This window comes from Pleurodeles waltl, chromosome 2_1 (assembly GCF_031143425.1).
Source record: "Pleurodeles waltl isolate 20211129_DDA chromosome 2_1, aPleWal1.hap1.20221129, whole genome shotgun sequence".
Classification (NCBI taxonomy): Eukaryota; Metazoa; Chordata; class Amphibia; order Caudata; family Salamandridae; genus Pleurodeles; species Pleurodeles waltl.
Window position 1 is genome coordinate 714,915,769 of NC_090438.1, and position 72,089 is coordinate 714,987,857.

Genomic DNA, 72,089 nt, shown 5'->3' on the forward strand with positions numbered 1-72,089 from the left:
AGTGATAAAGAGTAGGGTGCAGTGGTGTGGAGTGGTGCAGAGCAGAGTGGAGTGGAGTATGCATGGTGTGGTAACACACTGCCATTACAGACAACACATTTTGTTTATTGAAATTCCCATCACATTGCACAGATATACAGTTTTTCAAATCAAACTATACTGTGCACAGATGATGTGTGGAAATTGCATCACCTAATGCAATGATTTGTTTTAATCATATAAAGATATTTGTTTCCAGCACAGTTCAGAATTAACAAAAATTTGCTTCATTTGATCCCCTAATTCTGATATAATCTGAAGTTTATTTAAATGTTTTCATGTGATAGAAAAAAACTCTTTCTGAACCCCAGTATCCAGCACGATTGTTGCATAAATCCTCCCACTTTGAAGTCAGAGAAAGTTCCCACTGAAGACAGAGCCTGACATTTGACTTTGTTCTTTGAATGCACAGCAAATCTAGCCCCGGCTCACCCTTCACAAGCACGAACAGCGGACCATTGCACCACAAGAGTTTGCCAAGGTGGATGGGTGTTGCTTGTTCAACCACTTGACAGTGCTTCTTCTGTTTCTCTCCTGTGTTCAGAGACAAGTCCCCAGGTATCCAATACCTTCCGATAGTCTTGGTGAACCCATCTTGTCTGATTTTAGGAATTGTCCCACCTTGTTCTTCTCTTCCATATGTATCCACTTCTTAGCAACAACCCTTTAAATTACTTGCTGTGGATCTCCCATTTGATGTCAATTTCATCCTCCTCTTTTATTATCTTTGATTGGTAGTCCGGGTTCCCATTTCTGAGATAAATGTAGAGTCCCAGACATACACTCTAATGCTGTGAGACTACAAACAAGTTGTGGGTACTTCACATCCTGACTTTAGGTGTGCGACTGTCGCCCACACCATCTGCCCTGCCTCTTTAAGGTTTTTTTAGGTTTAAAGTCCATGGGCAGTTGGGGTAAGCCAGATGTTTTTTTAAACTAGCATAAGGTTAATTACCTTAATGTTTCCCAAACTGTTTGCTAGGGGTTTTAAAATGTTTAGAAACAGAATCAAAATGTTGCTGTTCAAAAAAGATTGGGTAGATTTGGGTAGGGGTGATGGTCTTACCGCAATACTGAAGGGCATTAGTTTACTACTGAACAAGGACCTAATGTGACACCTGAATGTAGCATACCAGGAGGCAATCCCAAAAAGACCACAGTGAATAAATAGTGCTATGTTTAAAAAGAGTAAATAAATGCACTGACAACATAGTGAGGCATGGCCTCTCTCGCGTGTGTCTGTAAAACTGATGTTTGTTCTTGAATTTTTGTCCTGAATTTTGACCATTTGTCCTGAATTTTTGTCCTGAATTTTGACTCGTTGTCCTGAATTTTTTACAGTCCTGTCCAGAATTGGCCTCAATGCCAGGAGGTCACCCTCACTACACGTCCTGGTTCTAGGGCATCAGAGGGAGCCCAGAACAGCTCCAGCTGTACCTCGTGTTGTGGCAATTGATCTGGGGGTCCCCCTATGCAATGTAGTTGTATTTTAGGCAGCAACGTGGGCTGGTCGGGAGCTCTGAAGCTCACATCTTGTCTGCCCTGTTTCTTGGCCACACCCTGGCCCTCATCACAGACTATAGTTGAAGTGTGTGCCTGCTTGTTTGGAAAATTGGATTTGATAGAGGGCAGTGTTCACCACCAGATTTTGAGCAGACATTCCACTTTGAAGGGCTCGGTTTAAGAGGTTGCGGCAGAATTTAGGTAATATATGAAGGTTACATTATGGCCCTCATTACAACACTGGTGGTAAAAGACGCTTACCGCCATGCAGAAGACCGCCAACACTCCGCAGCGACAGCGGAATTCCGCCACGGTCATTATGACCCACAACTCGGAATGTGCCAAAATTGAGACACCCACACAAGTCCGCCACATCAAAGGTCAGTGATAAACTGGTGAAATACGCCCACACTATCACGACCCACGAATCCACGCGGCAGACTTTCAACCGCGGTATTGCATTGGCGGTACACACCGCCGCTTTCAAAATACACACACATTTACAAAACACTACCACATTGGACAATTACAAATACACACACCTGATACACATACACACACCACTGCCACACACCCAATACAATATAAAACACACACCCACATCACCCACAAACCCCTACGACCAAAATCCTGAAAGAAGGCCAGAGAGAGACACTACAAACTACAACCAAGCATCCACAGGCACACAATACCATCACCCACATAACTTCCACGCACCTCACACAACACACCACTAAATATCACCCCACTTATCACAACACACACCACCCCACACATCACCCACACCACCCCTTGGCACGGCAAAGACACCCCAGGTTCTTTGAGGAGGAGCTCAGGGTCATGGTGGAGGAAATCATCCGGGTAGAGCCACAGCTATTCGGATCACAGGTGCAGCACACCTCCATAGCTAGGAAGATGGAGCTATGGCGAAGAATAGTGGACAGGGTCAACGCAGTGGGACAGCAAACAAGAAATAGGGATGACATCAGGAAGAGGTGGAACGACCTATGGGGGAAGGTGCGTTCCATGGTATCAAGACACCACCTTGAGGTTCAGAGGACTGGCGGCAGACCCCCACCTTCTCCCCCACAACTAACAACATGGGAGGAGCAAGTCTTGGCTATTCTGCATCCTGAGGGCCTCGCAGGAATAGATGGAGGAATTTACTCTGGTAAGGCAATTCTTTACTACTATATCCCCCACCCTACCTGCATGCCATCACATACCCCCACCTTCGCCCTCACCCCCATCACTCCAACTCCTCACAAATGTCCCAATATCACAAACCACCCATCCCAACACCAAGCCCTGCATGCAACAACAAAGCATGGACACCCATCACCAAAGCATGGCCACTGCACATACCCATACACCCCCCTAAACCATCATCACACAAGGTCCCACACAGGAATGCAAGCACAGGGGTACACGGTCACCCACCCATTGCACACCATGGCACACACAGATGCAATAGTCATGCTTTTATACCCCTGCAGGACCCCTACCCAACGTCACCGTACAGGAGGGTCCAGACATGTCCACACCACCAACAGAAGAGGCCCACAGTGATGACAGCAGCTCTGTCCAACTGGATCTAGATGACCAGCCCGGCCCATCTGGGACCTCGGGACAGTCGGTTCCCCTCACACTGGCACAGGCCACCACAGAACTTCCCCCCTCTGGAAACACCAGCACAGCACCCACCCAGCAGGCCCATACCTCTGTCCCCAAGACACGTCAATCAGCAGTGTGCCCACCACTACAGGGAACCCAGGCTAACCCACCACCCCAACAACAACAGGGACCTGGGGGCAGTGGCAGTGGGCACACAGTCCAGGGGACAGAGGCCCAGGGAAACAGGGGAACTGGGAGGGCTGCTGTGGGACAGGGGGAGGACAGGCCCAGGGAACCCACTCTCCACGAGGCCCTCTCCAACATCATGGGAGCGTACCATCATTCCATGGAGACAATGGCAATGGTACTGGCCAAGTTTCAGGAGACCCAGCGGCTGCAGGAGGAACAGTATTTGGGCTTCAGGGAGGAACTCAGATCCATCAATACCACCCTGGGCAACATCGTAGGGGTGCTGAAGGAAGTCCTCAACACCAGGAGGGACACTGTGGCACAACAAGGGGCCCCTGACACTAGCATGGATGATGAACTGCCCACCACCTCCGCCGGCGCTAGTGGACAGGAGGCACCGCCACAGGACCACCACACCAGCACCCCACCCACTGCAGAGGGAGAACCACCCTGCAAACGGTCCCTGAGATCCACAACAAAGACAGAGAACGATGCCAAGACCCCGCCAAGAAATGAGACCGCCCTGAATGTCATCCTTTTGTCCCAACGTGTCACCCTGTCCATCCTCAAACTGCCCCAGCTCCACTTCCTATGTACCTTTGGACAATGCACCTGTGAGACTAATAGACTGGACTCTGCCATGGACATTCCTCCACCATCACCCCTCACCATTTTACAACCCCCTCCAATATTGAGCACTTAAATAAACACCCTAAAAGCACAAAACAATCTGGAGTCTGTCTGTGATTTCAAAATGGTGTATTAGCAATTACAGTGACAAAATGCTCTTTCAATTGTAATGTCAACATACCTATGCCACATAGCTCTAGTCCATAAGGAAACAAAGCAGATGTCACACAGTGGGACCCACATCTGTGAAATTGTAAGGGAAAGTGACAACTCAGTGACCACACACTGGGTGAAAAGGACAGACAGTAGAGAGGTAGTAGTGGTAAAGTACATGTAGTAGGCAGGTTTGTATTCTTGCCTGTGTCTCACTGGAAGTATTGCAGGATCACAGAGTCCCTGTTGTCGACGCCCTCTTCTTCTGCTTCCTCGTCTTTGCTGTCCACAGGCTCCACAGCTGCCACAACACCTCCATCTGGACCATCCTCCTGCAGAAAAGGCACCTGTTGTCGCAAAGCTAAGTTGTGAAGCATACAGCAGGCCACGATGATCTGGCACACCTTCTTTGGTGAGTAGAATAGGGAACCACCTGTCATATGGAGGCACCTGAACCTGGCCTTCAGGAGGCCGAAGGTCCTTTCTATAATCCTCCTAGTTCGCCCGTGAGCCTCATTGTAGCGTTCCTCTCCCCTTGTCCTGGGATTCCTCACTGGGGTCAGTAGCCATGACAGGTTGGGGTAACCTGAGTCACCTGTAAATGGCGAGAGACAACTGTTAGACACACACTAACCTGTAGGGATATCCCCAGACCCACACAACTATTCTCAATGATTTGGTTCCAGGTGCTCACCTAATAGCCACACACGGTGTCTCTGGAGTTGCCACATCACATAAGGGATGCTGCTATTCTACAGGATGTAAGCGTCATGCACTGTGCCAGGGAATTTGGCATTAACATGGGAGATGTACTGGTCTGCCAAACCCACCATCTTCACATTCATCTAATGGTAACTCTTCCGGTTTCTGTACACCTGTTCACTCCTGGGGGGGGGACCAAGGCCACATGTGTCCCATCAATGGCACCTATGATGTTGGGGATATGTCCAAGGGCATAGAAGTCACCTTTCACTGTAGGCAAATCCTCCACCTGAGGGAACACGATGTAGCTCCGCATGTGTTTCAGCAGGGCAGACAACACTCTGGACAACACGTTGGAAAACATAGGCTGGGACATCCCTGATGCTATGGCCACTGTTGTTTGAAATGACCCACTTGCAAGGAAATGGAGTACTGACAGCACCTGCACTTGAGGGGGATTCCTGTGGGATGGCGGATAGCTGACATCAGGTCTGGCTCCACCTGAGCACACAGTTCCAGGATTGTGGCACGATCAAGCCTGTAGGTGATGATTACATGTCTTTCCTCCATTGTCGACAGGTCCACCAGCGGTCTGTACACCGGAGGATGCCGCCATCTCCTCACATGTCCCAGTGGACAGTGCCTATGAAGGACAACAGCGAGCACAGAGTCAACCAACTCAGAGGTACGTAAACACAGCTTACTCAGAAAACCATTCATAACCCGGATTTTGCCTGTATGAGTGTTGAGCCAAGGCCTAGGTATGTGTGACGCAGTTATAAATCAAGCCATGTGGGCCCCTGAAATGGCGGCTGCCTGACCTGTAAAGTGGGACAATGGGATGTGAGGTAACTGCGCTGGCATTGTACACCGTCGCGGTAGGCGGTCGAAGACCGCAGCGCAATTCTGCATTGGTTAACATTGGACCCTATGGGTCTCAGGAGCCAACGAAGATGTACACCGGCAGTGATCGCCATTTTCTATCTGTTCAATCACTTGATACCTGATTTTCGACAGGAGAGGACCTACACTGCAAGTGCTGCTGTGACCTAGTCTGGAAAAGACAATGGCTCGTGCATCTGGGGAAAGGGCCCCTGCCTTCACCACGGAGGAGTTGGAGAAACTCGTGGATGGGGTTCTCCCCCAGTACACGCTACTCTAAGGTCCTCCAGACAAACAGGTAAGTACACTGTGAGCATGCTGTATGGGCAATACCTGTGTGGAGTGGGGTGGATGAAAGAGAGGGGGGGAAGAATGAGGCGTGCATGAAACGACGGTGAGTGCATGTGCCACATGGCAAGGATAGGGATGCGGGACAATGACTGTGACGGTGCAGTTGGTAATAACTTCTCTTTTTCCCCTGTACAATTCCTGTAGGTCAGCACCCACCAGAAGAAGGATATTTGGCGTGCCATCACCAAGGACGTCCGGACCCTGGGGGTCTATCACAGACGGAGCACCCACAGCCGGAAAAGATGGGAGGACATTTGTCGCTGGAGCAAGAAGACGGCGGAGGCCCAGCTGGGGATGGCCTTCCAACGTGGGAGGGGTGCCCATCGCACCATGACCCCCCTGATGTTCAGGATCCTGGCGCTGGCATGCCCGGAGTTGGATGGGCGCTTGAGGGCATCACAGCAGCAACAAGGGAGTGAGTACACTCTCATTCTGCTGATTCAGCGCGCAGTGGAGATGTCTGGGTGGGGGAGGTGGGCTATGGGTTTCCCTAGGCCAGGGCGAGTGTGCTAGTTAAGTCCCCTTTTTCAGGCAGACCCTGTGGCACCTTCCCCAACTGGGTACAGTGCCAACTACACCTAGTCCGGCTCCTGTGACATCCATGTGTGTAGATATCGGCCATAGCCTTGTAGGCCATTTAGGAGGCATGGAATAGTGGACCCCAAGTGCGCGGCATAGTGCAGGGGGCTTCTGTGTCTGTTGTGTCCGCCAACGGTAGTGGTAATGCATGCACTCAACTTGTCTTTCTTCTGCCTCCCCCCCCATTTTGTGGTCTCCCTGTACATGTGTGCATAAGCATCATCAGGTGGAGGAGCAGTGGCACCGGAGCAGGAGGGAGCTGCATCCCACATGGTCCTGGAGGGTGACACTACGGAGTCTGATTTCACCAGTGGAACGGAGGGCGAGGGGAGCTCCACGGCGGGGACAGGAGCTGACACCAGCGATACTGACTCGTCCTCTGATGGGAGCTCCCTTGTGGTGGCGGCCCCATCTGTGCCCCCCGCATCTACAGGTACAGCCGCCACCCCCCCTCCAGCACCGCCCTCCCAGCAGCCCCTCAGCCTTTGCCCCGTGCCCGCTCACCCAGGAGGGTGGGCGTCTCCTTCGCCCCAGGCACCTCAGCCCCTGCCCCAGTCACCCCTGCTGCCCTCAGTGAGGAGGCCATCGACCTCCTCAGGTCTCTCACTGTTGGGCATACTACCATTTTGAATGCCATCCAGGGTGTAGAGAGACAGTTGCAACAAACCAATGCATTCCTGGAGGGCATTCATTCTGGTCAGGCAGCCCTTCAGCGAGCTTTTCAGACTCTGGCCTCAGCACTGATGGCAGCCATTGTCCCTGTCTCTAGCCTCCCCCCTCCAACTTCCTCCACCGAGACCCAATCCCCTGTACCTCAGCCTACCCTAAGCACACCATCGGACCAGCATGCACACACCTCAACACACAACGGAAGCTCAGGCAAACATAAGCACCACACATCCCACAGGCAGTCATGCAAGCATCACATACATGCAGAAATAGCAACATCCACTGCCTCTACTGTGTCTCCCTCCTCCTCGTCTCCCTCCTCCCTCCCAGTCTTGTCTCCACTCACACCTGCATGCACTACATCTACAGCCACTGCGTCCATCACCAGCACACTCACCACCACATCCCGCTCACGTGCATCACCACCCCGACTACCATTCACACATCCCCTGTGTCCTCTCCCAGTGTATCTGTGACGCCACCTCCCAAGGTACACAAACGCAGGCACACACCCACGCAACAGCCATCCACCTCACAACAGCCTCCAGCGCATGCACCTTCACCCAAAGTCACCAAACGTACACCTCCTACAACCACAACCTCTTCCTCCACTCCCAAACCCCCTCCAGCTACCCGTCCCAGTGTTCCTAAGAAACTTTTCCTGTCCACCCTTGACCTCTTTCCCTCACCTCCCCACCCCGTCAGTCTCCTAGGGCCCGACTCTCCAGGTCCCAACCTAGCACCTCAGCCACAACATCTCTGGGACCAGTGGTGCCAGTAGTCACCGGATTCTGGAATGCACCAGGCAGCAGGGCAGCCAGTGTGGCAAGGAGCCACAGCACGGACAGTCCCCCACCTGTCAAGAATCAAAAGTTGGCCAGTGCCTGGCGGGAGAGGGGGAAGACAACAGCCAGCAAAGCCGCTCCCAGGGGCACAGGTGGGAGTGTGGAGTCAGCAGCGACACCTTCCAAGGTGGGGAAGGGGCACAAGAAACCCGGCAAGTCTGGGAAGATCACCACGGCGAAGAAGTCTGCCCGCAGCCCCGCTGGCCCAGACAGGACCGCCAGCAGCTCCGCTGGCCCAGACAGGACTGCCAGCATCAGCCCCGCTGGCCCAGACAGGACCGCCAGCATCAGCCCCGCTGGCCCAGAGAGGACCGCCAGCAGCAGCCCCACTGGCCCAGAGAGGACCGCCAGCAGCAGCCCCGCTGCCCAGGAGGCAACCGCCAGCAGCCCCGCTGGCCCAGAGAGGACCGCCAGCATCAGCCCCGCTGCCCAGGAGGCAACCGCCAGCAGCCCGCTGGCCCAGACAGGACCTCCAGCAGCAGCCCCGCTGCCCAGGAGGCAGCTGCGGAGGCAACCGCCAGCAGCCCCGCTGGCCCAGACAGGACCGCCAGCAGCTGAAGCGCTGCTCAAGACAGGACCGCCACAAGCACCGCTGCCAAAGACAGGACCGCCACAAGCACCGCAGGCCTATGAGCGCCAAATGCACTGAAGCTACTGAGGCCGCCACAAGCAGGATGAAGCACTCTGGGCACAAAGCCCCCTCCAGAACCAGTGGAGAGTTACATCCACTACCTCTGTCCTTGGCAGGATGAAGCACTCTGGGCACCAAGCCCCCTCCAGAACCAGTGGAGTATCACATCCACTGCCTCTGTCCTTGGCAGGATGAAGCACTCTGGGCACCAAGCCCCCTCCAGAGCCAGTGGAGAGTTACATCCACTACCTCTGTCCTTGGCAGGATGAAGCACTCTGGGCACCAAGCCCCCTCCAGAACCAGTGGAGTATCACATCCACTACCTCTGTCCTTGGCAGGATGAAGCACTCTGGGAACCAAACCCCCTCCAGAACCAGTGGAGGCTGTTATCCACTTGAGAGACTGTGGCTTTGCACTCCCCAGGATTGAAAAGTGGGCAAACCACCCACTGTAGAGACTTGAAAGACTGTGGCTTTGCACTCCCCAGGATTGAACAGTGGGCATGTGGCCCCCTCGTGGATTTGGCGTCGTGCACTCAACCGGCTGAGGTGCCCCCCCCTTTCCCTTCCTCCTGAGGTGCCTGTTTTATTTCTATCTGATGGCCCTGCAGTGTTCTCTCCGTCACGTTCGGGTATCTTGTGTGGGCCTTGCCCATGCAGTGTGGGCCCAGTGGTCCACGGACTTTAAGGGTGGAATACCCTGGACTAATATTCTTAGTGTATATATTTGTAAATAGTGTATGTATATTATTTGACTACTGAATTTTATTATATTACAATCGTTCAGCTCATTTCCTTTTGTCTTTGCATTCTTCCGGGTGGTTTGGGGGTGTAACTGTAATGTATCATGCTGTACTGGTGTGTGTGTTGTAGTGGGTGAGGGTGGGGGTGTTGTGTGTTACGTGTGTGTGTCCCTGTTTTTTCCTCCCCTGTTTCGTAGGTGCAGTACTCACCGTGGTCTTTGCCGCCAGCGTTCGTGCTCCTGGTAGAGGAGCAGGAAGATAAAGGCTGGTAATATGTGGAGCTCTGGTTCCATGGCGTCCTGGTTCCTCGTGGGGTGTGCAGAGGTGAGCGTTTTCCCTTCGGAGTCCTGTTTCCGCCGTGTTTTTGTTCACGGTTATTCCGCCCCGGAAAAGGTGGCGGATTGGTAGGTTGTGATACTGTGGGCGGTACATTGTCTCCCGCCTGTCTGTTGGCGGTGACCGCCGCGCTGTTTGTTTGTACTGCCATGGCGGTCGGAGAGTTAAAGTGGCTGTCTTTGTTGGCGGTTTCCGCCACAGTCATAATTCCCTTTTTTTTTCGACGGCCTGTTGGCGGTCTTACCGCTGCTTTAACACCGACCGCCAGGGTTGTAATGACCACCTATATGTTTACAAACTACCTGTCACATACACATACTATTCGTAATGGGAGATATGGGAGGACAGAGATCTCACACAATAGATTAAAATAATAATTTGTTTTCTCAACTGTATGGGACATGGATAGACTTGATGGCGTATGTGATATCATTTGGCCACACCATGTGGTGGTTCCCGAAATCATAGGAAACTACTGCACTCAGCTTTGTGCAAATGCAGCATCCTGTGGGTACAGGGCCAGGTTCTGCATCCATCCCTGTAGGCACAGAATCCTCAGTACTTCACATAGCCTGTGGTAATTCACTGTGGCGTCTGGGCGCAGAGCAGGGCCTTTGGCTGCACAGTGTACACATGCCACATAGCGGACAACCAGCTGCACATGATTTTTTACCATGCGCAGCAGGTGCTTGGTGTTGGGCCTTTTGTATGATATATTTCCTGAAAATCTATCTACTGACATTTGTTTTCTGTGTGCATTTAAAAGGTGAAATTCATATTTGGAAAACACCCCAGTAATTTGTGCTACCTATGAAAACCTCTTACTTCGAGTGGATTGGATTGTTTCGAAGGCTTTGTGCAGTTTCACCTGAAGGCGCATAAATTACAAAAGAGTCCGAAATATAATTTCCTACAAATTACAAAAGATCCGAAATATAATCTCCTACGGGGAGATCAAGGTAGCAACAACTAAAGAGCCACTAATGGGACCCTGCAATATGTTTCCCCAAGGTGAAAATACATGCATGCATGAATGTTTCTAATCAATCGCCATTGTAATTCTAGCTGCCTTTTGGGCTTTTGACAATATGCTGTTAATTGACTGATTGATACTAAAAATTTATTTTATTTTATAAATAATAGGGCCGAAAGCATTTTCTAGAGTTATTTTTACTACTAACATCATAACAGAGAAATAACCAAGGCACTGTGCTTAATTACACTATTATCACACCCACTCGACATTGTAGACTAAATTATAAAACAAAAGCTGTCACTTTTTTTGCGAAATACCAGGAAAAGTAACCCTTCAGTAAGATGACTGGGACACTTCAAAGTAATGCTCTCCGCAACCCTGTTGACTTTAAGCTGCCTCTCAGGTAATGCATGTGTCAAAATACCAAGCAGATTCTTTCTGCCAAAGCGTCCTCGGAACACGTCTTAACTCGTGAAGTGTTATTGTCAGCTTGTGGGCCTGTGATTAGCCACTTGTCATCCTGCCATTGTGCAGCTCAGACGAGGCTGAACCTTTCCTTCCACTTGCCCTTAGGACAGCGTGGCTTTACATTTCCAATGACACTGGAATGTTTTTACGCATTCATACGTGTCCAGATTTCCTTTCTTCGGCTTCTGTTTACAAGCACAGCCACACTCTGAATTATCTGACTTCGGACTTTAAGAACTGGATGAATGCTCCAGAGATGTCTCTACCCTGCGGAGCAGGACAAATGGATGCTCTTGCCCCTTGTGCCTCGATCAAAAGCTCAGCAATGCATCCTGTAAAGTGTACACAAAGGTAGGCACGGTTATTGCAGACAGAAATAGACGCAGATGAGAAACTCGTCGAGAGTTGAAAAATGTGCTAAATGTGCAGACGGCTGTGCTCCACGATTTTAATGCGATTTTTGCGCGAAGAGAAAAATGTTTTGCGGTGCTAAAATGTGATAATTTCACTTCTGCGCACGTGAAAAACATTCTTCTTAGTACCCACAAAAAGTCGGTACTTATTTCGCATTATTAAATGAAATCAAATAGTGGAAACAGTGTTTACATATGTTCGTCGTAACTTGTTTCTAAATTTGCTGTCCTATGATAACTGTTTGTGGCAAGGCAATTGATAGAAACACAGAATTACTGTGGGGGCCTAACAAACACTAAAGGGGTCATTATGACTTTGGCAGACGGAAAAGCCCATCTGCCGAAGACCCCACTGGTAGGTTGCCGCCAGCGTGGCCTCCTCCCCTCTGGCCCCATTATGAGTTTCCCTGTGGGTCAGTGGGCTGGCCCAGCGGGAACTGGCCTACAGCATTGTCTCCAGCTCATAATAGACCCGGTGGCATTGCTGTAGTGCGTAGAGTGCAGCAGCAGGGGCTGGCCAGGGGGGCCCCTGCACTGCCCATGCCAAGTACATGGGATGTGTGGGGGCCCCCGGAGCACCCTGCCCTGTCTCCGCCACCTGTTTCATGGGGGTGCTACCACCATGAAGCCTCTGGCGGAGAAGGGAGTTGTAATCCCCAGGGCAGCACTGCTTGCAGTGCTGCCCTGGCGGATTAGGACCCCAGACTGACGTTCAGTCGTAATCTGGCGATGCTGGCAGTCCGACCGCAAAGCTACCGCTGCGGTTGTAATGTGGCTGTCGGACCGCCGCCAATGCCGCATTGACGGCAGTTAGACTGCGGGGTCGTAACAAGGCCCTAAATCAGGGAACTAGTGTGTTGTTATTCATATCCTAGTTAATAAGGCTACATTACACTTAAAACATATTTTCATGCAGTGGTGCATGTACTGGAAATACTCTGATCTACTGGTTTGATATGTACATATGGGGGCATGCAACCAGATGGACTTTAGTAGCAATTTGATCGGACCATCCTTTGAGCCTAATAAGAAATAGGGGAGTGAAGAAGTTATCACACGTCACCCTCATCAATCTGAAGTCATACATACAGAAACCACTAGTTTTATTTGTCTCAGTACCATTTCTAAAGACTACACATCCAGGAGTGCTTGTGGGGTCTATGATCATCCGGGGGTACAGTTCCATCTAAACTTCTCAGATTATGATGCTCCGCGGGCTGTGCGCCTATGATGTGTGAAATGGAGAAGAGATACTTCACAGAACCACCAGTTAGTCTGCAAGATCACTGTAAACACAGATAAGAGCTTCTCATTATAGCATTCTTATGCATGAGTGTGAGAAGCTGGGTAGGGTGATTCTGTCCAGATGTCTGACTCCTAGCACTGTCCCTGCCCAGAGCAGGACGGGCTGGGTGTGGCCAGTATCCACAAATGAAAAAGCTGCTACTGCCTCTACTAGCAGAGCCTTGATATGTAAGCACAGCTTGTGGTGGCTGGTACATTGAATGACTAAGCCTCTGCATTACATGCTATACTGCAGTAAACTCAAAGCCCATCTGCCACAAGGTGTATTAAAGTTAGCACTTATCTGAATGTCCAGCATCACTCAGTGTTCAGGCCCACTTATGTTTAAATCCCAGTCCTGGAGCCTTGTGATAAGACAGGGAAGGATCCGCCCTTTACATATGGATGAGTAGTGTAATTCCTGAATGACACAGACCATGCAGGTCAGGGAAAATCATAATTTGTAATCAGTTTCAGAGATTTAAAGTAAAGTTGCACTAATACAGTTTTCGAGATAATTATACTACCGCCATGGGACTATTTTCCCGTGGATTAAAATTTGCCACTCCTTCTGCTGGCAACCTGGTCGTTATCACCTTCACTATATTGCCACAACATTTTTCCCAAGGGAAGCAAATGGTAGCAATTCACAACACACTCATGTCATCGACTACATAACGAATGACAAAACAGTTTGTGCATATAGACATAAAGAGCATTACAATTTTAACACAATGTTATCGACTGACCTCAAGTTCCACGACAAAACACAATCAGAAAAAACACACGCAAATGGTTATCACGCACACAATTTCAGCTTACACAGCACCAAACACAGTAACATATAGTTTATTATATAGTTTATTAGGGCACATGTGCCCATGTAAACATCATAACCGCAATAAGAAACAACAATAATACCACTAATAATAATAATAATGATAACGATAATAATCATAATAATAATATTGATAATAACACAATTGTTATTGTCATAAGAAAAACAGCGATAAACTATCTTCCCAACACAAACTTTAAACATATTCCACGACAATACAGTCTATGTATGTTTCACACGTACAGAACAAACGCAGAGCTTCTATCACAGTCCTTATCTCTTCCTGATTAAACTACGCAATACGTTGTCCGCTGAGGAAGGTATACATGAGACAACCAAAATATATGAGTCAAGGTACCAGGCTTTTTTAACACGGTTACATATTGACCCACTCATCCATATGAAGATTATAATGGTTTGGCGGTTACAACAACCTTTTCACATTTGGTAAAAAACCCACTAACTACTACACAACTGCAAGCATATGTACCAACTTTCAAGTATACGACACTGCACCCAGGCAATATTATATTCTTCCCGCATCTCTGAAGTTCAGACCATCATGCATGCCAAGGCAATCGGAGCACAGTGATAACTTTGGATCTGCAGTACTACCACCTGTACCCAGATGAGTGAAAGACTAATGACATTTTGCCATCCCTATTCACAATGACAATCCATGCGGTTTTACCATGCATAACAACCCCCTTCATCACTAAATAAGTCATGCACAAGATTACCCCTTCACTATAGAAAATAGAGGATACAGTCAGGTAAACAGTTGTGCACAAATGCGTAGGTACACACACACACACACATACACTGCATAACCATTTATGTATTTATCTTAGCACATATAAGGCGATTCTTTAAAGAGTTACATTATTTTTATTTAATATTCCCTAATTCGATCTCCAGATTAAGTTTTACCACCAAATATAGCCATTTTTTAAATGTAATCTCCATTTCAGGGGACACGTGTTGTAAATGGCTGGCTTGACATGGAAGGCTGATATTTTTTATGATGCTGAGTGTTTGCAGACCTGGGCTAGGAGAGCAGTGAAGCATAAGCAAGCCATGCTGTAGAAGGGTGTAACTTGTGCCTAACCAAGATGGCCACCTGATGAGCTCGCTCCATGAGCTCAAACACTCCTCGGTTTGATAAATGACATCAGATGTGGGAAAAGTGAGACACTGAAGAGGGATTTCTCCTTTCCTGATTACCCGAAACAAGATGTGATTACAAACCAGGGGCGGTTCCCTCTGGCTAAGCCAGGAGATGAAAGATGAAACAATATTCCGTTATTATTTTATCTTTCCTCTGCTGGCTCAGCCAGAAGCGTGTTCAGGGCGGGGCAGGACTGGTCCATGGGAGGGTGTTGGAGTGGAGTGCACTAAGTGCACCTGTGTGTTTGGTTGGCCATCTGAGGCTGGCCAAACACACATGCGCACTTAGGTTTCTCCAGCCCGGCTATGTTAAACAGCCCGGCTGGAGAAACTGCACGGACCTCAGGGTTGTGTCTGAGCAGCAGTCCCAGCTGCTCAGACCAATCCTGGTGCTGCTTTCATGCTAGGTTCAGCATGAGATCAACACCAGGATTGCTAGGGAGCCTGCGCTGGGAAACCACAAGAAGACCAGAGGAGCAACGCAGCAGGAGGCAGAGATGGGAAAAGGTAAGTATTTTTTGTTATATATTTTTTATTTGTCCCCCCATACCTCCTCCTCCCCTTGAGATTTGCAATGACCGCTGCTGTTAACGACCTTCTGTTATTGGAACATCGCCACAAGCAAGGCCAGGCAAGAAAAATAGCTGCCATTGTAAGGTTGTCATTTTTTGTACCTTTTTCACAGAAATATTGTTAATTCTGGCAGGAAACACAACTACTCTCCATTTCCAACCCCTGACTTGCTCTAATAACCAGAGGGAACTAATCTAAGACTGATTCAGCTGATTTGTCGAGAGTCAAGCAAATATATTGAGACAAGATCGTCAGCGGCCTAGCCATCCTAGACTCCTCTTTTCAGTCTCTCGGTGCTCGTGACAGGTGTCTGCTCACCTCTAGGGCCCTCTGAGACATCTGAGGCACCCTCACTGTAGAACCTCGATATCTAATATCCAACATAAATTCTCTCCTAAGTCTCACACCGTACATGATAGAAGAGTATAAACTAAGATTTAAAAGAAGCCATCTTCTTGGAGGAGTCTCTCATTCTCCCAAAAGACCTTTGGAACTGCATGAAAGGGTCCAATATAATTAGTGGCTGTCTATTTCCCTTTATTTCATGTTTTAATCTCCTCAATACACAGGATCATGGCAGATAACAGAGACAACGAAATGAAAGAAACCAAAGAGATGAAAACTGGCCACTAAGGACCCAAATCCATTCTCCCGGTATTGGAGTCACCACTAAAGTCCAAAACCGATCAATCTAACAGTTTGCTTCATATCCTACAGAGATTGACAACCTTGCATGACCTAGCTCATCACAATATAGACCTCATACAAGAGGAAATTTAGGCCTTCGTTATGACTTCGGTGGTATACAACGTAGACTGACGAAGTCCCGCCAGCCACAAGACCGCCAGTGATAGCGGTCTTCAGACTGCCATATTATGACTGCTGGCGGCTCTCCTCCATAAATTGAGCGGAGAGCTGCCAGCAGCCATACTGGCGGTGCAGTGGAGGTTGCTCTGCTGGCACCGCCACATCAACACAACATCGCCACGCCTCTAGATTACCCATTAAATCAAACTTCCACAGGAGCAGATACCCAACTCCCTCCAACAGATGCGTGCTCAGACTTTACTGATTATCTGAACCCTGCATCCGCTAGGGGGAAAGGGGAATGGGAATAGAAAAAGAGAGACCACCTCCAGATCCAGTTCCAGCCTGTGTTTCCCACTTGAAGATAGGATATTCAGTGTGTGCTTCTGTAACCTGCCCCTTTCTTCTTATTGGGATTTCTTTAAAGGAAGGGCCTGCAGTCAGGTGGTAAGAGCATAGATAAGTACATTCCTACTGCGCATTCAACTGTTCAGCCACTCACATTCACCCAATTCTATCGTTCTCCTAACCTGGATCTTTTGAGAGCCTAGCCTCTCTCTAAGAGAACAATGTTAACTTAATATCTTCTTTTCTCCAGGAGTCAGAGGTATCCAAGGTTCCCTGGAGAACAGCTCAAAGGTTCATAAATATACAATCTACTTATGTCTTTTACAGGAAACAAAAACTCCTTCTCAAGGTTCAGTTTTCTCAATCACAATCTCTAGGAATTAGTCTGAGCATTGAGGTTTGTCTCTAAGACTGGCAAGTCTGCAAGGGGAAGAGTTTTGGAATATATATGTACATATATACATTGGCAAGTCTGGAAATCATACAAAAGGATTCCTTACTGCAGTTGCTTGAAGTTCTGTTAAGTCAAAACGAATTCTCCTCAGAAAGCTGATAGCCAGTTGTTGGAAGAAGGAAGAAATTCAGCTCCTCCAGATGGAAAAAAGTAGATGGTGTGTATACCGTAACAAGAAAAATAATGAATTACTCAAAACTGGAAGAATTCTCTATTAAAAGAAACGCCTCAGGAACACTGCTCATTCTCCTCAAGATGACAGTTGAAGTGCACAGCTCCCAGAGACAAACAGCTGGAGGAAGCTTCAGCACGAGACTAAGGTAGAAACATTAGAGCGCTGACCTCACAAAGATTTACGGCCACCATCTTGAGTGGCAGTTAACCTGAATAAGCTAGTTCTAAGAACAGCCTCAGCAAGAGCCACTGGGAGTGAGGACGCCACTTCAACCAATGTGGGTACAAGGAAAAGGGGAATCGTTTTTGCTGAGGGAAGAACTTAACAACACTGGCAATAGTTTTCCTGACAGTACCCCCTCCAAAGAACTCCCTCCTACAGAAGGTTTGTTGGGGAAAGTGTATTGAAATTGCTTTATCAACCCCGAGCATGCACATTTTGGAAGGCTTCCCAGGAACTTTCTTCTGGGCCAAAACCTTTCCAATCAATGAGGTAATATAATGTTCCTTTTTTAAACTTTGAGTCTAAAATTCTATTCACTTCATATTCTAAATGTGAATCTACTTGGATAGGATCTGGAGGGGTGGTTGTCCTAACATTGGGAGGGCATCTATTAAGTAGCGTTGCATGGAATACTGGATGAACGTTAATCTGAGGAGGCAAGGCGAGTTTGAATGTTACTGGATTTACAATTTCCTTAATTTTAAAGGGTCTACATATCTAGGCTGGAATTTTTTGTTCCCTCTTAAATGTAAATGTCGAGTGGATAGCCAGACCTTCTCACCCTCGCAATAACCAGGATTGTCTCTCCTTTTTTTGTCAGATGCTTCTTGTAAGAGGCCTTAGCCTTGGTCAAATGTTCACTAGCGGATTGGTAGGTCTTTTGAATTTTCTTACTGAACTCATTCGCAACTAGGACCGATCCTCCCGACCTTCCTAAGATAATGTGTGGGTGCCTATCGGAGTTCAAATAGAAAGGAAAATAACCCGTGGAGGCATGAATAACATTATTGTACGCAAATTCTGATGTCCAAATGATATCTGGTCAATCATTATTTTGGTCCAGAAGATGTAAGCGTAGGTACTGCTCTATCTCCTGGATAACTCTTTCTGTCTGTTCAACTGTTTCCGGATGATAACTAGTAGAATAACATGAGTCTATTCCGAGTTGTTTCATAAAGGCCCTCCAGAACTGGGAAGCAAATTGGGGACCTCGACCTGAGATTACAACCACGGAATGCCATGAGCTCTCATTATGTGCTGTGAAAATAACTGTGTTAACTGAAAGGCTCTATCAACCTTCTTCAGAGGGATGAAATGACTAATTTTAGAAAAGGTGTCCACAAAAACTAGGATTGTGTCAAAACCTTGACTTGAAGGTAAATCTACAATCAAATCCATTGTAATGCTGTGACAGGGATATGTTGCAGTGGGAAGAAGCTGAAGCTCACCTTCAGGACCTAGTCGTGTTGTCTTTCCTCAAATGTATTTATCACAGGTTTTAACATATTGTCTTATTTGCGGGATCATGGCAGGCCACCAGAAATACCTCTTAATTATTTCAGTAGTCTTCAAAATTCCTTTATGGCCAGCTAAAGGATCATCATGACACGCTTGTAGCGCTAGTTCTTGGAACTCACGAGTTGGCAAATATAAAGCATTTTCAACAAAAGGGAGATTTTCTAGAACCTTTTTTCCATCCTTTTTGTTGGCCCAATCTGAAATTTCTTGGTCAGACAAGGATTCTCTAACCTTCCTTTTTATTTCGGAAAATTGTAAGGTACAAACAAACTAGTCTGCTGGAAAAATTGGAATCTTTTCAGCTTCTTCGGCTCCAGATATATTATTCGTTCTCGATAACGCATCTGCCTTACCATTGTCAGAATCAGGTTGATACGTAATGGTAAAATTAAAATCTTGAAAGTACAAGGACCATCTCAATTGCCTTGGAGTTAATGTCTTAGCAGTCTTTAAAAACTGAAGATTTGTAGGATCGGTGAACACAGTGACTACATGACAAGCCCCTAATAAATAATGCCGCCATTTCTGAAAGGCATCCTTCACTGCCAATAGCTCTTTGTCAGCAATTGGATAATTTCTTTCAGGAGAAGTTAATTTCCTGCATCGAAATGCTACTGGGTGATATTGACCAGTTTCCTTGTGCCTCCGAGACAATACACCACCAATTGCTTGGTCGGAGGCATCAGCTTCCACAAAAAATGGTTTCTCAGGGTTAAGATGGAGAAGGATCGGAGCTGTCGTAAAGGCTCTTTTGAGGATTCAAAAGATTCTTAGCATCAGTTGACCAATGGAAGGGTACTCCTTTTCTCAAAAGTTCTGTAATGGGGACCACCTTTTTAGAAAACTCTTTTATAAACTGGCGGTACAAATTAGCAAAGCCAAAAAAACTTTGCACCCCCTTCACCATTTTAGGAGAAGGCCAATCCAGGATTGTTTGAATTTTAGCAGGATCGATGGAAACTCCATTTTCTGATTAGAGCACACTTTTCCAAATTCACATATAGGTTATTTTTTAACAATTTCTTTAGAACTGCTCTCACGGCATCTAAATGGTCTCGCAAATTTTGGGAGAAGATTAAAATATCATCAATGTAGACTACTACAAATTGATCTAAAAACTCTCTCAGAACATCGTTCACAAAGTGCTGGAAAGCGGCCGGCGCGTTACATAGCCCATAAGGCATCACTTGGTACTCGTATAGACCAAACCAGGTGCGGAAGGCTGTTTTCCATTCATCTCCCTTAGCAACTTGAATTAAATGGTATGCTCCGCAAAGGTATAGTTTGGTGTAGATTTTCGCATCTTTTACTGGATCTAGCAGTACTGAAATCAAGGGCAGGGGATATCGATTCTTCACCGTAACTTGATTTACACTCTATAAACGATACAAGTTCTTAACTCATTCTTCTTCTTCTTTGGGACAAAAAAAAAGGGGGGGAAGAGACTGGGGATTGCGAGGAACAAATAAAACCATTTCCCAAATATTTTTCCAAATATTCCTTTAGGAACTTGTTCTCCTTTTCAATAAGGGCATAGATTCTACTGCAAGGTAGATTCGCACCTGGCTCAAGTTCAATCCTGCAATCATAAGATCTGTGGGGAGGTAGCTTCTATGCCTCTGCTTGGTCAAACACTGCAGACAATTCTTTATATTCTGGGGGAATGACAACCTTTTCCAGAGTACAAACCACATTGGATTTAGTAGCTAAAACTTGAGCGGGAGATGGTGTACTACTTATCTCTTGAGGACCATAACAATGTTTCCGACAGTAGCTTGGCTTTAATTGAACAGTTCTCTTTTCCCAATTAATTTCAGGGTTGTGCTTCGTAAGCCACGATAAGCCCAAGATCAGCTGAAATTGAGGAGCATATATGAGATTGAAAGATATCTTTTCTTGGTGCCCTAGATGATCTTTCTGAACTATAGGTTCAGTTTAATCTGTGATAGGGCCTGAAGACAGGTTTGTTCCATCCACCGCACAAACGGGCTCTGTGATTTGTTTTTGACAAAATGTATTCTCATTTTTGTGGCATACTGGATGTCGCAGAAATTTCCCGTAGCTCCTGAGTCAATAATCACTGAAACCTCCTGCAGCTTCATTTCTCTGAAGATGAGGTCAAAGGAGATGGTTAGATGAGGGGAAGCAGACTGTAAGGTGTTTGACACTAATTGGGATTCAGGGGCTGGTTGGTGTTGTGAGTCAACCAGGGTTACTCTCTTAGTAGAATGAGTTTTATCTTTTCCTGAATTATCTTGTTTAGGCTTCTTTGGGCATTCTCTTACAAAATGCCCAGACAACCCACAATAGAGACATAGATTCTTAGATCTTCGCTTGTCCTTTTCATGTTTAGACAGGGAACCTCTAACACTGCCGATTTGCATGGGCTCTTCCAAAGAGTGTCTCGAAAGTCTTGATACTTTCCACTTGACTTCTGTCGAAGCACGGTGAGATAGGACGAAATTCTCTCTTTCTTCCAGCTTTTCTTTCAAACAGACACTGATCAATCTGCAAGACTAGATCCATTAATTTTTACACATCAGTAGGTCAATCTGGAATCTGGGCTAGCACATCTTTTAGTTCTTCTCTTAAACCTCAGTAAAAAAACGCAGCCCTTTTGCCCACAGACCAACCAGCCTCCACAATTGATTTGTTGAATTCGGCCAGGTAAGAGATCAAATCCCTATTTCCTTGTTTTAAGTCTAGTAATTCATTATCTGTGGATTGGGAAATTGTTCTGGGGTCAAAAATTCAAAAGAATTCTGTTTTAAAAACTTCTAAATCATATAATTTAGGGTCATTTCATGACACCAAAGGCAAGGACCATGAAGCTGCATCTCCACTCAAATAAGACAAAAGGAACGTTGATCCTCTGTAAACATAACGGGTTGACAAAGGAAGTGTAAGGAGCACTGGGTGAAAAATATCTGCGCCTTGTAAGGATCTCCACTAAAACGTTCAGGTGGGGCCGGGAGAATGATTGGGGAGACGGAATGAATGACTTGTGTGGATATTTCTGAGGTAGAGATAGGGGAGGTTTTACCTGAAACCCCACTTGTCCCAGCGGTATTCCCAGAAGTGAAGTTATTTAATTTGTCCATGAACTGTTGGGTCTCAACATGGGATCTTTTTACTCCCTCTCTCAAGTTTTTATTTTCATCTAGGGCAAGGGTTAATTATTTTTGCATTTCGTCCATAAGTGCCGCCATGGCATTAAAATCTGAACCTTCAGCCATTCTGTTGGGGTGCAAATAAGTATTTTTAGGCACTTCAATCTGTCAGGAGATTACCCATTAAATCAAACTTCCACAGGAGCAGATGTCTTTTACCCAACTCCCTCCAACAGATGTGTGCTCAGACATTACTAATTATCTGAACCCTGCATCCGCCAGGGGGAAGGGGAATGGGAATAGAAAAAGAGAGACCGTCTCCAGATCCAATTCCAGCCTGTGTTTCCCACTTGAAGATAGGATATTCAGTGTGTGCTTCTGTAACCTTTCTTCTTTTTGGGATTTCTTTAAAGGAAGGACCTGCAGTCGGGTGATAGGAGCATAGATAAGTACATTCCTACTGTGCATTCAACTGTTCAGCCATTCACATTCACCCAATTCTATTGGGTCCTAACCTGGATCTTTTGAGAGACTAGCCTCTCTCTAAGAGAGCAATGTTAACTTAATATCTTCTTTCTCCAGGAGTCAGAGGTATCCAAGGTTCTCTGGAGAACAGTTCAAAGGTTCACAAGATACGGTCTACTAAAGTCTTTTACAGGAAATGAAAACTACTTCTCAAGGTTCAGTTTTCTCAAACACAGTCTCTAGGAATTATTCTGAGCACTGAGGTTTGTCTCTAAAACTGGCAAGTCTGCAAGGCGAAGAGTTTTTGAATATATATATATTGGCAAGTCTGGAGATCATACAAAAGGATTCCTTACTGCAGTTGCTTCAAGTTCTGTTAAGCCTAAACTAATTCTCCTCCGAAAGCTGATAGCCAGTTATTGGAAGAAGGAAGAAATTCAACTTCTCCAGAAGGGCTAAAGTAGCTGGTGTGTATACCGTAGCAAGAAAAATAATTAATTTCTCAAAATGGAAGAATTCTCTATTAAAAGAAACACCTCAGGAACACTGCTCATTCTCCTCAAGAAGACAGTATAAGTGCACAGCTCCCAGAGAGAAACAGCTGGAGGGAAGCTTCAGCACAAGACTAAGGTAGAAACACTAGAGGGCTCACCACACAAAGATTTGCGGTCACCATCTTGAGTGCCAGTTAAACCTGAATAAGCTAGTTCCAAGAACAGCCTCGCAAGAGCTACCAGGAGTGAGGACGCCAGTGCAACCAACGTGGGTACAAGGAAAAGTGGAATCGTTTTTGCTGAGGGAAGAACTTAACAACACTGGCAATAGTTTTCCTGGCACCTATTACGACTTAGTAAAAGGTGTGGTGGTGTTCTGGTGATGAGGCGCTGATGGCGGAGCAAGCGCCAAGGACCCTGTTCCCTCCCGGACGACCACCGCAACCACCAGGTAAGGTGATCGACCAACAGGGGAGGGGGAGTGTGATGAGTGTTGTGTGCTTGAATGGTGGTGTGTGTATGTGTGAATGAAGGGTGGTGGGGGTGTTGTGTGTGTGTTTGTGTTCATGTGTATGTGTGCTTGTGTGAATGCATGTATGCAGGGGGTAGGGGAGGTGTCATGCCTGTGTGTGTGAATGAGTGTGCATGTATGTGTGCATGTATGTATGTGTGATGTGTGCTTGCGTGGATGTACTGGGGTTTGAATGGGAATCCGGTGGGCGGGGGTTTGTGGAATCGGGATTCGGGGCGTCAGTGGCTTCTGATGGGGTCGGGGGTAGGAGTCGGGGCCTACATGGAGGAGGGCTTAGGGGGTCCTGCAGTGGCAACAGAAATGTGCATTCCTGTTGCCAGTATTGTTACCGCCAGGGATTCCATGGCGGGGCTGCCGCCACGGAATCCCTGGCAGTAAGGATGCTCAAAATACTGTGGGCGGTGTTAGGTGAACCGCCAGGTCAAAGGTGGTCAACCTTCGGCCAGGCAGTCCTACCCCCCTGGTGGTACAGGTGGTGAACTGGCTGCAATGCAGCCAGTTCACTACCGTTATCATAATTTGACGGTCCTGCTCCGCCACGCTCTCGGTGGTCTGGCCACCAATGCCAGCGTGGCGGATCAGGACTACCAGGGCCATAATGACCCCCTTAGTATTTTAGGAAACACTCTAGGGACCTAACCAGCAGGCTTACCGAGGCTAAATAATGCTTTAGCTGGCTAGAAGATGACAAAGTGAAAACACAAAAATTCTACGATAACCTCAAAAATCACCTTCCTCTCCATGGAGAATTTTCTGCCTTTCAGAAGGAGTTGAAGATGCTGCCAACTCATGCAGGGAATACATAATTGCAGCAATGATTCTCTGTAAGTTGAACTTTTATTTCTTGAAAGACTTTGAAATAGAAAGGGCTCGTAGGATCCCTTTGGACAAATCCTTCTCATACTCTAACAAATCCAAGAAGCAGCTTAGTACTGTGATTTTCAAACCTTTCAGATACCAAGATGCAGAAGAAATGCTTAAATATGTGAAAAAAACATCAGTTCATAAATTGGGAAGGGGATAAAAGCGGTATAGGACAGGACTACGCTAAGAGTACAGTTCTACATTGAAAAGGCAGCAGCGCAGGGACTTCTCTATTTCTTTTGAGTCCATTCTGCTTCAAAATAATATTCAATGACAAACCCAGAATCTTCAATGATCCTGACTATCTTTGGATGTGTTGCTTGGATAAAAAGCATACGGGCATGGATAATTAAGGCTACATTTTCGAGTATGATATTAACCTTAATAATGTTATTTTTGCAATATTTTTTCTCAATGATTGTATTATAGACCATGCCCATTTGAATCAAGCTACCTTACATTCACACCAGCACCAGCCATACTGTCTGGTCTCCTCAACACATGGTACTTGCTCCTGTTCAAAACTATGATCTGTTATACACTGAACCTACATTATTACATGTGAGAGATCAAGGTATTTTAGGTCATTTATATTTGCAGTTCAGTTATACCTTCACACACATGGCTTTGTTTCTTTGTATTTTTTTCACAAGACATCAGAAGTAATATTTGTGGATGTTTGATTTAACTGATCATTGTTCTGATTGTATATATCTTTTGTAATACTTGTGATATAAAAAATTCTTATGGTTGGTTACCGGGGGCTATCTCGAGACACATCCAGAGCCTATGTTCTCAGCAAGAACGTGACAATGAGCCTTAGGGCTTCTTAGGGGGTGTGATGTGTGGGTTTTTGGTTTAATGTATTTATATTGTTTCACTTCTCTCTCCCTGTTCTTCCCCTCTTCTTCTCTTGCTTTCCCTCATTCTCCTACAGACTGACCCGTGATTGTATAGCCATAAACAAACCTAGTGGGTGCTACAAGTTGTTCCAATGAAATAATGTCTTCTACTGGTATTTCCTTAAAACAAGCCTGGCTTACTCAAACTCTGCCCACACAGAGATTAATAGAGACTTTGTGGAAATCAGACTGTGCCCATGTGAACTAGTAGTGCCCAGTCAATAAAAATACTTTGACTGAACACAAAGGGGCTAAAATCACTATTTCAAAAGGAAAGAAAAGATTATTGCCACAGATTAAAGGGAGGTATTATTCTTCTCCAAGAGATAAGGATCAGACCAAGGGAGAAACTAAAATTTAAATAAATATCAATGGAACAGTGACTGCTTTACTTCTCCTGAACACCATACAGAAAATGAAGTTGTTACATTAATCACTGGCTAATCATCTCGGCTACAAAAGAAGAGACCGAATTTGATATCGTTGTTGATGCACCAAATAACAATGAGCCTGACTTCAGGTCCTCCCTTAATGAAATTATTATGGGCATACCACAATATATATGACTCCTGACTGCTTTTCAGTCCTGAAATTCAGACCCAATACAGCTCATGCTCAGCTTCTCAATTTATGCAGATTACATAATCTTATAGACATTTAGAGGCTTCATAATCCTACAAGAAGCAAATATATATTTTATTCATAAATCCACAACTCTAGGATTGATTATCTGCTACTACAGAACCACTTTCTCCAGCAATCTACATCCCCCAAAATAGAGCCTACAGTGATTTCGGACCATGATTCTATCTCACTAGGCATAACTCTTGGCATACCATCCCTAACTACATAAAAATAGAGAATGAATGATACTATTTGTTGGACCTGGCCTTCTCTGCAGGGTCATCCTTTTCTTTCCAATTTTGCTGAATTCGTAACTGTTGGCTTTAGGGTTCTGTGCACTTTAGCACTTCTAACCAGTGCTGAAGTGCAGGTGTTCTGCGCTCTAAAACATGTTGATATTGGCTTATTCACAATTGGCATATTTCATTTATTTGTAAGTCCCTCGTAAAGTGCACTATATGTGCCCAGGGTTGGTAAATTAAATGCTACTGGTGGGCCTGCAGCATTGATTGTGCCACCAACTACAGTAGCCCTTTAAAACATGGCCCAGGCCTGCCACTGCAGGTGTGTGTGCAGTTTTAAACTGCCATTTTGACCTGGCAAGTGCACCCCCTTGCTAGGCAGAAACCTTCTTTTTTATTATATATAAGTCTTCCCTAGTGTAGGCCCTAGTTAGCCCCAAGGGCAGGGTGCAGTGTATTTACAGATGTGGGTTCTACTGCTTAGTTTAGTTTAGGTGAACATTGAGGTTACCCTGAAGCAGCGTTTAGGTGTAACTTCCAATTGGGAAAAAATAGAAATTTGGAGTTTGGTGTCTCTGGACTCACAATTTAAAATCACAACTGTATGATGATATTGGATTTTAAATTGTAAGTCTGATAATGCCACTTTTGAAAGTTGCCATTTTCTTATTTTAACCATTCCGTGCCCCTGCCTGTTTGAATACATGTCTGGGGTTGGTGACAGCTGGGCTTTGTGCATTCCCTCTAAACAGTCACAAACAATGGGCACTTAGGTGTGACTTAATGGGCCTTAATGGGCCATTAGCCGGCTTGATGGGGGAGTGCAGCTTAGCACTGTCTCACTTACACATGAATAGGGTTGTGCCTCTCTCCACCTCCACACAAAAGGCTGCATAATCCCCTGTAGAGTGCCTTGAGCCAGGGAAGGAACAGCAGGGACCTTGTGATCGTCAAAGGCCTCTTTGAAATCTCCACCACTTCAAAGGCACATTTGGGTATACGTAATGACCCCAAACCCCACCAAATCACAACTCTACTGGAACCAAACACACTCTTCCAGGAAGAAGGACTGCTGTGCTGCCAGGAGGAACTGACACTCTGCAACTGTATTGCTGTGTTGGTGTACTGCTTGTAGTGTGCTGTAGGAGGACTTGCTCTGGTGTGTTGACCTACTGCCTGCTGCTTCTTGCCTGAAGTGAGAAGGATTAGACCAGTTCAATACATCCTTTAACAAAAGATTCTCCAAGGGCTTGTTGGCTTACCCCCTGTTCTCCACAGTCTCAGGGGCATCAAAAACTGCCTGCATCTCTCCTGGTGCTGCTGGTCTTTGCCATCTGTGGGTCCTGCCTTTGTCTTCGGAGAGCCCTCCAGTCCTGGGCTTTGCTCCATCAAATGCACTATTTCAGTGGGCCCTGCGTGGGTTCTGTAGCTGGTCTACCCTCAATCGCGATCGGCCTGATCTTTGGATTTGCACCGGTCTCCAGTGGCCTCAAGTAACCCTTTGACAGCTACTGACTTCTATGCAATGTTTTGGCATTTAACATAGAATGTAGTGGGATCATAATACAGCGGATGGGATAGCGTTACATTTGTGATGGAATAACCCCATCCGCCAAACTCTAAATCAGGTCCCTAATCTTTAAAAAATCATATATCAGCTTCTACTTATTTGATTTTTGTTGTTTTGGTCTTGTTTTACTTAGATAAATACTCTCTATTATTCCAAACTGGTGTGGAGTCTTTTAGTTGTGTCTTTGACTATGTTACTGTAATTTAAGCGTTGCACAAATACTTTCCACATTGCCTCTTAAGTTAAGCCTGACTGTTCTGTGCCAAGCTCCCATAGGTTAAGCACAGGTTAATTTAAGGAGTGTAGCTGACTTACTCTTACTAGGACTGTGGTCCCTACTTGGACAGGGTGCATACCTCTGCCAACTAGAAACCCAATTTCTAACACTAGTGCAGAAAATTAGGCCATGGAGCAATCAATACAGAAGGGCATAATACATTATATGGAAGAAAATAACATAAATGCTATTCCACCTGATCATTTTGGAACACCCTCAAATCCACTACTAGAGATTGTATGATCAATATTATTGTGGATGTAAATAAGAAGTATAATCAATGGTTAAACTAATTAGAATCTAAAGTGAAAGACTGTAAATTTAAACTAAACCACACTGAAGGTTCCTACGCCCTCTCTGACCTGAAATATCTTAAATATGAATACAACAAAAAATTGAGTGTTAGAGCAAATAAGTGGGTATATCTGAAAAAAAATATATATATATTGTGACAGAGTCAGACAATCGAGGCTGGTAGGCTTTATAAGGTTTTATACTTTATTACTTTCTTTTATACGTATGTTACAGTCTTTTGTTATACAAGAGTCTCTTTTCCTTCCTCCTTGCTTTTCTTCTTTCTCTCCTTCCCTTTCGTAAGTTCTTGAAGTCATTTACTTTGTTCCATGGTCTTTTCCAGGTGTGGACTTGGGTGACACATAGGAGGAGAAAAGAACATAGAAGGATTGTTTTAGGAGGTAGGTATTATTGGTGTTATTCTCTCCCTCTTTCTCTCCTTTTCTCCCTCTGTCTCCTCTCCTCCTTTTGTCTTCCTTTTGCTTTCTTTACTGAGGGCTGTCTTTTTCCTCTCTGTTCTGTCTTTTCTTTTTAAATATTCTTCCTTTCTATTTCTGTTCTTTCTCTATTCCTGTCTTTTCCTTTATCTTCTTTTCTTCCTTTCCTTGGTTTCAAAAGCTTCTTGGTATCTTTCTGTCCTTCTACTATATTATCTTTCTGCTCCCTCCTTTCCCTGTATCTCCCTTTTCTTGGCAGGAACTGTCCTTTGTTCCTGATTCTCTTAGTAAACAAACTCCTCCAGTCCCTCTCCCCGTGAATCAGTGACTTGTAAAAACAAAAAAAAACTACAAACCGGTACACATACGAATAAACTAAAGTGTGAATCGGCCCAGGTGACGCCTGAACCATTTTTAGACTACCCTTCTTCTGTTTTATGTATTAAACCACATTCCCATGTTCCTCCTTCCCACTTGGTCGTCCCTCCGTACCTGCAGAGGCCATGCTCTTCCCAGAGCGTGGCCGGACTGTTTGCTCCTTTTCTCCTCCTGGCAGCTTTCCTTCGACTGTGCTCCGGGGATGCTTGGAGTCACTCCGCGATGTGGTCTTCCCCCAGGCGATGGTTCCGAACTGCACTCCGTGATTCCGTCTTTCCCTCCGAGGGAGAACTCCTCCTGCCGGCTCATGGGCCCGGGCTTTTAACCCTCTCCACTTCCACGTTGCTTCCCCGGAGAGTGCCTGCAGCTGTGTGTTCTCCTTCTGGGTCAGCCACAGCCGTCTCGACTGTCCCCCTGGGGATATGGTTGGTCCGCTCCCGGAAGACCTATACCTCACAATGTTCTAGAAAAATAAGACAGAATCAAAGCCCTGGGTAATTCCTGACAAGCTTTTTTCTCATTTGGAAAAATGAATTAGATCTGGAACCTATTAGGCGTAATCACCATTACAGATCCCGATCCTGCAGGATAACCATATAAATGTTTCCTGAGTGAATTGGAGAGATTGGACTTTTCTCTGGGCACCATTATCCAGTGTCACCTTCTTGTGAAACATTCGGACTATGAGTGCTGTAACATCTCTGTGTTGTTGGTTATAAAACTTAACTTGCCATATATGTAACCCCTTGCACCACATTATATCCGTACCAGTTACAATGTGTTCAACGGGGGTGTTCCCACGCAGGGAGGCCACAATAAAATGGCACAGTGAAATCTACAAGACTTTACTGCAACATTTTTTCCGTCATTTTTAACACCTGCTCGGGGCAGGCTTTAAAGTGAATTGCTGCACTAGCGCCAACTTTTTGGGAGATAATCCAGCAAAGTGCCATAATAGCATCATACATGATGACACTATTGTGGAGACGAGCACCATGGTGCGCCGTATTGTAAATACATCGCAACCATGGTGTCGTTAGGTGGTGAGGGGTGGCGCAAACACAGACAGCCACTTTAACATTCTGACCGCCACGGCGGTAGCAACAAACACCGCAGCAGTAACCGCCAACAGACAGGCGGAAGACAATGTACCGCCCACTCTATTACAAGGCACCAATCCACCAGCTTTTCCGGGGTGGTGCCAACACCATCGAATGCACTACGGAAACAGTATACAGAAGGGAAACCACTCACCTCTTGACACCCAAGGAAGAACTAGGACGCCATGGAGCCCGAATTGCAGATCCTACCCATGTTGCTGTATCTATTAATACACCCTGAAGTGGAAAGAAGGCGGCACCGGTGATGATGACGGTGAGTACTGCACCTAGCACACAGGGGAGGGGAGGAGGGAAAAGAGAGTGACAGACACACGCAACACGCGACACCCCCATCCCACACCCACACAAACATACACACATACATTTCCAATAACATCACAGATACACCCCGTCACCTCCTGGAAGAACGCAAGTACCAAACAAAATGAGTTTAGCTAGTGTGATATTCGAACAATCAGATAGACCAAGAGAACAGCAAAAAATCAGTATACACAAATATGTACAGCAAGTACACAAGTCCGTACACTGTCCCATGAAATGTCCGTGGACCAGTGGTCCGAAAAAGCATGGGCGAAGCCCACACATAACACCTGCCTCAAAACGGAGAGAACACTGCAGGGGCATCAGGTTGAAAAAAAACAGGCACCTCAGGGGGTACGGGAGGGGGGCACTTCAGCCGGATGATGGCATGACGCCACTGCTCCTCGAGGGGGCTCTATGCCCACTGCTTTGTCCTGGGGAGTGCAAAGCCACAGTCTCTCAAGTCTCCCAAGTGGGTGCATTGCCCACTGCTTGTTCCTGGGGAGTGCAAAGCCACAGTCTCTCAAGTCTCCCAAGTGGGTGCATTGCCCACTGCTTGGTCCTGGGGAGTGCAAAGCCAAAGTCTCTCAAACGGATGCCTTTCTCCACTGGTTCTGTAGCGGGCTTTGTGCCCGGAGTGCTTCATCCTGCCAAGGATAGGGTGAGTGGATGCCTTTCTCCACTGGTTCTGGAGGGGGCTTTGTTCCCAGAGTACTTCATCCTGCCAAGGACTGGGTGAGTGGATGCCTTTCTCCACTGGTTCTGGAGGGGGCTTTGTGCACAGAATGCTTCATCCTGCCAAGGATAGGGTGAGCGGATGCCTTCTTCCACTGGTTCTGGAGGGGGCTGTGTGCCCAGAGTGCTTCATCCTGCCAAGGACTGGGTGAGTGGATGCCTTTCTCCACTGGTTCTGGAGGGGGCTTTGTGCCCAGAGTGCTTCATCCTGCCAAGGACTGGGTGAGTGGATGCCTTTCTCCATTGGTTCTGGAGGGGGCTTTGTGCCCAGTGATGCTGCACCTGTGGTGTGGCAGTTGACTTTGTCTCACCTGGGTGTCTCAGCCACGCAATGTACCTGGAACAGGTAGCATGATACTCCATGGAGGCAGAGCCACACTCCATCCTGCAGCGACTTAGGCTGCCAATTGCTGGTTCGTGTCAGTGCTGGAGGTGGTGTCTCAAGTGGTGTGGCTAGGGTCTAGGACGTCACCTGCAGAATGACGTCTGCACACTGGGAATGGGGCTGACGTCCGACAGAGTAGCATTGGCTGTGCATGTGGTGGTGCTGATGGTGGTGCAGGTGGCAGTGTCTGCGGCAGGGATGCTGCCAATGCTGGCCGTGGTGCAAGTGACTGTTGTGGTGGATGGAGACACCATACCGTCTCCGGCAGCCTCATATGGCTGATCCTTGGGGAGGATGCTGCAGACTGACGTTGTGGCAGTGGCGGTGCAGGTGGCGGTGCAGGTGGCAGTCAGAGCGGCGGTGGTGACTGTGGTGCATGTGGCTGCCATCCCTGATGATATGGTGGTCACCAGCCCCTCACCAAGAGATATCGTGCCCAGAGGTGATGTGCCCTTTGGCTTGTGGCCGTTCCCCATCTTGACAGTCGCTGCAGGGACCTTGGCACTGTCCACTCTGTGTTTGGGCGAGGCCTTGCTGGGTGGGTGGTGTGACTGTCCCGTGCTGGAAGCCGGCCCCTTTTTGACCTTTGCAGATGGTGGAATAGCGTGGTGCTTCTTTTCTGTCGTTGGCACACTGGCAGCTCTGACGGGTGCCCCCTTAGACCGTACTGGACTAGCAGGGACCACAGTGGATGCAGATTTGGTGGCTGAGGTGCTGGGCTGGGATCTAGACATCCTGGTCCTAGTGGAAGAACGTGGGGAGGTGTAGGGAAGAGGTTAATGTTTGCTAGGTAAAGTTTTTTTGACACACTGGGACGGGAAGATGGAGGGGCTGTGGGAGTGGAGGAAGAGGTAGTGGTTGTAGGAGGTGTACGTCTGCTCAGTTTGGGATGTAGGTGCATGGGTTGGAGGCTTATGTGAGGTGGATGGCTGTTGAGTGGGTGTGTGCCTGTGTTTGTGTGCTTTGGGAGGAGGCCTTACAGACACACTGGGAGAGGACACAGGGGACGTGTGAATGGTAGTGGGGGTGGTGATTGCACGTGAGCGGTGTGTAGTGATGGGCGTGATGGTGATGGAGGCAGTGGCTGATGATGTAGTGCATGCAGGTGTGACTGGAGACGAGACTGGGAGGGAGGTGGAGGACGTGGAGGAGGGGGACAAAGTGGAGGAAGTGGATGTTGGTATGTGTGCATGGGTATGGTGCTTGTGTGAGTGCCTGTGGGATGTGTGGTGCTTATGTTTGCCGGAGGCACTATTGTGTGTTGATGTGTGTGCATGCTGGTCTGATGGTATGCTTGGGATAGGCTGAGGTAGAGGGGATTGGGTCTGGGTAGTGGAAGTTGGAGGGGTGAGGCTGGACACAGGGACAATGGCTGCCATCAGTGCTGAGGCCAGAGCCTTAAATGCTCTCTGTTGGGCCGCCACGCCAGAATGAATGCCCTCCAGGTATGCATTTGTTTGCTGCAAATGCCTCTCGACACCCTGGATGGCATTCAGAATGGTTGACTGCCCAACAGTGAGGGATCTCAGGAGGTCAATAGCCTCCTCACTGAGGACAGCAGGGTTGACTGGGACAGGGCCTGAGGTGCCTGGGGCGAAGGAGATGCCGACCCTCCTGGGTGAGCTGGCACGGGAAACACGCTGAGGGGCTGCTGGGAGGGCGGTGCTGGTAGGGGGTGGCAGCTGTATCTGTTGTTGGGGTGGGCACAGAGGTGTGTGCCACCACCAGGGAGCTTCCATCAGAGGAGGAGTCGCTGTCGCTGGTATCCCCTCCTGTCCCTGTCGTGGAGCTCCCCTCGCCCTCCATCCCACTGGTGCCTTCACCGTCCGTAGATTCATCCTCCAGGGCCATGTGGGATGCAGCTCCCTCCGTCGCCGGTGCCTCTGCTCCTCTGCCAGATGATGCTAATGCACACAAGGACAGGGTGACAAAACAAGAAGGGGGGGAAAGACAGAAAACACACATGGTCAATGCCAGCAACACCACTACCGTTGGCGGACACAACACACAGGGAGCAGCCCTATGCACTAGGCCATGCACTAGCAGTCAGTAGGAAATTCACCAGGCCACGGGGTACTATGCCTAACACCCTTTGCTGCCCACCTGGAACCCACAGAAGCCTGCACAGTTGTAGATGCCCACTAAACATATTGGGGTTGGAGTACCTCAGAGTCTGCCCAACAAGGGACCTACCCTACCAAGTTCGCCCTGGCCTAGGGGAACCCACAGCCCACATCCCCCACCCAGACACTTCGTAAAGCGCGCAGAGTCAGCTTAATGACACTGTACTCACCCCCTTGTGGCTGCTGTGATGGCCTCAAGCCATCCAACTCCAGATATGCCACCGCCAAGATCCGGAACATCAGGGGGGTCGTGGTGCACCCCTTCCACATTGGGAGGCCAGCCACAGCTGGGCCTCCACCGTCTTCTTGCTCCAGTGGCACAGGTCCTCCCATCTCTTGCGGCAGTGGGTGCTCCGTCTATGATAGACCCCGAGGGTCCGCACTTCCTTGGCGATGGCACGCCAAATACCCTTCTTCTGGAGGACCGTAGAGTAGCATGTACTGGGGAAGGACCCCATCCACCAGTTTGTCCAACTCCTCCCTTTCCCCAGACACTCGAGCCCTTGTCACTTCCAGACTCACGTCACAGCAGCACTTGCAGTGTAGGTCCTCTCCCGATGAAGGTCAGGTATCAAGTGAGTGACCAGATAGAAAATGGCGGTCACGCCTGAGGCGGTGCACACCGTCACCACCGGTGTACATCTTCATTGGCTCCTGGAACCCATAGGGCCCAATGATAACCAATGCTGATTTGTGCGGCGGTCTTCGACCGCCTACCGCGACACTGCACAACTCCAGCGCAATTACCTCATTTCCCCTTGTCCCTCCTCACAGGTCAGGCAGCCGCCATTTCAGGGGGGCACATGGCATGGCACCTAACTGCGTCACAGCACAATTTGGCAGATATACGGACAAACTACGCCACACACGGATTTACTCACATTACTGCAAACACACTTGTGCAACCTATGTGGTACATGACCCTCTGCTTACCATTCTCCTCCATGGGGCACATCCGCTAGGGCAGATGATGAGATGGCATCATCCTCCGGTGTACAGACCCCTGGTGGACCTGTCGACAATGGAAGACAGACACATCATTTTCACCTACAGACTTGATCGTGCAACAATCCAAGACCTGTGTGCCCAATTGGAGCCAGACCTGATGTCAGCTATCCGCCATCCCACAGGAATACCCCGTCTAGTGCATGTCCTGTCAGTGCTCCATTTCCTGTCAAGTGGCTACTTTTAAACTACAGTGGCCATGGCAGAGTGTTGTCTGCCCTGCTGAAACACATGCACAGCTACATTGTGTTTCCAGAGGTGAAGGATTTGCCCACAGTGAAAGCTAATTTTTATGCCCTGGGACATATCCCCAGCATCATTGGTGCAATTGATGGTACACATGTGGCATTTGTCCCCCCCCCATCGCAGAAATGAACAAGTGTACAGAAATCGAAAAGGCTACCATTCAATGAATGTGCAGATGGTGTGTTGGGCGGACAAGTACATCTCTCATGTGAATGCCAAGTATCCTAGCTCTGTGCATGATGCCTACATTTTGAGGAATAGCAGTATCCTTTATTTGATGGGCCAACTCCAGAGGCACCGGGTGTGGCTAATAGGTGAGCCCAAGGTCCCCACACAGTATGAGTAGGTGTCTGGGTATCCGGTAGTCCCTAAGGTTTAGTGTGTTTCTAACAGGTATCCCTCGACATTTGCAGGTGACTCTGGTTACCCCAACCTGTCATGGCTACTGACCCCAGTGAGGAATGCCAGTACAAGGGCAGAGGAATGCTACAATGAGGCACATGGGCGAACTAGGCGTATTATTGAGAGGACGTCCGGCCTCCTGAAGACCAGATTCCGGTGCCTCCATCTAACAGGTGGCTCCCTATACTATTCACCGAAGAAGGTGTGCCAGATAATTGTGGCATGCTGCATGTTGCACAACCTGGCATTGCAATACCAGGTGCCTTTTCTGCAGGAGGATGGGCTTGATGATAGTCTTGTGGCAGCAGTGGAGCCTGTGGACAGTGAGGAAGAGGAGGCAGAGGAAGAAGATATTGACAACCGAACGAACATCATCATGCACTACTTCCAGTGACACACAGGTAAGAGACTGCCACTGCTCCTCACATTTCTGAAATACTGTAGGACATTGTGTAAGTCAGCCTCTTCACCTCTGTCTATGGACACTGACAGTTTACTTTGGCTTTCCATTTTACAGATCTGGGTACCTCATTCAGCCTTCTGCTATATGTACTGTTGCCCAACAACTGTCATACATTGGCATGAGCAAATGAACATTTATATTGATATTTGTTGGTGATGTTGTAATAATTCATTTGTGAAAGAATAGACTGACTCCAGATTGGTTTGTGATTCAAGGGTGTTTATTTAGGGGCTAATATGTATAGGGGTATGCAGAAGGGGCTGGGGTGATGGTGGAGGAAGGCCCATAGTAGAGTCCAGTCTCTTGGTATCACAGGTGTACTGTCCAATGCGGCATGGGAAGGGGAGTAATGGCAGTTCAAGGTGGACAGGGTAACATAGTGGGACAGAAGGGTGACAATCAGGAGAGTCTTATTTCCTGGCGGGGTCTTGGCAATGTTCTCTGTCTTCTGCCTGGATCGCAGGGACCGTTTGCAGGGTGGTTCTCCTTCTGTAGGGGGTGGGGTGCTGGTGGGCTGTTGTTCCTGTGGCGGGGCCTCCTGTCCATAGCGCCGTCGGAGGTGGAGGGCTGTTCCTTGATTTGGCTAGTGTCAGGGGTAATTTGTTGTGCCACTGCCTCCCTCATTGGCTTGCCTATGTCAGCCACCACCCCTGCAATGGTGAGCAGGATGGTGTAAATGTTGGTGAGGTCCTCCCTGATCCCCATGTAGGGTCCCTCCTGCAGCTGCTGGGTCTCCTGAAACTTGGCCAGTACCATGCCCATGGTCTCCTGGGAATGGTGGTATGCTCCCATTATGTTTGATAGTGCCTCCTGGAGGGTCGGTTCCCTGGGCCTGTCCTCCCCCTGTCACACAGCAGTCCTCCCAGCTTCCCTGTTGTCCTGTGCCTCCGTCCCCTGAACTGTGTGCCTACTGCCACTGACCCCAGGGCCCTGATCGTCCTGGGTTAGTGGGTTTGCCTGGGTTCCCTTTAGTGGTGGACACACTGCTGATTGACGTTTCCTGGGGACAGTGGCATGGGCCCGCTGGGTGGGTGCTGTGGTGGTGTTTCCTGAGGGAGAAAGTTCTGTGGTGGATTGGGACTGTGGCAGGAGAACTGACTGTCCAGAGGTCCCTGATGGGCTAGACTGGTCATCTTGAACCAGGCGTGCAGAGATGCTGTTGCCACTGTGGGCCTCTTCTGTGGGGGGACTGGATATGGCTGGCATCTCCTGTCCGGTGACGTTGGGTAGGGGTCCTGTTGGGGTGTAAATGCATTGTTATTTTATCTGTGTGTCTCATCTTGTGCAATGGGTGTACTTACCTCTATTACTGTGCTTGCACTATCACCTTGGCCCCTGTGTGAGTGGTGATTGTGTGCCCTGGGTGAGTCTCTCTATTGGACATGCTTTGGTGATGGGTGTCCATGCATGTCTGTGATGGGTGTCCATGCATTGTTGTTGCATGCAGGGCTTGGTTGTGGGAGTGGTGGGGCATGATGGTGGGGTGTGTGGGAGATGGTGGAGTCATGGGAGTGAGGGTGAGGGTGGGAGAATGTGATGGCATGCAGGTAGGGTGGGGGGATATAATAGTAAAGATATGACTTACCAGAGTCCAGCCCAACTGCTACTCCTGCGACGCCCTCAGGATGCATTATTGCCAAGACTTGCTCCTCCCATATTGTTAGTTGTGGGGGAGGAAGTGGGGGTCCACTGCCAGTCCTCTCTACGGCTACCTGATGTCTAGATACCATGGAACGTACCTTCCAACGTAGGTCGTTCCACCTCTTCCCAATGTCATCCCATGTTCTTGGATGCTGTTATACTGCGTTGACCCTGTCGACAATTCTCTGCCATAGCTCCATCTTCCTTGCAATGAATGTCTGCTGCACCTGTGATCCGAATAGATGTGGCTCTACCCGGATGATTTCCTCCACCATGACCCTGAGCTCCTCCTCAGAAAACCTGGGGTGTCTTTGAGGTGCCATGATGTGGTGTGAGTGATGTGTGAGGTGATGGTTGATGTGATGCATGGGGAGATGTGTTGGGGTGTGTGGTATGCTGTGCGTGGATGGTGTATGAGCGATAGTGTTGTGTGCCTCTGGATGCTGGTGTGGTCTTTGCTTTTCTCTCTCTCTGCTTCTTCAAAACGTTTTGTTGTAAGGGGTTGTGGGTATTGTGGGTGTGTGTTTTATATTGGATTGGGTTATGGTTAGGTCATCAAGCTATAACTGTTGACTTTCAGCAATTTTTATGTTTTTTAAACATTAGTTTCAACACCTAACTATAACATCAGTTTAACATTGGTTTCTTTTAGTGAGTTCCTTGGGCATTTTGGAGTAAGCTAAGATCTTTTTACCATATCTAACTATAATCTTTGACTTTCTCAATATGTATGTATATATATATATATATATATATATATAAATATAGATATATGCTTTGACTTATTCTGGGTGCTTCGTTGTGCCTTGACAAAGCTATGTCTCTCTGATGAACTCTAATAAGAGCGAAACACAGTATCAGGGACTGTTTTCATTCATTACAGGCTGTCATAGATGGTAGTTCCAAGTTTTAGATGGAGAGTAGCTTCTCTATATGGAGCACTCTACAGCACCACCAACATGCTAAATCTGCTCACCTCAAACATCTGTCTTTCTAGCAGAGTGTTTTAGCATAGGATTAAGCACAGTGCCATCTGTGTTTATGTGTGGGTGGAGATTCTCGTTTTTGTTGAGAGTTAAACTGAACTCTTTATTGTTTTCCACAAATGAAGATTTGTTGCACCGAGCCTGGCTTAAATCAGCATGGAGAATTTGTGGAAGACTTGAGGAGTACCTCAGTCCTCAGAGGCTTCAGTTTGAGATGTTGTAGTGATATCCCGAGATAGAGCACTTTTAGAGATTTAACAAGGTCTTCTGGTGAGGAGAACTCAGATACAGCTGAGTTTACTTAGTGTAGAGGTGAAAAGAAATGTTATAAAGTCTTAAAAGTGAGCTGAGAGGCACCATGTATGGATTGAGGAGTGTCAGGGAGAGTATAGATGCCTAAGGAACTAATTGTTAGAGGAAGAAGTGCCTTGTAGTGAAATATTTATTTGCGAAGAGTGATTGGTTATAGATGACATGTACCTGCTTAGGACTTTGCCTCTGACTGCAATCTACTCTTCTGTGATTTTTTGTAGTGTGGTATGATTAACTGCAGCTGGATTGGAAGCCTGATTAGAAATCATTAAGGAGATTATTTTCCTTGTTGAAATGGTCTCAATGTTATAGTTAACAAAGTCCTCCCAGGCACATTGTCAAATGAATAATTACTGTTTGATCTTAATGCATACTAGAGAGCTGTGTTTCAAAAAGTAGCAAAAAAGTCAAGGAGAAAAAGCAAAATGTGGTTCCTGGAAATAATCTAAAGTAGGGAACAAATACTTTATCAAGATCACTGATAATACATATATCAGGATTGGATAATTACTAACAATAGCTAAAACATGCAAAACCACTAGCACTGACACTAAAGTCTCTTTCAAACTGTGTGTGCTATATATGTAATATTATATCATGGCTTCAGTTTTAAATGCAACCTAATGATCTAATAGTATATACTTTGGACTGATGTGATGGAACACAGTGTGCTAATGTTTCTTTTTGATGGTTTCTCAGGTTGGGCCCAAATTAATGGGCATGCCTAAAGGGATGCTGCAGTTAAATTATACCTCCTAACATATGGAGGCTCTAGCTGGGCATGCAGGCAATGCTTTCAGTAATGCTGAAGTCAGCAATTATTGTTAAGGTATGGGTGTGAGTAAGACAGGACGGAAAAAAGAACATAGATCATACTTTAGGCACAAATACCTTTACATTTTCCACTAATACCCACTTATTTACAGGTCTGTAGTTTAGGAAGTCAGGAGAGGTGTAAAGTTAACAGAGATACACACCCACCCATACCATATTTCTCCTACTCCTCCCTTTTTTTACCTCAGCCCCAATAATAGGGATTGAAAAAGAGTAGTGGAAAGTGAAAGGCTTGGACAAGTAATGATCCTCAACATCCTCATCCATCCACCACAAACTTGCTGACCTACTGATGGTCTATGGGTAGAAAAGAATGTAAAGGTGAGAGGGAGCATGTTAAGGATTAGTAACCCATCCTATACCTCCCCCACCCTGCACTCGCCTTTCGTCTACAAAGAAAAACTATCCTCCCATCCTTCACCTTTTATGACTCACTTTCTGATTTTACCCTTTGTATCTGTGGAGGAAGGGTACAAATGTGATCGTGTATAAGAAGGGCTTGGTAGTTGCTCCCATTGTTCCTCATGAATCATTGCATTGGCTCTGACAAACAGTAATTTAGATTTGAAGTGGGAAGAAGTAGTTCTTTATTCTGCCCACCACTTTCATTCCTACTATGTACCCTGATTACAATTACGTGTGGCTAATTCTGTTTCCAGAGCAAACACAAAATGGAATTCAAAGTCGGGCGATATTTGCCCACTCCTCCGTTACCCATTATTTACTTGCCCTTTTGCAAACTGTATGTTTTGCTCAATGTGCCCAAATATTTCAGCAGTTAAATCTTAGCCCTAGGTTATGGTTGTGTCATAAAATGATCTCCTTGGGAGCCCATACAAACTGTGTATTTATTATCCCAATCACACATCAAATCAATATAGGCCATGAAAGTAGATCATTGTTGAGGATATTCATGAGGAAATATGCAGGAAGCTTCTTATGATTTCCAAATTAGATGTTTATTCCAAAACAGGACCCATTCCTGCTCGCCAGTGCTGTAACAACTGACCCAGCACTAATAAACATTCCAGAATCCTACTTCTGACATCTTATTTGTCATACACAAATTCTATAATTGAACAACAGAACTTTAACTAATAAAGTACAATACCCATATACCACCATCTCCCCTTTCATATAAACAAAAATACAAAAAAATCAAATCAATAAAAAATCTATATATCTAACATAATCCTTAAATCTAGCTGGAGTAGTTCTAAGTCTGCAACTTCTGATAGGGTTGTCACCATCATAACACTCTGCATCCAGGGCGGCATTCCCCTCCTCAGGAGCTGCACTAACTATCTCATCCTATATAATGCAAATTTTGTCTAACAGAATACCCAGATGATACCAGTCTGCTTCTTTAGCATCATCATTTTCGACACTCCTGTTCCAGAGTTTATTTCTGATGATATTTGTTTGTTCGTTAGTAATCTTAAGAAGAACATTCATATTCCACCATCCCTTGTTTTCAAGCAGAACAGCCCATCAAGACACTCTCTCAACTTTAGTGGGCATAGAAAACTTTGATTCTCCTTTGTTCACTCTCATGGGTTTTCTAACCAAAACCCAGTCACCAGGCATCACTTCCAATTCTTTCACATGCTTAGTCTTGTCAAAATGTTCCTTGCTAGTGTTTTGTTTGTTTCGTACACAAAGGCTATCCAAATCCAACTTAGTTTTACAGTACCCAACCTTTTCTTGAAGCCACGCAGGACTGATGTTAGAAAGTGGTTTTCTAACCCTTAAAAGAACAAAAGGGGCAACACCTGTTGCACTATGAGGATTGCTATTGTAACTCCACACTTTTTGTTGTAGATAACCTGACACCTCCAACTTGTTAGCAACTGCCGTTTGCACACCGTCTTCAAGCATACAGATGGCCCTCTCAACAAGCCCATTAGATGAAGGATAATATATATGATTCCCTAACGTGTTTGAACAAATGTTTGCTAAGAAACAATGCCATTTCATCAGACACAAAATGTGTGCCACAATCCATAACAATCTCCTTAGAAGGACCCTCCACATGAAACAACCACTCCAAATACTTAATGGCCGTAATAGTACCAGCCATTGTGACAAATGCAAAATACAACCACTTGAAGAACTAGTCAATTGCTGCAAGGATACCTGTTCTTATTCCTCAAAATGTAAAACTGTCCTGCAAAATGAATACCTATTTTCTCCCAAGTTCTATTAGGCCATTTACTTGGACATGAAGAACTGGTACTCACTTTCAAATGTTTGCCTGAGCAAAAACATTCTGTGCACTTATCAATACATATCTTAACTTGATTATCCATTCTAAACCACCAATAATGCTGCTTTATGTTCTTCGCTGTTGCTGTAACTCCCAAATGTCCTTGGTGTGCATGAGATATCATTTTAGCATGTAGTCCCACAAGGGACACAAAAACACCTTCCCTCATAACTATGTCATTAACTACTGACAATTCATAGACAACTTGCACAAATTACTTCAATTCTACACTCATACTTCTGTCACACGGTCAATCGGAAATAAGATATTCCTTGACTTTGCAAAGACACTCACCAGTCGTACAATTTTCTTGATTTTTAATTTGATCTTATGCTCACATTTTTTCACTAGACCTAAAAAATTGTCACATTTCTTTAACAAACCCTCTATCACTCTATCCGCACTCTGTATACGTGAGTCTTCTAGAGTAGAATCACCAAGAAGTACAGGTTCATCATGACCAGGTTTCAAAAAGATTCAGAGTTTTGCCTGATCTTGCCAACCTATAATATTTCTCCCTTTTTCTGCAACTTACATTTTGGTAAAGATTTCGCTACCTTTGAAGTTTAAAACACCCATGAACTAACCTTTCATGATGATGTCATAATCTCCAAACTCTTCTGCATCAACATCTGTCTGCAGCAATAGCTTTCTCGACCAATATTTCTCAAACGTTATGTCAGGCATTATGGTAAAAGGGGAACCACAGTCTGCCATTATTCCCACATTTGGCTGTAACAATTTTAACCTCACATATAGAGCCTTTGTATTTCTTGGGTGAAACATTCACCATATTAAACAATATTCACCATATTAACAAAACATTCTTTAAACGGTCGCACAAGGTCTCCTTATCTACTTCCATTTGAGCAACTTTAGGTTTAGGTTTGATGGTTTGTCATTCACTTTGAAAATGTCCAGCCTTCTTACAATAGATGCATCTCTTCCCCTGAGCAGGGCATGACAAACTATTGCCTAAGTGATATTTCGATCCGCATCTGTAACAAGATCCTGAAAATGCATTTTCCAAACTTTTTCTTTCCTTATTCTTACTTTAGTTTCTTCAATGTCACTTACAGCCACAACTTGCATACCCGTTTTTAGATCCTCAGTCAGATTTTAGGACAAAATTAGTGATCATTCTATACTTCTTGCCATGACATAATCTATAGAAGGATTTTTACAAGTCAAGATGTGCTCCTGAATCTTTTTGTTGGAACAGCTGACTATCAACTAATCTGGTACATACACAACTAAATTTGTTCAAAATACACACTTCGCTGCAAACACTCTTAATACTGCTAAGTAATCCTCCACTGTTTCATCCATCATTTGTTTCCTTTTAAAAACATTATGCCTTTGTTGCACAACAGATGGCTCTTTGGTATATTGTTTGCGTATTCGAGCCGTAGCTTCTGCATATACATGCCAAGAATCATGGTGCTGCATTAGGTGGAAAATTGTCGAATACTTATTGACCAGCCTCTCCTAAGTGAATAAATAACAGTGCTGCCTGATGAATAGCATTATATTTTGAGGCATCAATTGCCACCAAATAATTTTCAAAAATGCTCAACCATTATTTCCATGAAATAGATGGTCTGCCAGTTTTTATGGGAAAGGTGGAGGTTGCACAATAGACTGAGATGTGGCCATGATAGATTAAAATAATTATGCAATAATTTTACCCAAACTGTGTCAAATTAGAGAATAACAATCACTAGTAAAAACTTAGAATGAAATATCATGCACTTATCGCGGATAAAAACAGCATACACTTGTTGCCTACCACATTTCAACTGAGAGCATACTGGCAGGTAAGGTGTGCCAATCACCGTAAATGCTTCCAAAAATAGAGTGAGCGGTGTGCCTGCCACCATGGTGAATGTGTGAATTTTCTAATATGTTTATTAATGATTTTATACTAAAATGTGCAATGAATTAACGTGCAAAACGAGTGACTTTTGAAAATGTTCGTTTTTCAGTTCTCAGCTGAGTGAAATTCTAACTTAAAGCTGTTGTTATTTTCCATGATACAAAAGCTTACATAAAGGTGTTTTTGAAGTTTGTGTAGATGTGCTCACAGCTACCTCTAGTGGGTTGCTGCGGTATGTCTTACAAGGTCATGTTTTAACCAAGCATTGCATGAGTTGAAATGTCTTATTATTTGAGAATGTTACTAATATCTGGTCTCTCCTCGAGGATGGAAGTGAGTGGATACAGTAAAAGTTTCTTCCTGAGACAAGATATTTGAGAGGCGGTGAAACAATGGAGCCACAGACAAGATGGAAGAGAAAAGGTTATTCTGGAAGATAATGTTATAGTTAGCGTAGATTTGTTGTGCTTTAGGTCATCAATTTAGTTGTTGATTGGCTGAAATTAAACCACCCCATAGACTGACCAATCATAAGCTTATTAGGATTTAGTATAACAACTGGGGTAGAATTGTTTATGGAAGAGTATGATTATTACAATTTTAGAGTTTGGAGAGCAGACTAGAGCAGTTGAAGTTCGTATTGGCTGAGTGGGTTAGCTGTTATTAGGCCATAACTGATGGTGTCCCCTGGCTGAAGCATGTTACTTGCTGTTCCTTCTTTTACTATTGGTAATGTATGTCATTGTAATGTAATATGTGTCTCTTTTGCTTTCTAGGTACCAGCTGCAACTTACGACTCAATTGCTGCATATTAATAATATAGTTTTCAATCATTAACTGAAATAAAGGTTTTTTTCAAAATTTGTGTTACTAAATTCTTTTTACATGAAGCCCAACATGTTGATGCTAATCTGTGGTTAGTGAGGGAACTAATTCTGAAATAACATGTTTTGAAATCATTTGATGCTGAACTAATGTATACTTTGCCATTATTACCAGTCTTTGTATTATTAATAAGTGTGATTCTTTTGGAGATATTTTGTTTAATTGTGTCTTGATCAAACTGAGATATATAAAATGCTTTAACCAACCGCAATTGATCTTATATGCTTATCATTTGTGTTTGAGAGTTATTTTCGTGACATTAGCATTGTTAATATAGGGAAATAAGTATATGAATTCTTCTTAATAAACTGGTGTGGTTATTGATTGAAGTTTGAAATATTGATCATTATTAACTTTTGTTGATACTCACGACGTTCATTGATGACATCCCCTCAAACCTATGTTGCTTCAATCCATCGTCCTCTAGCGCAGAGTCCACTATTCACTGTAGATAATAGCTAGGATTATAAAGCGCGTTAACAGTTTTTGGTAGCAGATTACGGTTATGTCATTGTTTTGATGATGTCATAATGAGGTTGTGAGGTTTGGGGTGTGCTAAAGTTGTTGTTGGTTTGTTCTTTCTTTTCTTTTTCAAATTCTTAAACAAATTTGACATGATGAGTTGCTAGTTGCCTTAAGTGGCTTTCCCCGGTTCTTGGAGACTCCCTAGGTTGAAGGGTATGTTCCTGGTGGAGTTTGATTATCCACATGGTTGTTGATGACAGACCTAAGGAGAGAGGTCTGGGGCTCCGGAGTATATTGATAAGTGTAGAGAGACACTTGGTATATGTTGTAATTCGTTCATTTAGTAGACCGATCCATCGTGATCGGTAAGTCGGGTTTGTGAGAAATTGGTGCACTAGACAATAATCCAAGGAACAGTGGAGAAGTGAAGTTCGCAGGTCTAATTTTGCTTACGATTGTGGGAACAATGAAAAAGGAGTAGGCGAAAGCTGAAAGTTTCTTTGGAGGGTTCTGAAGCGTTTGTGTTACCCTACCTGTAGTAAATGAGCATATTTGTTTTCTTTATTGTAAAATAGCTCGTAAATTAATATTGCGTTGATTTTGTGTGTGGGTTGTGAAAGATTGGTACAACAGACTTTGTCTGCGTCTCAGTGAAAGGGGGTGAATGTGTGGGTGTGATGTAATCGGTGCCTCACTGGGATTGGTTGATTAGCAAGAAGGAATCGCGCACGGATTTATCAATCAGTCCGACAATAGAGTAACATGATTGGAAGGCGAGGGGGTCGAAGAGAATTGCGGGATCGTAGTCACTTTACATTATTGGTTATTCTTTCTTTAATCTTTGTTTATTGTTTGTATTTGCTTTGTTTAACTGAGTTTAAGAATAATTTTTGCTGTAGATATCAAGATTTGAATAAATTGAGTCAAAAATGAAGTTTTTCAAAGCTCCGAGAAGTGCGTTGAGGGGTGATGAATAAATACCGGCACTCGAAGGAGAGGTTTGTCTGCCAGAGAATACTCCAGCATATGTTGTGTTTGAGAAGAGATGTGCAGCGGTATGCTTTGGTTGAAAAAGATTACAATGAAAAAAGAAGGTTATCTAGCCTTTCCAGAACATGGTACATTTAATTTAAGAATCCTGGATAATTTGAGGTAAAAAATGTACAGTTTAAAACCTTCACCGAGGCCAGCACAGTACGAAGCATTAGCAATATGGGAACTGATATCGAAGCAGCAACAGGCTTTAAAATTTGAAAAGAAAATGAGAAGAATAGAAAAGACATTATCTGAAGCTGTATGGGATGAAGAGCAGAAAAGGTGGAGTGTAGAAACATTACATGGTGTCAGATTATTTCCTGCAATAACAAAGGAAGATGAGATTGAGACAAAAGATGGAAAGAAAAAGAAGAAGGATTCACAAGAGATGAAGGAGCCAAAACGAGTTATGTTTAATGATGATGAAATGGAGGACAATTAGATAGTTAATCATGTTTTAGAAACATATCCTCCACCAAATGTGAGACAGCAGAATGATAACAGATCAGATGGGAGTGTAATTAGTAATACAACTCCTACTGCACCATTGATTTCAGAATCAACGAAGAGTATCCAGGACAATGAGAGAGTTCAGATGCAGAGTAGTTTTAATGATTCATTGAGCAAAAGACAGCAGTTTGAAACAAACATTCCTGAGATACAGCCAGAGGCTCAGATTGTGAAAACAGCTATTAATTTAGTGTTATCACAAGATCGCCAAGGGATGAATTTAAGAGAACCTGTACATATGCAGATTCCATAGATGCAGAGCATGAGTGCAGGACACACGCAGAAAGTTGAAACACTGATTAATTCAGAGGCAATTACTGTACCTATTATGATGGGTCCGGTAACTCCATTACATGTTCGTGTGGACAATAGTGGAGAGAATTAATTGGTAAATGTGCAGAATAGACAAGGACCAAGTTTAAATGAGACAAATTATTTAATAGATTTGTCACCTGTTGAGGATTTGGGGACAATGGCTCCGCAGCAGAGTACGAGTTCAGGGCAAGAGCGAGGAGCAGGTGCACAAGCCAAAGGAGTATCATTGAAAGGCTTGTCTGCACAAGAAATCACAACATGGCTAGAAGATTTAAACAATTCAAAACAACAAGAGAGAAGGGATAAAGAGGAAGAGACAATAAACAAGGTGAGATTAAACATGGAAGGGAGTGAACTTTTAGAAGGGACCATGGGGGTGAACAGACTTGAATCCTATACCGATGGGTAGTTGAGATATCTATGTAAAGTCATTACAAAGGGAGCAAAAGGGGTTTATCAACAGTTACAAGATGTAGCAGACGAATATGACATTGATTTGACAAAAATGAAAACACTAAAAAAAGTTATAGATTAAATTTGGAGGAAGAAGACTTCATTCACATGAGATCTGCAGGGATGAGAACACCTATTAAAGAATTACTTGAGAGAGTGCAGGTTTGGAGGGCATTGGACAAATGGGAGAGTAAATGGGACAGGAAAAGAGAGAGACCAAAGAAAGATGATGGGTCACAGACAGGAGATATAGTAAAAATATTACCAATGAGAGCAACGCCAGGAGGGAATTTTATACATGTACCCTGGAATAGAAGTGATATTATGAGTTTTACAAATGATTACCAAAGACTGAGGGAGAAGCCAATGGAGTGGTACCAGCAGACAGATAGTTTTGTGAAACTTTCGAAATGTCTATGGGAAGACTTGAATACACTTTTTGACATTGTTGTTCCAGCAGATTTGTGGATTGAATGCAAGAGAAGTGTTGATTGGCCGAAGAGTTGGGGATGTAAAAACAGGTGCGCCATCTCCTGAAGTAATGAAACATTACTATAAAGTCATTGAGTTTTTTAAAATGAAAATTTCGCCGAAAAATGTTGATTGGTAGCGCATAATTAGAACAACAGAGGAAGGGAAGGAATCAGTTCATGCATATTATGAAAGATTGTTGAAGGCATTCTGTTAGAAATGGGGTCTTTGGTTGACAGTCAGGTTATCCCCTGTTCAAGCAAGGACCCTCACTCTAGTCAGAGTAAAAGAGAAACACCCTCAGCTAACCCCTGTTTACCCCCTTGGTAGCTTGGCAGAGCAGTAGGCTCAACTTCAGAGTGCTAGGTGTAAAGTATTTGTACCAACACATACAGTAACTTAATGAAAACACTACAAAATGACACAACACCAGTTTAGAAAAATAGGAAATATTTATCTAAACAAATAGCGCTTTGAAACACAAAATGCTTCGATGAGATGTTAACACAGCGTCGTGACGGAGTTGTTCACAACAAGCCGATACTAGCGGCGCCGAATATGGAGTCGCGTAGACCCCCAAGTACAGTACCTTTGGTGAAGAGTGAAAACAAGCCGATGCACGAAGTCGGGGATCGCGGCATCTGTGCGAAACTTTGAATCCGTGCACTTCGAGCAGCGTCGATCACGACGTGGTGCGGCGACTTCCACGGAGTTGCAGACTTCAGGGGGGCTGCAGCGGTGTCGGGCCTGCGAAGATCGTTGCGTTCCAGTGAAGATCACGGAGTCGGGTGGAGGCGGTGTCACCGGATTCAGCAGCGGCGTCGGTCCGAAGTCGTCCGAAGTCGATTTCCTTGGATTTCCACCAGCTTTCCTTTCAAGGGCCCAGGGACTGGTTAGGGCACCACTTGTCAGAGCAGGAGTCTCTCCAGAGACTCCAGGTGCTGGCAGAGAGAAGTCTTTGCTGTCCCTGAGACTTCAAACAACAGGAGGTAAGCTCTAAATCAAGCCCTTGGAGATTTCTTCACAAGATGGAAGGCACACAAAGTCCAGTCTTTGCCCTCTTACTCTGGCAGAAGCAGCAACTGCAGGATAGCTCCACAAAGCACAGTCACAGGCAGGGCAGCACTTTTCCTCAGCTCTTCAGCTCTTCTCCAGGCAGAGGTTCCTCTTGTTTCCAGAAGTTTTCTAAAGTCTGTGGTTTTGGGTGCCCTTCTTATACCCAATTTCTCCTTTGAAGTAGGCTTACTTCAAAGTAAAGTCTCTTTTGAATGTGAAATCCTGCCTTGCCCAGACCAGGCCCCAGACACTCACCAGGGGGTCGGAGACTGCATTGTGTGAGGAAAGGCACAGCCCTTTCAGGTGTAAGTGACCACTCCTCCCCTCCCTCCTAGCACAGATGGCTCATCAGGAAATGCAGACTACACCCCAGCTCCTTTTGTGTCACTGTCTAGTGTTAGGTGCACCCAGCCCAACTGTCAAACTGACCCAGACAGGGAATCCACAAACAGGCAGAGTCACAGAAATGATATAAGCAAGAAAATGCTCACTTTCTAAAAGTGGCATTTTCAAACACACAATCTTAAAATCAACTTTACCAAAAGATGTATTTTTAAATTGTGAGCTCAGAGACCCCAAACTCCACATGTCCATCCGCTCCCAAAGGGAATCTACACTTAAATCAGATGTAAAGGTAGCCCCCATGTTAACCTATGAGAGGGACAGGCCTTGCAACTGTGAAAAACTAATTTATCAATATTTCACTGTCAGGACATATAAAACACATTACTACATGTCCTACCTTAACCATGCACTGCACCCTGCACTTGGGGCTACCTAGGGCCTACCTTAGGGGTGCCTTACACGTAAGAAAAGGGAAGGCTTGGGCCTGGTAAGTGGGTACACTTGTCAAGTCGAATTTACAGTTAAGACTGCACACACAGACACTGCAGTAGCAGGTCTGAGACATGATTATAGAGCTACTCATGTGGGTGGCACAATCAGTGCTGCAGGCCCAATAGTAGCATTTGATTTACAGGCCCTGGCACCTCTAGTGCACTTTACTAGGGACTTACTTGTAAACCAAATATGCCAATCATGGATAAGCCAATTACATACACATTTTGTAAAGAAGCACTTGCATTTTAGCACTGGTTAGCAGCGGTAAAGCGCCCAGAGTAACAAAAACAGCAAAATCAGAATCCAGCACACATCAACAACCTGGGGAACAGAGGCAAAATGTTAAGGGAGACCACGCCAAGGATGAAAAGTCTAACACATTCAAACAATTCAGTGGTGTAGAATCAATTGAGAAGGAGAGCATGAATTTACTTGGTGTTTAGATTTGTTGACCGGTTGAAACCAGAAGTAAGCCAAATGATCAAGAATCATTTGATCTGACGGCAAGCAAAGCCGATTGATTAAGTTTTGCAGTATGCTAAATACTGTAGTGATGAAATTGAGTTGAAGCAGAAAAAGCTGAAGGAGAAAGCAATGGTGATGCAGATTAAGGCTGCACAGACAGGATTGCAAGGACATTTTCAACAACTGCCACAGGGAAATGGTTTGTTTCCGAGTCAAGGTTGAGGTAGAGGTCGAGGTGGAATGATGCTTCCAGTAGTTAATTGAAATGTAGATTTGAGTTCAGTGGTGATGCAAGATGAGCAACAAAGGCGAAAGGTGTTACCTTGTCACATTTGCGGATTGCTGGGACATTGGAAAATACAGTGTCCAATGTTGAACCAGGGAAGAATGGTTCAGCAAACAAATGGTGTCAACTCATTTCGGGGAATGAGAGGACCTAGAATGGGAAGTCAAAATCAAAATTTTCAGAATGATGTGAATAATATGCAAGTTTTTCAGCCTTTACAGCCGGTGCAACAAATGCAAAATGTACAACCTCAGGTACAAAAGGTACAAATGCCACAAATACAACAAATGCAGCCACAGGTGCAGATGGTGCCTGTACAGCATATGCACATACCGAGACAGGTTCAAATAGTACAGAACCCAATCGAACAGCAACAGGTTATGCTTTCGCAAGTGGTCACGAATCAGAGTAAAAACAAAAGTGAAAAGACAGTTGAACAATTTCCCTTACAAAGTGAGAATAAAATAAACGCTGAATGGACAAAGGATACTTCAGATGAGGAGGAGTATATGATGGCTGCATCATTAGATGTGGATCAGAGAGATCCTTGTGTACAGGGAGAAGTATATGGTCACAAGGCTAATTTTTTGGTTGACACAGGAGCGACACGCTCAACGATAAGGATGACAGAGGTTCTAGACATACCTGTTTCAGAAAGGACAGTGCAGATAGTAGGCGTTGCAAATAAAAAGTTGGTTAACGCTCTTACAGAGCCAGTTCTTGTGAAAATTGGAAATTTTAGAGATTATCATAGTTTTGTTGTTTGTGGCTCCAGTCCAGTATCACTGTTGGGAAGAGACTTGTTGTGTAAGATAAATTGTTCGATTATGTGTTCAAGAAATGCAATCACGATGGAGACCTTTAGTGGCAATGAAAATGATTTGCCAGTTGATGAAAAGAAAAGGATGATGTCTTGTTAATTAGCCATACTGAGTGTTGAGGATGATCAGGCAATTGACGAAGAAGAGACAAACGAAGAGCACAATCTGGAAGATTTAATCAATTTCTCTCCATTTTTATAAAAGAAGGATTTGCCGAGTGATTTGTAGGAAAGTGTCAGACCGATGGTTTGGGATTTCTCAGGAAAAGATATTGGTTTGATTAAAGGAGTTGAAGGAGTCAGAGTGGCAGTGAAAGAGAATGTGGTATTTCCGCAAACTGCTCAGTACCCAATGACAAATGATATAATAGATGGGATAAGACCATTGATAGAACAAGTTTTGGAGCAAGGAGTTTTGAAAGAGGTGATGAGCAGTCCGTACAATTCACCAATAATGGGTTTGAAAAAGCCGAATGGGAAAATACATCTAGTCCAGGACTTGAGAAAAATAAATGAAATAGGCGGTCATTCTGACCGCGGCGGTCGGCGGTCGCCCCCGCCAAGCGGTTCCCGCCGAAAGACCGCTCCGCGGTCAAAAGACCGCAGCGGCCATTCCGGCTTTCCCGCTGGGCCGGCGGGCGACCGCCAGAAGACCGCCGGCCGGCCCAGCGGGACAGCCCCTTCAACAATGAAGCCGGCTCGGAATGGGGCTGGCGGAGTTGAAGGGGTGCGACGGGTGCAGTGGCACCCGTTGCGATTTTCACTGTCTGCACAGCAGACAGTGAAAATCTTTGTGGGGCCCTGTTAGGGGGCCCCTGCACTGCCCATGCCAGTGGCATGGGCAGTGCAGGGGCCCCCTGGGGCCCCATGGCACCCGTTCCCGCCATCCTGGTTCTGGCGGTGGACACCTCCAGAAACAGGCTGGCGGGAAGGCGCTCGGAATCCCCATGGCGGTGCTGCAAGCAGCGCCGCCATGGCGGATTCCCTGGGCCAGCGGGAATCCGGCGGGAAACTGCCGGCTCCCCTTTTCTGACCGCGGCTTTACCGCCGCGGTCAGAATCGCCCAGGAAGCACCGCCAGACTGTTGGCGGTGCTTCCGCCGCCATGGCGGTCATGGACCGCCAAGGTCAGATTGACCCCCATAGTAGTGAAGTGTTGTCCAGTTATGCCAAATCCAGCAGTAATAATGTTTCAGATTCCATGTGATGCAGAATGGTTCACAGTCATTGATTTGTGCCACGCTTTCTTTTCAGTACCTCTACATGAGGATAGGATATATATCTTTTGTTGCAAATTCCTGACCAGAGGCTACTTTTGGTGTAGAATTCCACAAGGGTTTTCAGAATCACCATTGATTTTCAACCATATATTGAAAAAGAACCTGGAGTCACTGGTAATGCCTTATCAGTCGACTTTAGTACAGTACATTGATAATTTGTTGATTGCATCGAAAACAAAGGAAGGCTGCAAAGAGGATACAATTGCATTGTTGAATTTTCTGGGAGACAATGGTCATAAAGTTTCTCCTGCTAAGTTGCAGTATTGTCAGCAAGAAGTGAAATATTTGGAACATTTGATTGAGAAAGGGGTGAGGAGAGTTTCCAGAGAGAGTAGCGGCAATAATGAAAATGAAAATGCCCAGTTCACAAAAAGAGTTGAGAATGTTTTTGGGAATGGTAGGATATTGACGTCAGTGGATCCCACATTTTTCAGCTGTTTCAAAGCCATTGCAAAGGTTGACACATAAAGATGTTTCAGATCCCATAATGATGGATGAGGAATGTAGGAGAGCTTTTACTGAGCTAAGAGAAAGTTTGTGTCAAGCACCAGCTTTAGGTATGCCTGATTACACAAACCTTTTCTATTGTTTTGTCATGAGAGAGATGGATGTTCCTTGTCTGTTTTGACACAAAAATATGGTGGTGTCAATCATCCAGTAGCATATTTTTCAGCTACTTGGATAATGTTGCAGCAGCCTTACCTGGATGTTTACAAGCAGCTGCAGCGGTTGAACAGAGTATAACTCAAAGTGAAAATATTGTGATGGGTTATCCTCTGACAGTGTTGGTACCTCATTCAATAGAAATTCTATTGACCAGGTCAAAGACGCAATATTTGACAAATGCAAGACTGACACAATATGAAACAGTGATTCTTGGGGAACCATATGTAACAATAAAAAGGTGTACAGTGCTTAACCCAGCCACTCTATTACCAAATGAGGGGGAAGATCTGTCTAACATAGACGATGTTGAACATGATTGTTTGGAAGTTACAGAATTATGTACCAAACCAAGAGACGATATCAAAGATACTTGTCTGGAAGACAATGAACAAATTCTCTTTGTTGGTGGTTCCTGTTTACGAGACAACAGAAGTGCATTAAGAGCAGGATATGCAGTGTGCACAGTCACGGGCATATTAGAAGCTTCATGGCTTAAAGGAGTGATTTCTGCACAAGTCTCGGAGTTGGTGGCTCTTACTGGAGCATGTCAATTATTAGATCAAATGAAAGTGGCAATCTACACTGATAGCCAATATGGATTTGGAAACCAGAGAAAATTGTTGTGGTTAAATGCAGTGTACACCAGAGACGACACGATTATGCAACTTTGGGAAATGCTTATGCAGACCAAGTTGCAAAATTTGTGCTCTGAATGGGATTTCATTCAAAGGAAATTGGGAATTGATGTCTGAAAATTAAAAAATGTATGCAAATTTTACTACGCAGATAGTGGAGACAATAGATGATCTGAAAGCAATACAGAATAATGTTCCAGAAGAGGAGAGAAGAGATTGGATTAGGCATCAATACATACAAAAGGAAGATGACAGTTGGGTAACAATAGAGGGAAAGGCAGTCCTGCCAAACAGTTTGTTAACTCAAATGGTTAGGTATTACCATGGTCCAACGCATATTGAAAGAGATGCAATGATCAGGAGTTTTAAACAGTTCTGGTACAATCCACAGTTCAGACAAGTGGCAGCGCTGGCGTGTCATAGGTGCATAATTTGCCAACAGATGAATGTCTTTACCTCTTGTACTAATGCCAATGAGAAGTACACCTGACGAGAAGACTGGGTTGTCTCCGCATAAAATATTGATGGGAAGAGCAATGAGATTGCTAGCAATACCTGCAAATGCACTTGGGAATATTACAGATGATATGGTGCTAGATTACTTCAATAGCCTGGCTGGTGTAGTTCGGTCTTTTTCTCATCAGGTGGAAGTTTCAACATCTTAACAAACGAAAGGTCAAGGTCCCAGTCTGAGAGCCGGAGATTGTGTGCTTATAAGAAAGCATGTACGAAAGTCTTGCCTTGAGCCATGGTGCAAGGGACCTTATCAGATCTTGCTCACTACAACAACTGCTGTAAAGGGTGCTGGTTTGCTGAATTGGGTGCATGCGAGTCATACGAGAAAAGTGCATGATCCAACAGAACAAGAAGAGGAATTGTTGAGATTGCCAACAGTTGAGAACATTGAAAACAGAGAAAAGGGAAGTGAACAAGATATTGAGAATGACAGAGATGTACCTACTCCTATAGCAGATGAAAAAGAACAGAGTAGTGAAGAAGTTGAACAAGCTGCAATAGGAGTAGAAGAATCAATCCAAGAAGATAGAGAGAAGACTGATTTCGACCTGAGGAGGCTGCCCTCGAAGGAAGGTGAAGCACAAGAACCAACTGAGGAAAGATCTGCTCAGAGGGAGGTGACATCAGCAGAAAGTGGTTTCACAAATCAAACTGAAGAAAAGACAGACCCCATTGGGAAAGGAATTGAGAATAGTCCCGCCCGAGCAGATTATACTCTTCCAGAACCAATAGCGGGAACGTCCGAAGAAAAAGGTCCAAAGGCAAGTGAAGACAATTGGCCAGAGAAAGTTGCAAAGAGTGGAAAAGTTGATGTGATACCACCGATTCAAGAGAAGAAAGAATTGCTTGGAGGAGAACACACTAGTGGAGAAGATAGTGAGAGTGGAAGACAACCAAAAAGGAAAAGAGTTGCAAGTAGGAGATATGCTGGGCCTGAATGGGCATATTTGAATACAAATGATTGGCAAGAAGAATTTTGGAGCTATTGTTTTGACAGAGACTGCAAACATTCTTATTTTGGAAAGTGAAGAATCTCAAGAAAGAAACTTTGGGGAAAGAGAATGAAAATTGAGTTAGGAAACTAATACTGAAGAGACAAATAATACAAATGACTGGAGAAGACAAATGAATTACTGAATTAGACAAGCTGCTATACTGAACTTGACAAATGAACTGTCCAAGAGTGAATGAAATATTGAAAAAAAAAATTAGGAGGGATTTTTGAAGTTTTTTTAAAAGTGTTTTTAAAATGTTTTTATTTTTTATTTTTTTAACATGGAAAAATTAGTAACTCACATAACCAAAACTGTGGGATTAGTTGTTGCAAAGTGTTTAGTATTGGCTTAGCGGTAGTGAGCGTGTTAATATGTTCATTGTTGTTCGTAGGACTGTCTGTTTATGAGATGGATGGAGCTAAACAGACTACGTAAATAAGTTCTTCAGATTTGGTCGATGAGTCACTAACAAAAGATACATTTAGGATAGATGTTAAGTACTTACACGAAGAGAAAGAGCTTTCGTCTGATGTTTTCTATTGCTTATTGCATGAGTATGTTCTGGTAATGGATGCAAATTATTGTTATGTATGTACACAGATTCTGACTTCAGTGGAAGGAGGAACTCCTTATCATAGCCTGCCTGTGACTTATGCTATAAGTTGCAGTCTTTTGCTAACGTGTTTCTATAATCAAGAATATATCCAGTATTTTTATTCAAACTATGACATGGTATTGTCATGGTATTGTCTTTTGTACCTGTTATATGTTATTTGAATAAAATAGCCAAAGAAAATAACATAGTAATTATGAGAGATTTCTTTGAGCCTACGTTAACTTTTGGCACAGCTTTTGCACATCACAATAATTTAACTTGTTTTCTAACACCAGTAGAAAATAAGTTTTTGGATAACACAGAAGATAGAAGGAGAGAAATAAAGGCAAAAATAGATAAGGGAATCATAAGTAGAAAGCCTGGAATAGATTATGCTTATAGTGACATTACTAAACAAGGAAAACTAACAATAGATGCTGAGCACGTAGGAAAACTTTGTGTACATAGACCTTGGAGTAAAAATGATAGGGTGTTTGTTGGAAAGAGTGAATCTAGACATGTTTTTATGTTTAGGAGTAAGTGGGATTTTATGATGAATGGGCAGGATCCTCCAATACCTGTGATTTACTATATATGTGGAAGAAATGCATATTACTGTCTTCCTAGAGGATGGTATGGAACATGTTATTTGGGAATAGCCTTTCCAAAAATCTATCAGTTGGAAGATTTGAGTAAGATTCCTGATTTAATGAAACTTCAAACGAGACACAGGCGAGAATTAATTTCTAACATTGTGGGAGACATATTCGGGGCTACAATTCCTTTAGTGGGAGTAGTCCTAGATTTCGATTAAGATTCAGAAGTTGTCTACAATAGTAGATAACATGTTGACAAGATATTCCAGAGCTATCCTTCTTCTGGATACAGAACTGGCTACTACAAGAGCCATGGCACTTCAGAATCACCTTGCGTTAGACATTCTTTTGGCAAAAGAGGGCAGACTTAGTAAATTATTAGTTTCTAATCATTGTTGTTCTTACATTCCCGGTAACTCGGGTAAAGTCAAGGAGTTAATTACTAATGTGACAAACACTAGTTGTAAGTATCTACAAGAACTAACAGAAACTACAGTTTGGAAAAAGGCTGGAAAAGGGATTGAAGCTGTGGGAAATTGGTTTACCAATGTGGGGAGAAATGTTATTTTGACAATAGCAAAGTGGGTGTCAATAATTGTATTTTGTTTAATTGGAATTTGCGGAACATATAAAGTAATAAAATGTATTAAGAGAAGAAAATTGGAAAAGAATAGAAGAAATTTTGAAATACAAATGAATACATTTTACAAAGGGAATTAAAGAAGAAAAAGAAATAATTTGAGGATAAATGAGACAAATTTTAGAAATTAATGACAATAAATAAATTTATTATGGATTGATGTGATGACATGAGAAGTCATCAGAGGAGGGATTGTGAGAGTGTGAATTTTCTAATATCTTTATTAATGATTTCTATACTGAAATGTGTAATGAATTAACATGCAAAACAAGTGACTTTTGAAAATGTTCGTATTTCAGTTCTTAGCTGAGTGAAATTCTAACTAAAAGCTGTGGTTATTTTCCATGATTCAAAAGCTTACATAAAGGTGTTTTCGAAGTTTGTCTAGATGTGCTCACCGCTACCCCTAGTGGGTTGCTGTGTTAAGTCTTACAAGGTCATGTTTTAACCAAGCATTGCATAAGTTGAAATGTCTTATTTTTGAGAATGTTACTACTATCTGGTCTTCCTCAAGGATGGAAGTGAGTAGATACAGTAAAAGTTTCTTCCCGAGACAAGATATTCGAGAGGCAGTGAAACAATGGAGCTACAGACGAGACGGAAGAGGAAAGGTTATTCTTGAAGAAAATGTTATAGTTATTGTAGATTTGTTGTATTTTAGGTCATCTATTTAGTTGTTGGTTGGCTGAAATGAAACCACCCCATAGACTGACCAATCATAAGCTTATTAGGATTTAGTATAACAACTTGGGTAGCATTCTTTAAGGAAAGAGTATGATTATTACAATTTTAGAGTTTGGAGAGCAGACTGGAGCAATTGAAGTTCGTATTGGCTAAGTGGGCTAGCTGTCTTTAGGCCATAACTGATGGTGTCCCCTGGCTGAGGCATACTACTTGCTGTTTCTACTTTTACCATCGGCAATGTATGTCATTGTAATGTAATATGTGTCTCTTTTGCTTCCTAGTTACCAGCTGCAACTTATGACTCAATTGCTGCATATTGATAATATATTTTTTAATCATTAACTGAGATAAAGGTGTTTTTCTAAATTTGTGTTACTAAATTCTTTTCACATGAAGCCCAACATGTTGATGCTAATTTGTGGTTAGTGAGGGAACTAATTTTGAAATAACATGTTTTGAAATCATTTGATGCTGATCTAATGTATACTTTGCCATTATTACCGGTCTTTGTATTACTAATAAGTGTGAGTCTTTTGGAGATAACTTTTTAATTGTATTGATCAAACTGAGATATGTAAGACGCTTTAACCAACCGCTATTGGTCCTTTATGCTTATCATCTGTGTTTGAGAGTTATTTTCGTGACATTAGCATTGTTAATATAGGGAAATAAATATATGAATTCTTCTTAATAAACTGGTGTGGTTATTGATTGAAGTTTGAAATATTGATCATTATTAACGTTTGTTGATACGACGTTCATTGATGACATCCCCTCACACCTATGTCACTTTGATCCATCGTTCCCTAGCGTAGAGTCTACTATTCACTGTGGACAATAGCTAGGATTGTAAGGCGCGTTAGCAATAGATTAAAATAATTATGCAATAAATTTACCCAAACTGTGTCAAATTGGAGAATAACAATCACTAGTAAAAACTTAGAACGAAATGTCATGCACTTATGGCAGATAAAAACAGCATACACTTGTGGCCTACCACATTTCAACTGAGAGCATACTGGCAGGTAAGGTGTGCCAATCACCGTAAATGCTTCCAAAAATAGAGTGAGCGGTGTGCCTGTCACCGTAGTAATAAGTGATCAAGAAATACCATGTGGTGTAGCTGTCAGCGTGTAAACTGAAATAAGATGATGAGCCGAAATTCTGAGGTGTTCTTATTACCCTGAGTAGCTAGAAACAAATGCCAAAATGTCTATGAGTACATGTGAAAGGATCCCAAAGAGCAATGATGGCTGCCAGAGTATGTCGATTTGTAGCGCCGATGGAGCTTGTTTTTAAAAAAATCTGCAACTTTATGTCGCCATGCAGTGGCTGCTTTGAAGGAGGCAGAGAGTTTATGGAGCATGTATGCAGGCAAGCGGCTATGCAGCGAGAATGCAAATACCACATTCAGATAATGCCATGACTCGCACGTGGATGCAGGTATGCGGCTATGGAGCGAGAATACTAACAGAGCATTCAAATGATATCATGTCTCGCTCATAGCAGGTAAGGACAAATGGGCGTGCCACACACTCCAACTGCCCCAATACCAAGATGAATAAAACTGCTCTCTTGAAAGTATTCTACAATGCGATTCCGGGTGATGTGCGGCGATCCAAAGTAAATATAGGGAAAAGTTACATTTCCAACACCAACTCTACGTGCAGATCAAACGTAGAGTCAGAGTCAATAAATGAGATTGGTGGGTCCCAGACTTCCAATTTCCATTGTTTTTCGCAGCAGTTCCTGAATTCAGATTTAATATTTATTTGTAAATCTGTAGTTGCATTTGTATTCGCTTTTAATGGTTCGCATACATATGGTCTGTTGTTCCGTGTATTTGTGGAGATAAATGTGGTCTGTTGTATTATTGTTTTATTGTTGTACTTACAGATGTTTTTGTGTTTATGTAGTTTGATTTAAACCTTTATAAACAATTGCTTACTGCTTTCCAATTCGTGCATCTTGGAATGTTAGCTAGTGTAACCATTTGGGGATTTTGCATTCAGAAAGGCATTCCAGGGTGTACAAATCATGGTATATGCTAGTAAAGTCATTGCCACGTTAGTGTAAGCCTGTGGGCAAATACTGCATAGTATGCAATTCTCACACAGGCAAATAACACATAATGCCATTAGCACTTGAGCAAATGCTGCCCAATGTGGAATTTCCCTTCAGGCACAAACTGGGGTTTGCACCAGAAAATATATATGTGTGTGTGTGAGAGAGAGAGAGAGAGATAGAGCGAGAGAGAGAGAGAGAGAGAGACTGGGGAAAGGGCAACTGGAACCATCCTTAAGGCACTGGATGTACAGAGATGGAAGAGAGACACAAAGGGGCATATTTATACTCCGTTTGCGCCGAATTTGCGTCGTTTTTTTCGACGCAAATTCGACACAAAACTAACTTCATATTTATACTTTGGCGTTAGACGCGTCTAGCGCCAAAGTTCCTGGAATTAGCGTAATTTTTTTGCGTGAACACCTTCCTTGCGTTAATGATATGCAAGGTAGTCGTTCCCGTCTTCAAAAATGACTCCGATGCTATTGCGTCGGATTTATACTCCCGGGCAAAAATGACGCCCGGGAGTGGGCGGGTCTAAAAAAACCGCATTTGCGCCGGATTTTAGCGCCTGGGTCAGGGCAGGCGTTAAGGGACCTGTGGGCTCAGAATGAGCCCAGAGGTGCCCTCCCCTGCCCCCAGGGACACCCCCTGCCACCCTTGCCCACCCCAGGAGGACACCCAAGGATGGAGGGACCCACCCCAGGGACATTAAGGTAAGTCCAGGTAAGTATTTAAAAAAAAAAAAAATTGTGGCATAGGGGGGCCTGATTTGTGCCCCCCTACATGCCACTATGCCCAATGACCATGCCCAGGGGACAGAAGTCCCCTGGGCATGGCCATTGGGCAAGGGGGCATGACTCCTGTCTTTGCTAAGACAGGAGTCATTTCAATGGGGGATGGGCGTCGTAAAAAAATTGCGCAAATCGGGTTAAGACAATTTTTTTGCCTCAGCCTGACTTGCCCCATTTTTGGACGCCCAAACGCCATTTTTCCCTACGCCGGTGCTGCCTGGTGTACGTGTTTTTTTTTCACGCACACCAGGCAGCGCCGGTCGGCTAATGCCGGCTAACGCCATTCAATAAATACGGCGCCCGCATGGCACTTCAGAATGGCGTTAGCCGGCGCTAATTTTTTTGGCGCAAAACTGCGTTAGCGCAGTTTTGCGTCAAAAAGTATAAATATGGGCCAAAGTACTCATCATTGAACCTGTAAAAGGAGCCGGTAATAGGGCATCCTATATTACTGTTACTTGGGGAATAGCGCACCACTTGTTATTCTCGAAGGGGTTTGTAAGTCATTCTAGCAGCTGCTTTGAGAATCATGAGAAGATTGGCCAAAAGGCATTTTCAATTACCAAGGTTACAACATGGTGGTAAAGAAAGAGAAGGAAAAATAAAGAGGCAAACAAAAAATCTAAGACACAAGGTTAAAGCAAAGGGATAGTCAAAAAAGTCACAGAAACCCTTCAAGGCATAGTGGTAAGTCTCACTGCGATGTACACAGTGGGGGATGGATGCAGAAAGGCTGACATCACGACAGAACACTGATCTGCAGTGTGATGTTTGAGACAGCTAATGGCGCACTGACTAGACAGAAAAAATAAGGTTGGATATAAAATGGATGCACGCACTTCAAAGGTCAGAATTGAATCAGAGCGAAGTAGGGAGAGGGAAAGAGAGAAAGAAGAAGAGAAAATTGAATATAGAGGAGTAAGGAACATAGATACATTCAAGACGTAAATGTGAGATGAAGAGAGGCACAGAGGAGAGAGCAAGAGACAGAAATACGTCTTAGGGCACAGAGGTAAGGCATAGGGGCACATGAAGGATGCAGGCATGGCGATCATGCAAGATTTAGATGGAACAAAGATACATTAGAAGAGGGAAGTGAGAAACTCAAATATGTAAGACCAAAGTCATGTAGAGTGGGAAGAGGTAAGTATTCCACAAAAGAGAGGGAGAGATAGAAGGCCAGACATTTTGAGCGAGAAAGAGGGCAGTGTGAGAAAAAGGATAGGAGAAAAGGACAAGAGAGAGATAAAATTGAGGCAGAAAGAGTCAGGTTAATGAAGAAACAGATTCATCAAGCCACAAAGTTGGGAGGGATGGGAAGAGAACGAAAACACAATAGAGAGTCAGACAGAGAGAAACAGAAAAAGATGCACAGAGAGAGCGTAAGAAAATAGAGTGTGAAGAGTTCTAGAAAAAGAGCCCTTATTGTAGGGAGATACAATTGAGAGAGATTTGAAAGGGAACTAGAAAGAAAAGAGATATAGAAAGTGAAAGAGAGCTGGATGCATTGAGGACACAATTTACAAAAGAACGTCACAAATCTGGTCCCACGGGGTTACAGCCTAATATGGGTGCAGATTTAAAAATGTAAGCAGGATTCCATAAACTACCTGGCAACCTGCAGCAGATGGTCCCTGCCTTAAAACCTTTCTCAATTTAGCCTACCATCATTGCCATTGTATTGCAACTACATGTTCCTTGTGTGCTGCAATATGCCTTCTTGGTGCCACATGTGCCACCTGCATCGTACACATTGAGCAAGTCACTACTCGAACTCTCAACTTGTACCTTTCTTTTGGGTACCCAATATAGTATTCTTTTGCCCTCATCTTTTTTAACTCGCTCACTACATGGATAAGATGCAACTAAACTCAGTAGTAAGCTCTCATAGTGGGGGTGAAGGGTTCATACAACTATTAGTAATGGCATTACAAATGCTCACCGCAGTGCAGACTACAGGAAATAAACGAGTTATGCCAAAATAATATCACAGTATAGGAAACCTTGTGCGCTCTGTAACATAGATAATTTAACAATGGCTCCTATTAGTAGAAATAAGAGTATGGCATAAACCTGCTAGGGATTCAGTTGTAGTTTGACAGCCACAATGGCAAGTTCCACCTGCACCCCTAAGATGTTGGGGCTTTGGAAGATCCCTGAACTGCTCAAACTCCCTAACTTTATCTGTAAGTACATCATCGACTGATGGAAGGAGTGGGAAGCGTATTTCTCACATGGAAAGACTGAGGATGAAGGAATCCATTGTCTTAGTCTATAGTCCCTACCTCCATATGAGGCAGTGCTTAACTTGAGCCGGAGTTAGACGGTGGGGGGCAGCAGCACTTATTTTTGAGGCCCGCACTTATTTTTCTGCTTCAGGCAATTACTGCAATCAAAAGACACATGGGAAAGACGGAGAAAAGAAAGATGGAAAACCATCACAAAGGAAGAAAGCAGAAGGCTGTAAGAGTGAACTGAAGGGGCAGGGAGTGTCTGTTAATGGATTTAAGAGGCCCGAGATGGCTTTAGAATTATGCTGCCAAAGTATTCGGTGCTCAGACATTTAAATGCAGAAACCGAGTGTTTTGGAGGAGAGCTTTGGGCACCAGTACGTTTCTATTTACCAATTAACCACTGATACGAGGGCCTCAAGTCCAGAAAAGAACCGGGTTCTAGAACTGATGGTGAGAAACGTCTGTCATTCACATATGATTAGAAGGTTTCAAGCCAATCTGAATACCTAAGCAACCTCCGGTTCAGATTTCTTGACATACTTCTGCCCCATCTGCGCTAGTCACTGATCATGCTGTACTTTATAAAATGGTTTGCATTATAGTTGAAATGGAAAATTAAAGACAGACTTTAGGACAGTTGTCTTGGAACATCAGAGCCACACTCGAAAGGAAATATATATAAGTTTATGTGTAGAAAACTTTGCAACAGTCCAAAACAGGTACTCTGGACGATTTTGATATATTAAACAAAACACTTAGAGGCCACATGTACGAAGCATTTTGCACGCCGCAAACGGCGAATCGGGCCGTTTGCAATGTCCAAATGCAATTTGGAATGTACAGACCCATTTTTGTGATTCGGTAATCTATTTACCGAATCACAAAAAGGGTTTGCGAGTCGCAAGTAGGAAGGGGTGCTCCCTTCCTAATTGCGAGTCGCAGTCCCATGTTTGATGGTTTTGTGACCGCGAATGCAGTCGCAAAACAATCGCAGTTAGCACCAGTTTCAAACTGGTGCCAACCCATTCGCAAACAGGAAGGAGTCCCCATGGGACCCCTTCCTCTTAGTGAATGGCAGCGAAAACATTTTTTCAGAGCAAGCAGTGGTTCTACAGACCACTGCCGGCTCTGAAAAAATGAAAAGTAAACTTTTCATTTTTTGATTTTGAAATGCATCTCGTTTTCCTTTAACCTTTTAGGTGTGGTACGACCAGTGGGCGACACCAGGGAGGGGGTTAAAAATCCTCCGGTGCAATGCACCGGAGGATTTTATTATTATTTTTTTTTCCCGTAGGAGACGTGGAAGATCTTCTGCGTCTCCATCCCGCCCCCCTCCCGCCCCTTTGTGACGTCAGCGTTTTTCCCCACCGGAGAAGAAGAGAAGCAGGTAAGCGTTCTCTTGTTCTCCGGTGGGGAAAAAAAGGCCAAAACGGCCTCCCCAGATGCCAGGGAGGCATCGATGGAAAGGGGAGGCTCTCCCCTTTCCATCGATGCCTCCCTGGCACGCGTTTCCTGGCAGTGGATCGCAGCGCGGCTGCGATCCATGGCCAGGAAACACCACTAGGCACCAGGGATCTTCTTTGGGGAGGTCGGCCCCCTTGTAAAAGGGCCACCCCCCCGGGGCAAAATATAATTATTTCAACTGTTTTGGGGGGCGATCGCACCCCCCACATTAAAAAAAAAAAAAAAAAAGGGAAAACAAAATGGCGGGGTCGGCCCTCAGAACACGGGCCGACCCCTGGGGCAAAAAAAAAAACGTGTAGTTTTCCCTGGGGGGCCGATCGCCCCCCCCCCAGGGTAAAAATAGTAAAAAATAAAAAAAATACAAAAAAATTGGGTGGTCAGCCCTTAGGGTGACCATCTATGGGGCCCTTTTTTTTTTAATACATTTGTGCTTTGCCAAGGGTGTTATGTGAAATGAGTGTCTTGTTTTCTCTCTCTCTCATATATATATATATATATATATATATACATATATATATATTTTTTTTTTCAGGTCGAGCATTGCAGCGCCCATGCGCTGCTTTTCTGACTTGGTGTGGATCTGGGCTTCTAACAACGCCCATCACTACCACTCGTTCGTGGGCTTGCCCTTCAAAAATCCTTTGATTACATTGGTAAATGGTTTACCTTTGTCCCTCCTTGGGGAGGTTTTGTTACCGCCTTGGCCATCGCCCCTGGTACATGGCTAATTGCACTTTTGCTGTTACGTTTAACTGCAAGCGAACTTCTTTTCCTTTTGTGTATCTCTTCACCTGGTGGCCATGGCGCTGTGAATCGGCTCTCCTATGTGAAAGTGTTTAACTTTCAATTATCAATTTATGTGGCAAGAAAAGTTGGGTTAGGAGTTTATAACGCTAATAGCTCTAACTCGAGCAGATGCGAGACCCATTACATTGTAAATGCTTGTTTTTCTTTTGTGTGTTGTTTTATAATTGTGAACAATTTCACCGCACTCCACGAGGACCGTGATCAAGACTCCTTGGTGAGTCGAAACACATTGGTGGTTATTGACTGTAATAAAATACACGTTTATTTGTACCTCGTGGAGTGCGGTGAAATTTTTCGGCATTACATAATTTCGAGATTGGTCTTCCCTGTCACTGTGCACCGGCAGTGGAGTGCGCCTCCCAGCAACCCTTCAACCACTTTGTTTCTAAACATATATATATATATTATTATATATATATATACAACAAAAATTGGTTAAAAGATTGTTGCGCAGCGCACTCCACTGCCGGTGCTCAGTGATGGAGGAGAGCAACCTCGAAAATATTTTGTGAACAAAAATCTCACCGCACTCCACGAGGTTCAAATTGACATGTTTTATTGCAAGTATAAAAAATGAAAGAAAAGAGGGACTCATTTACTGTGATCAAGACTCCTTGAGAGTCGAAACACATATGTGGCTGTTGCTTGCAATAAAAGATGCCAATATGAACCTCGTAGAGTGCAGTGGGATTCTTGTTCACACAATATATATATATATGCATGCATGCATGTCTTTTCTGTAGTGGCAGTTGCCATAAAGTAGCGCAGATGGTTTATTGTCCTGCTGCAAAGGAGATACATTTATATGTATTTAGCTGAATGGATTAGTAAAGGCAAGCGTTACCTGCGCTTTAAAACAAATGTTATGCCAGAGGGACTATGGAGATATGAGTGGCACTTTTGCTGGGTAGTACTGAGGGAATTAGAAGAGGAGGTAATGGGAGGCAGAGCACCAAAAATGACTGTTGCACAGTGTGTGTGGTAAGGTGAAGTAATACATTATTTTTTTGTTTTTTGCAGTGTTTTCAGAGAATCTGCAGAATTGGAGAAGAAGCGAAGGTAAGGTGACGACATTTCCTATTGTACACAACAAACATACCCACAAGCAATTTTGTGACTATCTGCCTTCTACATAAGCTAGTAATTTAGAGGGACAGTTTAGCCAGTTGCAGAGATGGCATCTCGTTGGATGACTGCTGATTAAGCCCTAACTCGGGTTATGGATGACAGTTCTGATGTAGGCTCAGAGACTGAGACAGCAGACACTGAGACAGCATCTGAGGTAGAGGACAATGGGGCAGATTCTAGGAGTGATTTTTCAGTCGGCGGAGTCCCATCCAACGACACCTCTTCCAGTGAGTCTGAAGGAGACAATGACGACATCCGTGCTGTCCCTTCGCAAGCACATTCTGGGCAGCGGGACCACATTGGGTTAGCCGAACCCAGAGAGCACGTGCTTGCTGCCGCAAGCACAGAGAGAGTGCTCTCTTGGCAGCCCCCCTGTGTGGTTCAGCCCCAAATTCCACCTTTTACTGGAGACGCTGGATGTAAAGTCGATGCAGCTAACTTTTTGCCAGTCGACTACATCTATCTATTTTTGGATGTTGACTTCCTTCAGAAAGTTGTGCAGCAAACAAATTTGCATGCAGACCAATTTCTGAGGGAGCGCGGAGGCACTCTAGGGCCCCGTTCTAGGGCACGCCAGTGGACTCCCACTTCGCTGGCAGAGTTGAAGATATTTTTGGGCCTTACGCTCAAAATGGGGTTAGTGCAGAAACCCACCTTGCAGTCCTACTGGACGACTCGCACGGTTTGGGTAACTCCCATCTTCGCACCATACATGAGCAGAGATCGTTTTTTGCTACTGCAGCGCATGCTGCATTTCAATGACAATTCTGCTGCATTGCCCCGGGACCATCCAGATCATGACAGGTTGTTCAAACTTCGGCCTGTCGTGGAACTTTTGTCTGCCAGGTTTCCAGAGATCTATACTCCTGGAAAGAATATAGCAGTTGATGAGTCCTTGATCCTGTACAAAGGACGGCTGCTTTTCAGTCAGTACATTGCGAGCAAAAGAGCTCGCTATGGCATAAAGCTGTACATGCTGTGTGAGAGCTCTTCTGGCTATGTGTACAGCTTGAGAGTGTATACAGGGAAGGATTCTACCATAAACCCTGTAGGTTGCCCTCCCAAGTTAGGGATCACAGCTGAGATTGTATGGGAGCTTGTCCAGCCACTTCTTCACAAAGGTTATAACCTTTATGTGGACAATTTCTATACAGGAGTAGAGCTGTTCAGTGAGCTCTACAAAGGTGGCACTGTGGCCTGCGGTACAGTTCGTTGTAACCGCAAAGGATTCCCGCAGGAGCTTGTTTGCAAGAAGCTCCAGAAATCCCAGAGTACTGCATTGCGTTCTAACGAACTGCTCGCAGTCAAGTTCCTAGATAGGCGTGATGTATACGTGCTCACTACAATTCATGATGAGAGCACTTGTCCCATCACGGTTTGGGGTCAGATGGCCGAAGTCCACAAGCCCATCTGTATACTTGATTACAATAAGTACATGGGCGGAGTGGACAAGAACGACCAGGTTCTTCAACCATACAATGCGTGTCGTAAAATTCCCACTTGGTACAAGAAACTGTTTACCCACCTGATACAGATGGCAACATATAATGCGTATGTTGTTTACCGTCAGACAACCACAGGAAGACTCATGACTTTCCTTGACTTCCAGTTGTCTTTAATTGAAAGCCTCACTGCTGTTACAGAAGAAGCAGCAGCCTCCACCTCATATGTTCTGGAGGATGTGGAAAGGCTGCAGGAGCGACACTTTACTGATCGCATTCCTAAAACACCCAAAAAGGATCATCCATGTCGTCGCTGTAAAGTGTGCTCGAAGCATGGAAAGCGTCAGGAGAGTCAGTATTACTGTCCCCAGTGTCCATCACAACCAGGCCTCTGTATCCCTACTTGCTTTACGTTGTATCATACTAAAGCAAAGTTCTGGGAAATCGACTGAGGTTGAGCTGCCGTTGGGTAATCCTTTCAGTGGCAGTGCATGGATACCGAACGTCCATGGGCCACTGCTTCGTTAGGCAAGGAGCCACAGAATTTTACTTCATCATGGACTTCCTTTTGGACTGCTTGACAGCTAAATCCACCGTCAGAGCGTGGTCAGTGTTCTGTTCAATTAACATGCATTATATTCCCCCTACTGCATATACTAGTGGACAGAACATATGCCACATTGCAACGGAGTACCCTTTCTTCACCAGCATGTCTACCTTACTTTCAACGGTAGATATGCTCTCTCAGTTCGAGGAATCACTTTGTACGGCATACTTTGAAACCCCCAACTTGCTTCCACAAACTAGTATAGGTTCACTTGGCAATTATACAGGATTAGCCAGGACTCTGATGAGAACAGAGACATGAATGAGTAAGGAAAGGTTATGGTAGGAGTGCCTTCACAGGGTTATTGCACAGGTAGAAGGCAGATAGTAAAGGTAGTACAGATGTACATCATCTACACCTATGGATTCAAACCCATTGGTGCCATCCCAGCACTGAAGGAGAATGACTTGTATAGGTCAGTGTTTGACCTGCTTTTCATGTTCATCCTCCATCAGAACTTAGTAGATGTTCAGTTTGCTGTATAAGTGCATTATAGTCACATCACTGCACATAATGTTGGCTGGGACATATGCTACGTTCTCATGGACTCCCCTATGTACCAAACACTACCCTTTTTCATAGCCTATGACCTTCTCTTTAGGGAACATCATGAGAAATCCCCAGCATGTCTCCCTTAGTTTCAAAGGTAGATATGCTCTCTCAGTTCAAGGAATCGCTTTGTACGGCATACTCGGACACCCCCAACTTGCATCCACAAACTGGAAGGAGTTGGATTTAGCACAGAGAGTGCATTAAAAGCGCATGAAAAACATGTCTTCCTGAGCCTCAGGTGGCTGTCACAGGAGTCATTAGTAAAGGTTTGTTACGCATGCATTTGGTAATGTTTAGGAAGAAGGAGGCAGTTAGCCTATGACCTACTCTTTAGGTAACATCATGAGAAATCCCCAGCATGTCTCCCTTAGTTTCAAAGGTAGATATGCTCACTCAGTTCGAGGAATCGCTTTGTACGGCAAACTCGGACACCCCCAACTTGCATCCACAAACTGGAAGGAGTTGGATTTAGCACAGAGAGTGCGTTAAAGGCGCATGAAAAACATGTCTTCCTGAGCCTCAGGTGGCTGTCACAGGAGTCATTAGTAAAGGTTTGTTACGCATGCTTTTGGTAATGTTAAGGAAAAAGGAGGCAGTTACTTAACAGGTGGTAAAATGTAGTCAAACTTATTCCGTTCTGTGGCGTGTGAATGTGATGGGCCCTTGTCTGGCAGCGGTAAGTTAATGTGAGTGCAGTGATTGGTTGGATTGGGCCACTGGCTGGCGATATGAAATGGTTGTTTGTTGTCTGTGAATGGCGTGCGAATGGACCATAAAGAGGTTGGTGCCTGGACGTGGCTTTATGGCCCACCTTCAGAAGGCTTGGTTTCAATATTCAGATACTTTGATAAGTAATCGTGCTTTGAAACCATAATTTCTGGAGCTGCTAAAACCAACCAATGTGAGTGGTGGGTTAACTTTAACAAACTAGTACCAGGGGAGTACAAGGGTGCAGGACTTGCGTGGCCCTCACCAGTTTTCCTTCACCCAGAATCCCCTTGAAATCACAAAATGTGCTTAAAAATCACATTTTCCTTGAATTCCAATGAGCAGAAGTCCAGGGATCTGCAGGGATCCTCAAAATTCCTACCACCCAGTGTTTCCCCACTTGTCCTGATAAAAACACAACCCCGCTTGTGTGCCTGCTCCTAGTGCCTGCTTCAGGAATGAATCACTCCAGGGTTAACAGTAGCCCTCATGCAAGGACTACCATTGACCCTTGTGTGATCCATTCCTGTCGCGGGCGCTAGGCCTACCCACACAAGTGAGGTATCATTTTTATCGGGAGACTTGGGGGAACACTGGGTGGAAGGAAATTTGTGGCTGCTCTCAGATTCCAGAACTTTCTGTCACCGAAATGTGAGGAAAACGTGTTTTTTTAGTCACTTTTTGAGGTTTGCAAAGGATTCTGGGTAACAGAACCTGGTCAGAGCCCCACAAGTCACCCCATCTTGGATTCCCCTAGGTCTCTAGTTTTCAAAAATGCACAGGTTTGGTAGGTTTCCCTAGGTGCCGGCTGAGCTAGAGGCCAAAATCTACAGGTAGGCACTTTGCAAAAAACAGCTGTGTTTTCTGTCAAAAAATGGGATGTGTCCACGTTGTGTTTTGGGGCATTTCCTGTCGCGGGCGCTAGGCCTACCCACACAAGTGAGGTATCATTTTTATCGGGAGACTTGGTGGAACGCTGGGTGGAAGGAAATTTGTGGCTCCTCTCAGATTCCAGAAGTTTCTGTCACCGAAATGTGAGGAAAACATGTTTTTTTATCCACTTTTTGAGGTTTGCAAAGGATTCTGGGTAACAGAACCTGGTCAGAGCCCCACAAGTCACCCCGTCTTGGATTCCCCTAGGTCTCTAGTGTTTAAAAATGCACAGGTTTGGTAGGTTTCCCTAGGTGCCGGCTGAGCTAGAGGCCAAAATCTACAGGTAGGCTCTTTGCAAAAAACAGCTCTGTTTTCTGTCAAAAAATGGGATGTGTCCACGTTGTGTTTTGGGGCATTTCCTGTCGCGGGTGCTAGGCCTACCCACACAAGTGAGGTATCATTTTAATCGGGAGACTTGGGGGAACGCTGGGTGGAAGGAAATTTGTGGCTCCTCTCAGATTCCAGAACTTTCTGTCACCGAAATGTGAGGAAAACGTGTTTTTTTAGCCACTTTTTGAGGTTTGCAAAGGATTCTGGGTAACAGAACCTGGTCAGAGCCCCACAAGTCACCCCATCTTGGATTCCCCTAGGTCTCTAGTTTATAAAAATGCACAGGTTTGGTAGGTTTCCCTAGGTGCCGGCTGAGCTAGAGGCCTAAATCTACAGGTAGGCACTTTGCAAAAAACAGCTGTGTTTTCTGTCAAAAAATGGGATGCGTCCACGTTGTGTTTTGGGGCATTTCCTGTCGCAGGCGCTAGGCCTACCCACACAAGTGAGGTATCATTTTTATCGGGAGACTTCGGGGAACGCTGGGTGGAAGGAAATTTGTGGCTGCTCTCAGATTCCAGAACTTTCTGTCACCGAAATGTGAGGAAAACGTGTTTTTTTAGCCACTTTTTGAGGTTTGCAAAGGATTCTGGGTAACAGGACCTGGTCAGAGCCCCACAAGTCACCCCGTCTTGGATTCCCCTAGGTCTCTAGTGTTCAGAAATGCACAGGTTTGGTAGGTTTCCCTAGGTGCCGGCTGAGCTAGAGGCCAAGATCTACAGGTAGGCTCTTTGCAAAAAACAGCTGTGTTTTCTGTCAAAAAATGGGATGTGTCCACGTTGTGTTTTGGGGCATCTCCTGTTGCGGGTTTAGGCCTACCCACACAAGTGAGGTATCATTTTAATCGGGAGACTTGGGGGAACGCTGGGTGGAAAGAAATTTGTGGCTCCTCTCAGATGCCAGAACTTTCTGTCACCGAAATGTGAGGAAAACGTGTTTTTTTAGCCACTTTTTGAGGTTTGCAAAGGATTCTGGGTAACAGAACCTGGTCAGAGCCCCACAAGTCACCCCATCTTGGATTCCCCTAGGTCTCTAGTTTATAAAAATGC

At 44.8% G+C, this 72,089-nt stretch overlaps 1 long non-coding RNA gene across 1 annotated transcript; it reads left to right on the forward strand.

Annotated features, from left to right (window-relative positions):
• The first annotated feature begins 11,414 nt into the window (after nucleotides 1–11,414).
• LOC138259117 (uncharacterized) lies at nucleotides 11,415–44,930 on the forward strand. The gene is made up of 3 exons (XR_011198642.1): nucleotides 11,415–11,660; nucleotides 28,607–28,664; nucleotides 44,550–44,930. It is a non-coding gene; the product is annotated as an uncharacterized lncRNA (long non-coding RNA).
• The last annotated feature ends 27,159 nt before the right edge of the window (nucleotides 44,931–72,089 follow it).